Source organism: Rattus norvegicus, chromosome 13, assembly GCF_036323735.1.
Source record: "Rattus norvegicus strain BN/NHsdMcwi chromosome 13, GRCr8, whole genome shotgun sequence".
In the NCBI taxonomy this organism is placed as follows: Eukaryota; Metazoa; Chordata; class Mammalia; order Rodentia; family Muridae; genus Rattus; species Rattus norvegicus.
The window spans coordinates 4,912,991-4,985,079 of NC_086031.1; positions in this window are offsets into that span (position 1 = coordinate 4,912,991).

Sequence of the window (72,089 nt, forward strand, 5' to 3'; positions counted from 1 at the left end):
TGTGTGTGCGTTGCATTTGTTTGCTTTTGTTCGAATGGTACTACTTATTTCCTGTTTCTTGGGTATACTTAACCTCCTTGGCTTGGAGGTTTCCTCCTAATATTCTTGTTGGGTTGGGCTAGTGCATAGATATTGCTTAAATTTGGTTCTGCAATTATATTCTTTATTTCATGTATAATGATTGGTAGTTTCGCTAGGTATAATAAGAGTTTTATCTGTCATCTTTGGTTGTTTAGTGTGTACAAGACAAATTTCCAGGCCCTCTGTCTTTCGTATCTCCATTAGTAATTCAGGTGGAATTCTAACTTGACTGCCTTATATATTACATGACCTTCTTCCTTTGAAATTTTCAGCATTCTTTTATTTTTCTGTACATTTAGTGTTTTCATTACTATGTGCTATGGGGTTTTTTTTTCTTGTCCAATCTATCTAGTGTTATGTAAGTTTCTTGTAAATTAATAGGAATATCTTTCTTAAGGTTAAGATATTTTCTTTTATTATTTTATTGAAAATATTTTCTGAACTTTGTGCTAGGCATATTCTCCAATTTTTGATGTTTTCGGCTTTAGTCATTTCTTATGTCCCATATTTTCTAGATATTTTTTTGAGGAACTTTTTTATTTTTAACACTTGCTTTGCTCAATAAATATATTTCTCCTAGGATATCTTCTACAACTAATATTTTTGCATTTCTTGCATTTTCTAGTGAATCTCGCCTGTATAGATTTTGTTCATATACCTAGATTTTCCATTTCCATAATTACCTCAGTTTGTGGTTTATTTAGTCTTTCTCTTTCCATTTTTCTTGTCAGGAACCACAGTTTCCTTCACCTGATTGCTTTTGCCCTTGCTTTGTTTTATTGAAATATTTTTAAGTGAATTGATTCCTTCAAAATTTTTGTTTCCTTGATAAAGGACATCTATCACCTTCAAAGAATGGCATTTAAGTTTTGTGAGTCACCTGCATTTTGAATACTCAAGTTTTAGTCTTGTAAGATGTGATGCCATATTCCTGTGATGTGTAGTCATTGATAGTGTTCTTACATTATTGTGTAGGCACCTGGTTTAAGTGAGTATAGGTGTAGGTGCTGATTATTGAGTTTTTTCTTTGTTTGGTGCCTGTTTTCCCCCTTTGTTTCTGTTTCCTCTTCGATCTTCAACAGGGTTGGAATACTGGTGTCCTTCTTGACCTCTAAATTACTTGGGAGTATTTGACCAGGTTGTTGGCTTAAGTCTAGGAACTGGCTTGACAGTTGATGCAGCAGGTTGTCTCTTCTGAACAGTACACTTTTTACGTGTTAAAATGAAGTCTGTTCTTCTAACTGGTATGCCTTGCAACTGTTCAGCTGGAGACTGATTTGTTCACCCACTCAAGAAACCTATAAAAATTCTAAGCTGAAAACTAATATATATGACTGGAAAGCGGAGGTTCTCTTCTTACTGTTTGGTCACTATGAGTTTAAATGGGCCTTGCTCATATAGAGCTCACAGGGCCTTGATATCTTAGTGTACTGTATCACTTTTGTCTCTTACACACTTTCTGCATGCTCTTTCATGAGGTCCCATGAGCTCTGAGAGGAGGGCTTTGATGGAGACATCCCATTTAGATGTCTGTGTTCCAGGCTCAATTTCTCCATGATCTCTAGATATGTGGCTCTGTATATTTTATCTACTACAGGAAGAAGCATTTCTGATGATAGATGAATAAGCCACAAATCTGGGTACTGCAGCATATCATTAAGCATCATTTTAATGTTTCTTAAAGAACAGTAATATTTTGTTTTACTCTAGGTATCCAGACTATCTAGTCTGTAGGCAGCACATATTGTTGGTTAAATATTTTATGGCTAGGTTGGGGTTCATGTACTATTTTTAGTATATTGCAGTGTGACTTCCCTTAAAAAGGACACTAGAAAGTAGGGTTTAAGGCTCTTTAAGGCTCATGATTAAGATCTTTATGTTCACTGACTTGTGTGTGTATATGTGTATGTGTGCTGTTCTTGGTAATGGAGCCCTTTGAATAATTTTTTGACCCAATGTCTTAGCAAAAACCTGGATTATTTGAGCATTTCTATGAATGTCTATGAATTCCTCTTGTTCATTTCGATTGAATGAAATCTAATACTATAAGTAGAAATTTTGTCTAGTGAAAAGAGATGGCAAGTTGGGCCCATCAGTCCATTATTAGGTGACCTATTCACAATACTTTAATATATTTTCTGGTTTTTCTACAGCAGGACGTTTCTAAAACAGTCTTTGAATTCCTCTCAATTCTAGCTATCTCTTACTCCTATTCCTCCTCAGCCCTACAATCCCTTCTCTTCTACAGCTGATCTTCTGAATGTTATGTTGATCTTCCCCCAATCTAAGCAGAAAATTAGTCCTATTGATCCCTGCCAAGAGATGAATGTGTCTCCATGTAGATCCTTCTTCTATATTTAACCTCTTTGGTTTTAGAGAGTGAAGCTTGGCTACCGTTTATTTAAAGTCTAATGTGTACACATAAGTGAATACCCAGAACATTATCTTTCTGGGTCTAGATTATTTCACCAAGGATTTTTTTTTCTTACTTCAGTACATTTGCCTAGAAATTTCATGGCATTAGTTCTTTAACAACTAATTAAAAATACTGTAAATATACCATATTTTATTTATCTGTTCTTCTTCAGAGTGACAACTAGGATGTTTCCAGTTTTTTGCTATTATGAATAATACTGCAATGAACATAAATCAACATTAGTCTTTGGGATAGGATGGAGCATCATTTGGGCATGGGTGCAAAGGTGTTACAGCTGGGTTTTGTGATAAATAAATTCCCATTATTATTATTTTTTGATGAACGACTGTTGAGTGTCCTGGGTATGTTACCAGCCCCAACATGTTATCTCATTTTTCTACCTACCTTCAGTTCTAGGAGGTGATAATCCTGCCAACCCATCCATGTTTCCCTGAAACTGAGGATAAAAGACGTACACATGACATTGCTTAATGTGGTTAGGCAGCAACTGGGCAGAAATTTCCTGTTTCTTCTTCAGTAAAATAGTATCCAAAAAAGGACACATTAGGTAGAAAAGTTGACTGATGGATTTGCCAAGACAGGGTGAACAGTCAAATAATTCTGCTTTCCAAAAGTCTATCAGATGATCCTGGGCGAGAAGACCAAAGGCTGAAACTCCAAGGATTTGAGAAATTAAGGGGCTGTCCAGGTAGCTATCTGTCTATAGTTATTTTTGAAGCTATGTTAGGCATTTCCTATATATCCAAGTAATGTTCATCTTTTTCTGTGATTTCTGATGGGTTGAGAACTACTTTTAGTATCATAATCAAACTCAAGTTATTTAATATTCACACACAGAGAGAGAGAGAGAGACAGAGAGACTGAGAGAGAGAGAGAGAGAGAGAGAGAGAGAGAGAGAGAGAGAGAGAGGATTTATAGTTCGTGGAATTAACTAGAAATAGTGAGGCAACTCTATCAAAAAAACATACAGGGTACACAGTCATTGATAAATGGACATTAGCCCAAAAGCTGGAATTACTCATGATGCAAGTCACAGACCACATGAAGATCAAGAAGGATGACCAAAATGGGGATGCTTCCACACTGTCTTTAAAGTGGGAAAAATATTCATAGGAGGGGATATGGATGCACATTTAGAGTAGAGACTGAAGGAACAGCCATTTAGAGCCTGCCCCACTGCCCCACATGTGGCATATATATATCCACCAAAACTAGATAGGATTGATGAAGCTAAGAAGTTCATGCTGACAGGAGCCGGATATAGAACTCTCCTGAGAGACACAGCCAGAACATGTCAAATACAGAGGAGAACTCTAGCAGCAAACCACTGAACTGAATTCCCTTTAGGGGAGTTATAGAAAGGATTGAAAGAGCTATAGGGGTTTACAGCCCCATAAGAACAATAATGCCAACCAACCAGATCTTCCAGGGACTAAACCACTACACAAAGTCTATACATGAACTGAACCAGGGTTCCAACTGCATATGTACCAGAGAATAGCATTGTTGCATACTAGTGGAAGGGAAAGTCCTTGGTTGTGCCAAGGTTGGAACCCCACTGCAGGGGAATGTCAGTGGCAGATAAGGGAGGGTGGATGGGGGGAACACCCTTACGGGGGAGGGGGTGGGGATATGAAGCTAATAGATAGGAAACCTGGAAAGGGAATAACATTTGAAATATAAATAAAGAAATATATCCACCCCAAAGAACCTGTAAAATTAGAGAAATCTAAAACAATAAAAATAAAAAGTTTCAAGGAAAAAATGATATAACATGCAATACAGGGAAATCTTGAAACTATTATGCAGATTCCACTTATAAGCAAAGCAATATTTATGAAAACTTTACAAAGCTAGATTCTACATAGGTCTTAGTGGAGTCTGAATGAAATGAAAAATAATTATCGTTTATTAGAATAACTTTAAAATGGAACAATGTTAATATTTTGATAGTAAACACTATGAAGGCCATATCATATTCTACAACTGTAGATAGTTAAGGAAGATGAGTGTCATGCTAAATATAAATGAGAGCTTAATCAAAAGGTACAAATTAACAGAATTTTAATAATAGAAAGTCTGTAATACAAAAACAAGTACAATAAATTCATAAGGAGTTACTAAATGCCATTCAAAAATAAATAAATAGCTTAAAATAAAAATAAAGGACAGCAAGCTAGTTCATCAGGAAAAAGTACTTGGTGACAATCCAGATAGCTGCAATTCAAATCCAGTCATTCACATTGTGGAAGAGAGAACTGATTTTCAGTGTGTCCTCACATCTCTATAAGAGCATTTATGTATATCTCTGCCCCTCACCAACAGACACATACACACATGCAAGTAGAACACACACAGACACATACATACACACATATATTATATGAGCGCTATGAGCCCTTCCCACTTATTGAGTAAATGAGGTAAAAATAATAAAACCAGATTAAAGAAAAAAGTGAAGGATAAATTCCTATTGTTCAAAAATGTATACTTAGATCTAAAACTGATAAAATTAAGTAGTCAAGTGTATTGCAAAAACTAAAAAGAAAAACAAACAAAAATAAAAACAATTAGTCCTAGCCAATTCTAGATGTCTGATTTACAAAAACAACTGTTTTCATTTTGAGGGAAATTTAATATAACGATAATAAGTATATTATAATATTTGCGACAACAGAAAAAACAAAGAATAGGACCTGAAATTATATTTATAATGTTGAAATATCTTTATATTTCCCTTTATTTCCATAGAACTAAAGACTCAGGGATGTGTACTGGCTAGAGAATTCTCTAAAAGTAAGCTAAATCTCAAACCTAAGGTCATAATATTTTCATTAAGATACCGAGGCCCGTTTTGTATACCACCAAGAAAACTGCCTATGTAATAATGAAATTAATTTCTGTTTCCATGATCTGTCCACTGATGAGAGTGGGGTGTTGAAAGCTCCTACTATTATTGTGTGAGGTGCAATATGTACTTTGAGATTTAGTAAGGTTTATTTTATGTATGTAGGTGACCAAAACAGAAATTAAATAGAGACATAGACAGACTAAGAGAAGTCATGAACCAAATGGACTTAACAGATATTTATAGAACATTCTATCCTAAAACCAAAGGATATACCTTCTTCTCACCACCTGATGGTACTTTCTCCAAAATTGACCACATAATTGGTCAAAAAACAGGCCTCAATTGATACAGGAAAATAGAAAAATCCCCATGCGTCCTATCAGACCACCATGGGATAAACCTGGTTTTCAATAAAAATAAGGGAATAACGCCCACATATACATGGAAGTTGAACAATGCTCTACTCAATGATAACCAGGTAAAGGAAGAAATAAAGAAAGAAATTAAAGATGACTTAGAATTTAATGAAGATGAAGGTACAACATACCCAAACTTATGGGACACAATGAAAGTTGTGCTAAGAGGAAAACTCATAGCTCTGAGTGCCTGCAGAAAGAAACAGGAGAGAGAATATATCAGCAACTTGACAGCACACTTAAAAGCTTTACAACAAAAAAGAAGCAAAGACACCCAGGAGGAAAAGAAGGCAGGAAATAATCAAACTCAGAGCTGAAACAACGAATAAGAAACAAAAAGGACCATACAAAGGATCAACAGAACGAAAAGTTGGTTCTTTGAGAAAATCAACAAGATATATAAACCCTTAGCCAGACTAATGAGAGGGCACAGAGAGTGTGTCCAAATTACCAAAATCAGAAATGAAAAGGGAGCCATAACTACAGAATCAGAGGAAATTCAAAAAATCATCAGATCCTACTACAAAACCCTATATTCAACACACATGGAAATCTGAAGGAAATGGACAATTTCCTAGACAGATACCAGGTACAGAATTTAAATCAGGAACAGATAAACCATTTAAACAACCGCATAACTTCTAAAGAAATAGAAGCAGTCATTAAAGGTCTCCGAACCAAAAAGAGTCCAGGTCAGGATAGGTTCAGTGCAGAATTATATCACACCTTCATAGAAGACCTCATACCAATATTATCCAAACTATTCCACAAAATAGAAACAGATGGAGCACTACTGAATTCCTTCTATGAAGCCACCATTACTCTTAAACCTAAACCACACGAAGACCAAACAAAGAAAGAGAACTTCACACCAATTTCCCTTATGAATATCAATGCAAAAATACTAAATAATATTCTGGCAAAGTGAATACAAGAGCAAATAAAAACAATCATCCACCATGATCAAGAAGGTTTCATCTGAGGCAGGCAGGGATTGTATAATATACGGAAAATCATCAACGTTAAAAAATATATGAACAAACTGAAAGATAAAAAAACAGATCATCATTTCATTATATGCTTAGAAACCATTTGAAAAAATTCAACACCTCTTAGTGATAAAAGTTCTGGAAAGAACAGGATTCAAGGCCCATACCTAAACATAGAAAAAGCTATATACAGCAAACCAGTTGATAACATTAAACTAAATGGAGAGAAACTTGAAGCAATCCAACTAAAATCAGGGACTAGACAAGGCTGCCTACTCTCTCCCAAATTATTCAATATAGTTCTTGAACTTCTAGCCAGAGTAATCAGACAACAAAAGGAGATCAAAGGATACAGATTGAAAATGGAGAAGGCAAAATATCACTATTTGCAGATGTTATGATAGTATATTTAAGTGAACCCAAAAGATCCACCAGAGTACTACCAAATCTGATAAACAACTTCAGCAAAGTGGCTCGGTATTAAATTAACTCAAATAAATGAGTAACCTTCCTCTACACAAAAGAGAAACAAGCTGAGAAAGAAATTAGGGAAATGACACACTTCCCAATAGTCCCAAACAATATAAAACACCTCGGTGTGACTTTAACCAAGCAAATGAAAGATTTGTATGATAAGAACTTCAAGCCTCTGAAGAAAGAAACTGAGGAAGATCTCAGAAGACGGAAAGATCTTCCATGCTTATGGATTGGCAGGATTAATATAGTAAAAATGGCCATTTTACCAAAAGCAATCTACAGATTCAATGCAATCCCCATCAAAATACCAATCCAATGCTTCAGAGAGTTAGAAAGAACAATTTGCAAATTCATCTGGCATAAAAAAAACCCAGGACAGCTAATACTATCCTCAACAATAAAGGACCCTCTGAATGTCTAGCTCTCCCTCCCATGGAATTTGGGTGCAGGTAGCTGTTTGACTTGGTCCCTACAGATACGGGTGGTGTCTGGACAGCAGGGATGAGTGCCCCTATCTTCCTGCTCCCAGAGGCCCTATAAGGTTTCCAATTGTGTCAGGGATATGGGCAGGGGTGGGCAGTACTAGTAGTCTCTCCTGCCCTGCAGTCTCAGGAGTGCCCACCTGTCTGGGCAGTTAGCTCTCTCTCCAAAGGGGTTTGGGAACAGGGAGCTGTTGGCCTGGATCAGGGGAGGTTTGGGCCCCAGCAAGAAACCAGAAGTGCCCAGTCCCAGAGGAAATTTGCCTTTGTGAGTCCTGAGTCCACCAGGCAGGTCACTTGGAGCAGAAAACTTGGTCTTACCTCTGGTCTCAGGCCTTGAGTCGCTTCTCAGATGCAGGTTTCAGCTCTCTGTGAGGGAAGCAACCAAAAGGGCCTGCTCCGCCTACACTCGGGACCCTGTGCAACCCATTTTTTTTTATTTCATTGCTTCTTGATGTTGTTTTTGTTGTTGTTTTGTTTCTTTTTGTTTGTCTTTTTTCTGTTTGGTTGGTTGGTTTTCTGGGAGAAAAGCCTTATCTATGTAGTTCTCACTGTCCTGAAGCTCACGAAGTAGATGAAGCTGGTGTGAAAATAGCAATAATCCTCCTGTGTCTGAAGCACTAGGATTTAAGCTCTTTGCGACCTCACCAAATGAAAACAGGAAATTAATGCTTTTGCATACATAAAGAAATATTATAGGATTTAAATAAAATTGGTAATGCCAAAGATGAACGGAAGTCGATCACAGACACAAATGATTATTGCCAAATTAACTAAAAGCAACAATTAATTAATTAATTAATTAGAGAAAGTTTTGTTTTGTTTTGTTTTTGTATTGTTTTTATTGTTTTTGTTTTTGTTTTTTAATTTCATGTACATGTGCAGAATGCAATTAAGGCAATGTTCAAGATAAAGACGTCATCCATGGACATGAGGAAGATAGAGATTTTATATTCCAGAGATAGGGAGTTTCCAAATGGGGATTGGCAGACAAATAAGCAGGTCATAGAAGTATAACATAAAAAGATGATCACTATAAAATTTTAGCAACAGGTGCTTATAACAAACATATGAAACAAATATAGGTTTGCAGAAGGGTTATAACAACTTAAAACAATAAGGTTACCATTTTCTCAATAGGTTGTACAAAATCATTTAACATGAAAATTACAGTAGGACATAGCTCGTAGCTCGTAGCTCGATCCTTGAGATCCAGCAGTCTAATCATCAACAGTAATGAAACAATTTTAATTTTACTATCAGATAACTTTGGAGCCTAAGATGGAGGCAGGTTGGTTCATCAGATATATGACCATTATAAAGCAGAGGTGATATAGGAAGACTTAAAAATATTTATATTTAGAAAATATTCAAATCTAAATGTGATATAAAAGTATAAATATATTTTTAAAATTTTAACCAAAATATTTTTTTAATTTTTTTCATTGAAACTGCTGGATTTAGAGAAATTTAACAGGTCTCCATTATATTGGTGTTTCAAAGGATTGTTTTTTTAACTAATTTTGCAAACAGTAATTTCTTCAATTCTGTTTGTTCTACTGCAAATGCCATTTATTTTCAGGTCCTCTTCATGTTTTCCTTCCTTTCTTCTTTCCTTCCTTCCTTCCTTCGTTCCTTCCTTCCTTCCTTTCTTCCTTCCTTCTTTCCTTTCTTCTTTCCTTCCTTCCTTCCTTTCTTCCTTCCTTCTTTCCTTTCTTCTTTCCTTCCTTCCTTCCTTCCTTTCTTCATCTTTCCTTCATGCCTGTTTTCTTTATCATTCTTTGCTTTTTTCTTTTTTTTCCTTCTCCTTTTTTCTTTCATATTTTTGAACTTTAATTGGGAAAGTGTGGATTAAAGAGATAAGATGGTGGAAGTGTTTTGGAAACGGTACATTATAGATTGAACTTAAAGAATTAAAACAGTTACCGTATGACCCAGAAGAATGTTACTAAGTCTTGGAAACACTTCCACATGAAGTGTTTCCAACATTATATATATATATATATATATATATATATGTATATATATATATATATATATATATATATATATCACTAAATACAAAACATAATCATAATAGGTATAAATTAGTACTTCCCGAATTTCTATCAAGTGAAACAGACAAGAAAATTGTGTTATGTCCATACAATGAACTATTTTTACCCATGAAAATGGCATGTTGATGCTTATGACAACATGAATGAAAGTTAATAGTGGGTTGAGAAATGGAAAGAGGACTTGATGTTTAAATTTCTATGTTGTTCTTGCAAAGGACCTGGTTTCATTGTCCAGCACCCACGTTGGGGCTCAAAATTCTTTGTATCTTCAATTTTAGGACATCTAAAGATTTCTAACATTTGTCAGTACAAGGAATGGATTTGGAAAATAAATGAACATGCAAGCAAACAAATATACACCTAAATAAAGTAAACAAATGGTAAGATATAAAAAGTATCTTGGTTGTAGATAGGAGTGGGACACAAAAGGCCAAACACCATATGAGTCCTTTGGACACAGGGTCCAGAAGAGGAAACCACTTAGAGATAATGTAAATTGGTAATTTCAGAGAGTAAGACAAAGAAGGAAGTGACCATGGCTGCCGGTGGGTATGAAGATTAGTTCAGTGCTAAAATATTCTAGAAATAAAACAGAGAGCTGAAACATTTATCAACAATTCACTAAACACAAGTGAGTTGATTGAAATAATCACCTTGCTCTAAGATTTAAGTGGGTTGGCATCTTCTTCATTTTCCTACTTTTTCTTAATTCTTCTCTCCCTTACCCCAGCTGCTTTCTGCATCAACACCTTCCCCAACACACACACCTTTCCCCTCTCTCTGAGGAAATCACTGATAGCTATGTCTGTATATCATGCTATTATGTGAATTATATTTTCCTGTTGTTCTCTTTCTGTAACAGCCATTTAATATTTTTTCAGTCATAAATCAAAAGAAAATGCACCTGATGTTTATTGATATTAAGGCTGTTAGCAGTTACTGTTTATTTTAGAACTCAAGAATTTGCTTTGTCACTGATGTGTCTTAATACATCAACTTCCATTTCCTAATAAGATAAAGGAAAGACAAAGGGGATGTGCAGGGTCCTATACTTTGCAAACTCAATGGCATCTAGTTGTCTATATAACTGAACTTTGGGCATGTCTACTAGGAAATTCTAAGAACAGGTTGAGTAAAGAAGAAAGACCCACTTTAAATGTGTATAGCACATTATGGTCTGGGATCCTGGAATAAACAAAAGGAAGAAACAAATTAAATACCAGGATTTATGTGTTTCTACTACCTGGTTTGTGGACATAAAGGATTAGCCTCACATTCCTACCATCATGCCTTCTTTACTAGGATAAACTGCCATTGAACTATAAGTCAAATACATTCTTTGGACTTAAGTGGCTTTTTTCAGAGTATTTTCAGAGCAATAAAAAGAGTAAAAAAAGACACGGAATAGGTACAGATGTAGGAATGTCCATAACATTTTCTGGGACACCAAAAAGGTCTTTTCATATCCCAAAATAGATGTGCACATATGACAAGATTTTATGTTCATCTTGCAAAATAAACTAAAAACCTGTAAGATAGCAGAGCCTATGGACAAATGTTCAGGAAAGTTTTTCTCTTATAAAGCTTCATCCTTAAATCATCAGGTTATAGACAAGGACATAGTATCTTATCCCAAGATACTACAGAGCATCAGGACATTTTACCTATGGAAAGCTCATTGCCTTAAGAAATGGGCTTACTATTTGAAAGTTGTTAATGTAGATGTGAAATGTATTTTCTGAGTTGATTTCTTCGGTAGGGAAAGATAAAACTAAATTTCAAACAGTAAAACCAAATGTTGTGGGAAATATTCCCAAACTTTTAATTTGCATGCCATCCATTCTTTAAGGTGAATATTACCCACTTTGTGAAAAAAACAAAACTAAACATAACAAACAAAAAACACAACAGAGAATGTTCTGTCATCCTCCAGGAATGTATTAATAGTTTTCATCAGAGACAAACTTTATGGTTTGACTTCATGAGGAGGATATCCCAATCAAACAAGCACTATGCTTATGAAATAAAACACACCGCAGCATATTCCCAGAGCAATCTGTCAGTATTGTTGATATGAAAAATTCCATAATATTTTATACTTATAGCAAAAGTACATTACTAGTTCTTATTAAATTATTTATTTCCTTATTTTATATTTCAGGTTTTATTCCCTTCCTGGTATACTCTCTGACTATTCCATATCTCATTCCTTCCCCCTGCCTTCTTCCAGTCTCCATGAAGATGTTCCCACCCCACACACACCAACAGACCTCTAAACTTCTTGGGCCCTACATTTTCTTGTGGGTTAGGTACATCATCTCTGACTGAACCTAGATCTTTTAGTCCTCTCCTTTATATGTGTTGGGGGCCTCATATCAGCTGGTTATCCGGGGTGGTTGGTGATTCAGTGTCTGAGAGATCAAAGCAGTCCCAGTTCCTTGAGACTGCTGGTTCTCTAACAGGGTCACCCTCCTGTTCAGCTTCATTCCTCCTAAGTGTTATCAGATGCTGTGGATTGCAATTGCCACCCTGGAGTCTTGTTTTGAGATTTAGGTAGAGATAGGAGAATAGTATGGAAGCTTATTAGCCTGTGCAACAAAAAGAAAGAAAGAAAGAGGGGTTGGGGATTTAGCTCAGTGGTAGAGCGCTTGCCTAGCAAGCACAAGGCCCTGGCTTCGGTCCCCAGCTCTGAAAAAAAGAAAAAGAAAAAAAAAGAAAAGAAAAAAGAAAGAAAGAAAAAAGAAAAAAGAGAGAAAGAAAGAAAGTGACTCTTGAAGGTGTTTTCTATTTATAAAACTAACATCTGAGCTTAAAGAATAAGCATATACCCCCCCCACAGGAAGAGAGAGAGAGAGAGAGAGAGAGAGAGAGAGAGAGAGAGAGAGAGAGAGAGAGAATATTCTATGGCTTCTATGACTTCTTTGCTGTACATTTTCAGCTCCTGCCCTTTCACAGACATGAATCAAAGAAAATACTAAAAATTTCATTTCAGTTGAGAGACTATCTACACAGGCTAAGGAAAGAAGAAATCTCATATTCACAATTTTAAAAATAGGAGTGATAGATAAGATTCATACATGTAGTTTTCTTTGAGGCTTTGAGTTAGCAAACATTCATATTCTTAGATTTTTCAAATACTATTTTTTAACAGGAGCTCTTTCACAGTAATCCTAAGTTGAGATGATTCCCTCGGAAGAGATCGGTGTCAGTCCAGAGTTTACTGGCAGGGGTGGGATAGGATGGGATTCATTGGATATGATGATGTTTAGTCATCACATGGGATTTATTAACACTGACTAACCAAGTGTTTTATTAATGATAAAGTTGTCATTATTTTATTTTTTATCATTTATAGCTCAGACCAAATACTTTACCAATCAATATGTGTCTCTCAACAAATAAAATGTACATTAAAATACTTGACAGCCTCCTCATTAATCACATGCTGCAGCCCACTGTGCACTCTGCTGACAGAATCTCACATTTAAAGTTCTGTTACTTAATTCTAATGATTTAGTTCAGTATTGTTGGCAGAGCATTTGACTTCTTAAAGAATATATTGCTCATTAAGAGTGACATGCTAGGGTGACTGAGATGTGTTTTGAATTAACAATGGAGTTTATCATTGCACACTCTCTGCTAGTCCCACGGCTTTTTCTGTTGAGAGATTTCAATGCTTGATGTTTATTTATACACTGTTTCTTATCTTCCCTTTAGAGTCAAATGGATGCAAGAGCATATCAAAAAGAATGTCAGCAGGGGCAGATGCAGGTGCTCACAGCCAAGCATTAAATTGAGGTTGGGGATCCCTAGAGATGTGTCAGGGGCAGGGCTGTAGAAACTGAAGGTGATGGCAACCCTATAAGAATTAATGAATATCCTAGTAAGAGCACCAGTGGAAGGGGAAGCCCTGGGTCCTGCTAAGACTGAACCCCCAGTGAACTAATTTGTTGGGGGGAGGGCGGCAAGAGGGGGAGGATGGGGAGGGGAATACCCATAAAGAAGGGGAGGGGGGAGGGGGATGTTTGCCTGGAAACCGGGAAAGGGAATAACACTCGAAATGTATATAAGAAATACTCAAGTTAATAAAAAAAATACCATCAGTGTCAATTAACCTGAACCCTGGGATCTCCCAGAGATTAAGCCACCAGCAATCAAAGAGCATAAATGGACTGGTGTCAGGCCCTTGCACATATGTAACAGAGGAACCTTTTGTATGGTCTCAGTGAAAGAGAATGCACCTAATACAGGAGAGACTTGATAGCCCAAGGAGAGGGGATGCCCAGGTGGATGCTCCCTCTCAGGTGTGAAGGGGAGGGGAATGGGGGCAAGATCATTGCAAGGGGTAACCAAGAGGGGTTTGATATTTAAGATAGAAAGAAAAAAAAGAATAAAAGCCATTAAAAAGAAGTTAATTATAGTGGGAAATATATAACAAAACTCTAATGCAGGCTAGCACTGGCAGATTGGCTCTGCCTGTCTCTAACCCATCACTAAAATCATAATGCTGGCTATTGCCATGGTTGTCCCAAGTTTTCTTATTCCAGTGGCTGGTTGGGATGCACCCTTCCATACCACTCTCTGCTGTGCCGTTCTCTGGAACAGAGTTGAGTCACTTCATGAAGAAAAATACCACACAACCTCTGTTTCGAATCAATAGGAAACATATTCACTGAGCACAGAATGTAGCATCTTAATTTTCCAAATTATCCTATGTTATATATCCTCAGGTGATAGATACTGGATCTGACACTTGAAACAATAGCCTCTGACTTTATGCATTCTGTCTGCTTCCTTCACTCTCTCCTTTCAAACACTATGCTGTTTCTCTCTCTTCCTCTTCTCTTCCTCTTTTTTTTCTTTTCTTTTTTTCGGAGCTGGGGACCAAACCCAGGGCCTTGTTATTGCTAGGCAAGCGCTCTACCACTGAGCTAAATCCCCAACACCCCTCTTCCTCTTTCTGAACTGGAAGTCTCACCTACTCATCCAGTTATTGGCCCCTTGTAATGTTTATGCATCAGGCAAAGATCCTGCCATAGTTAATCATCCTTTGTTTGCTAAGTCAAAGCTTCATAATTTTTATTTTATTATGCTGGTTTTTTCTGATTCATATTTTACTGGATAAAATCAATTGCCTATCAATATTTTCTGTAGTAAATTCACAAGGCAGCATTCTCTTAAGATAAAACGTTGCCCATTTCAAAGGATATGACATCTCCAATCCTCTAATTTCTTACCTCCTATTCTGTATATTAGGCTTCATCATTGAAGAGAACCTACAATGTCCTGAGCTGGGATCTTTCCAGTGAAAAGACACAAATGATATTTTGGAAAATAGTAGTCATACTCATCTCTTCCAAACTCCAATGTTTTATAATAATTCAAATTATTCTGATATCAGTGCTGCCAATTACCATTGGTATATTTACTTCTTTTTTTTTCTTGGATATATTTCTTTATTTACATTTAAATTGTTAATCCCTTTCCCGGTTTCCTGTCTAGAAGCCCCCTATCTCCCTCCCTTCCCCCATAAGGGTGTTCCCCCTTAGCACTCCCATTGACATTCTCCTGCACTGGGGAACCAACCTTGACAGAACCAAATCTTCCCTCTCCACTGGTGCCTAACAAGGCTACCCTCTGCTACTTATGGTCAGTTCATGTATAGTCTTTGTGTAGGGGTTAAGTCCCTGGAAGTTCTTGTTGATTGCCATTGTTGTTCTTAGGAGTTGCAAGCCCCTTTAGCTCTTTCATTCCTTTCTCTAACCCCCCACGCCCCAAAAAAGGGATCCCAATCTGAGTTTAATGGTTTGCTGTTAGTGTTTCCCTCTGTATTTGACATCCTCTGATTGTGTCTCTCAGGAGAGATCTATAGCCCGTTCCTATCAGCATGTCCTTCTTAGCTTCATCAATCTTATCTAGTGTTGGTGGCCTTAAATATATGAACCACATGTGGGGCAGTATCTGCTCTAAACTTTGCCTCTACATACCTTTCTTTAGATATTTTTTGTTTCCCCTTTTAAGAAGGAGTGAAGCATCTGCATTTTGATCATGCTTCTTCCTTACCTACATGCAGTCTGCAGATTACATTTACTTCTTAAAAATATTAGTGGTTGGGGATTTAACTAAGTGGTATTGCCTAGCAAACGCAAGGTCCTGGGTTCGGTCCCCAGCTCAAAAAAAAAAAAAAAAAGAAAAAAAAGAAAAAAAAACAAGGGAAAAAATATTAGTGAGTGCTTTCAGAAGATGGTTTGTCATTTTAGTAAAACTTTCATTAAAAAGTGTGCTGCCTCAGGTCATTATGATGAATTTTGATTTTTTTCATAATTTGTCAGACTTATAGTAGGTGAGGTATCACAAGAGACATATGGAAGTCAGAGGACAACTTATACTGGGACCAACTATCAAATTACGGTCAGGTTTTCCAGACTTTAATTGCAGTTTCATTTTAATTATCATTACTTTTTACCATAATCACATACAGTTTCCTCGGTGAGTTGAACCCATTGGTTGCTCGGTCTGCATTGTAATATCCTTTTACAGTTTTTTTTCCTCCCTCCATTCCTCCCTCCCTTTCTGTCTCTCTCTGTCTCACTTTGTCTCATATAAACATGACACAAGCTTGTGAAAGATAGAGGAATTCTTGTTGGAATTCCTTCTCTTCTGCCACTCTGATGATTCCAGAAGACTGACCTAAGGAATCAAATAAAGTACAAGTAATTTTACTTGCCGATATATTTTACTACCATGTCAGATCACCATAGTAAGCTTTGGAATCTATTCTAATCCAAAATCATAGTCTTACAAGTCTTTAGTAATTACTAGAATTCTTCAGGGTTCCAAAAATTTATTTTTTTGGTCAAATTGTCAGGCTCTTTCTCTACACAATCTTTATTAGAAATGAAAGTCTCCTCGCCACTATTAAATCAAGAGGCAAAATTAATAGTTCCAACTACCTTCAGGTTTGCAGAATATCTGCTGGAGGTGTGCCACATTGTCACCCACTGGTTTCTTGTATAGGACACCTCTTGTGTGGAGCATTGCAACATTAACCATGTAAAATTATTCTAAGTGATTTCAAGCAAGTTTTAAAATTTCTGACTCTTCTTGTGATTGTCGGCAGATCTGATGGGCAGTTATAAGATATTAAGCACTTTGTATCTGGCTTCATGGTATGGTTTTCTTTTCTGACTTATCTGTTGGTCCAGAATTCTACGGAAAGTTCTAGAGAAGGACTTTTGGTGGCCGACTGCTTCAACAAGGAATAAAATCTTTCTTCATTTTAAACAGTGCTCATTCTCAGCAGACAACCTAAATTTCACAGTGTATTGTGTGATTTGAAAAACCAAAATTATCCTAAACTATAAAATATTGACACAAAGAAAGATAATAAAATACACAAAGATTTTTCATAAAGCTTGCCTCAAAATGGTAGACTGCCTAATTTGGGTATCTGGGGGAAATATGGCTTTCTTTTTGCAATTCTGATCTAGTTATCATGTAACCATCCTTCTTTTCACTAAGGACTTGTAGTGGCAATTGAATCATCAACATTTCTCCAAGTTACCACCATTAACAAGAAAAACTTTCTTTTCCAGGACACTTAGCTTTCAAGTATCTGGGGCTCTCCCTCGAAAGCTAAGTTCTATGACTCAAGCAAAGTTTACACAGACATGTAGTCCTTGTTTGCCTTCAGTTTTTAAAAAGCTTGATTTAGAAGTCTGCCATACTAAATGGTTTATGAAAGAAAATAAAGTAAAATAAAAACAGATTTAAACTGCTTTAGTGGATAAAATGAACGGGAAGATTTTTTGCTTCTACTGATTCTTAAGATTCTCTCTAAAGGTAAAACTGCTTCTAATGTATAAGAAAGAAAACTTTATGTTCCACATATTCAACCACCTTTTCCCTCAATTGTGATTGAGTGGAAAGAATTAATGTAAAAAATCATCATTATTGAACCATGAATCATGAAGGTGATGATAAAGTAATGTGGGGACTGTCTGTAAGGTACAACACAAACATATATCAGCTTAGGTCTAATTTGAGGAACAGCCATTTATATGTCATGTGGTTATGGGTAATACCATGATTAATAATACTATATAGATATAATAATACTATATATATATATATATATATATATATATATATATATATATATAGAGAGAGAGAGAGAGAGAGAGTGCATATTTCTATAGCTACTTGGGATGAAATTGGGGAATTTCCTTGTGATACATATTACTCATTGACAATATTAAACTCTTTAATGTTTGCACAGCTCTGTTTCTATTAATATCAAGTACTTTCCTGCAGAAAGATGAAAGGGACCAAGTTACATAGTGCACTATGTAAACAATTCATCCCTGAGTGACGATGGTTTGCTGTTGATATTTGGTCCTTTGTTGTGTATTTTAATGCTAAATATTGAACTCCAAGTCATGTTTGTCCCCAGAGATGAGAGAATCTGCATATACACAAACTGATGCTATGTGATCTTGCTTCTTAATTTAAAAACATATGTGGTAGCAAATATTTAATCTCAGTCAAGATTTTCTATCCTACCTTTCTATCATTCAGTTTCTAAATAAGTAACATACCACTTTTATATTCACATTAAGCCTTTAATGCATGAGAGCTGAGAAGATATCTACCTTCCAAACTATTAGAATTTTTTTCCCTTCAATAACCCCAGGTTATCAGTTGATATATTCCATCTATGCAGCCACTTAATAACAATTGGCCACCTATTAAGGTCATGTTTTCAATTTTTCTACCATATGCAATCTTATGCTCTCTCCATCTTCTTTTCTTTCTTCTTCCTTGTCTCTCCTCAGAACTCAAGCCTAGGAACCCAAAACCTGACTACCTCTTTTCTGCCTAGATATATGCTGTGGCCATCTTTATTAACCAATAGTTTTAAATTAAGAAGCATTTGTAAAGCATTACATTGTGTTCATAGAGATTCTCTCATTTGTGGGGGCAAAGGGGCAATATTTAGTGTTACAATTAATATAGAAGACAAACACTCAGCTGTTTACCTTGTAACAGTTTTACTCCAAGATGGTGTAGAGTTAAAGGGAACTTAGTGTTAATTTTGCCTGAGGGTGTCTACTTCTATACTCCTTCAACCCTGCGTATCTGCTGTGAGCTCTATCAAATTGTAAACTTGAACTATAGATACAGAAATTGTATAGGATGTTTCTTTGCTGCAGTTTGATACAAAGGCTTTAAGCACATATCATATTGATTAGACTAAGTGCTGATGACCTCCATGCATATTTGTCACAATATTTTAAGTTACACTGAGTTCATAAGTAGGCACCTATGGTATAGTAAAAATCATCATATATAAGGGCACATGTTCAGTTAATGCATATGGATGTGCCCATTAATTATATCCATTTGGATTTAGTTTGGTGTTAAAATTATTAAATAGATTGGATGCCTTTAAGTTCACACTAGAGGACTAAGGGTAAAAATTATCCTTCGATGTAATGTTTTAAAATAATAGATACTTATTATCCCCAAGTTTTTTCTGGTGTGGCTTTTCTGCGCTTGACTTATCTGGGTCTTGATTAAAGCTTTCCCTAGGTGTCAGTCCCCAAATGGCTGTGGTTCAGTACAACTGAATATAAAATTGCAAGGATTATGTATGTCTGCCAACAAGATGTGCTTTGTCCTGCAGATTAATGGTACTTTTTACTTAAGGGATGAAAGTAAATGCAAAGTAATTGTCATAGTTGCTATTAAAGTTGTCTCTGATAAATATGGAAAACAAGTCTACAATAATTGCCATCTATTAAAAGGAAGGTAAACACGGGGTAAAAGAAAAACTGTGTAGAAAGAAGAAATAATTTGAAATCAACCCCTAATTCAAATCCTTTTCAAGACCAATTATGTCTCATGATGCAAACAAATCCTTCCACAACTGTCATGTTTTATTAAGGTGTCCCTACTAGGATATAGTTAAATTAATCACATTCATCTACATTATTCTAAGATGCCAAAATTAACTAGAAAATATGTCTGATCACAAAATGAATAATATATTGATCAACTTTGCATTCTATGAGTCATATAAATATGGCTTACTAGAAAGAAAATAATAAATGTTGTTTTTCCATGTAGTTGTCCAAGGTCAAGTACAGTGGACTGTATGTTTGCAAGTAGAAGTTTATGTTTTTTTTTCTAATTTGTTCAGTGTACAGATTCTCTGGTCCTATAAACAAATTGAAAAAGAAACTGAACAAGAAAAAACTCTGTCGGCTTATAGATTGCAGCAAAACATTTTGTCTAGATGGACATAAGTCTCCCAAACCAGATTTCAAAGTCATTCAATATCAGCTGTAATATAAAGGATGTCAGGAGAATGTGTTAGGTAGAGAGTTTGCTAGATTTCATCACTGATGGAGACTTACACTTATTCTTCTTAGTTCACCTCCAACTACAGACAAATAAACAGAAAATGTGTTTAGTAGTCTTTAGGGTTCTTCAAAATAACTATGATAAGATTGATAGTTTTATTAGGTCTCAATAAAACCATCAATAAAGGACAATAAAGAAAATGGGTTTTAATGATGATGTGGTGATCTGTTTTGGTCAAGTAGACAAAGGGTCTATTTTTTTTTCTAGATAGTATTATGGCAACTTTACTCAAGCTAAACTCATTTAAAAGAAAAAAAAATCATTAAAGAAAATACCTCCATAAGACCAGGCTCCAGGAAAAGCTATAGGACATTTTCCTAATTAGTGGTTTATGGAAAAGGGCACAGCCAATTGTGGGTGGTCTGATCACTTGGAAGTTGGCCTGGGGTTCTAATTTAAAACAATATGATTTGGGATGGTAAAGATATTTTTTTTTCAATTTTTAGGTTACTGTTTTGTCATAATCACAATGTTCTTTGCCTTATAGAATCTTTTCAGTTTTGTGAGATCCCATTTGTTAATGGTTAACTTTGGAGCCTGAGCCATTGTTCTTTGCAAAATACTTTCTCTTCTATTAGAATCAATGTATCTGGTTTAATGTGAAACTCCTTAAACCATTTGGACTTGAATTTTGATAAGGAGATAAGGATGGAGGATAACAGTGGGGACAGTATCTGGTATGGGAGAAGACAGGGTTGGAGAGAGGTTGGCAGGTGGTTGGCTACAGAGTATAGGGGAATTAAATGAAGATGTGTAGCAGTATGGTATGGGGAACTGGGCGTAGCCAGTAGAAAGTCCCATGTGCCAGGGAAGCAAGCTGTTCCAAGGATCCAACAAGGATGACATTACCTGAAATACCCAACACAGGAAAGATAAAACCTGTTGAGACTGTATCCAGTAGATAGTAACAGGCCCCACTGGAGGGATGGGGCCATGCATCAATTTGAAAAATTCTAAGTCAGAATTGTTGCTGTCTAAAGAAAATACAGAGAGTAAGAGGGGAAGAAAGACTGAAGTAAAATCCATTCAATGACTACTTCACCCAGGAATCCCACCCATTAGCAGACAACAAACACAGATACTATTACTGATGCTAAGATGCACTTGCTAAAAGGAGCCTGATCCATCAAGAGGCTCTACACGAGCCTGATCATTATATATGTGGATTCTGCAGCCAACCATTGGCTGACAAAGGGGACTCCAAATGAAGAGTTAGGGGAAGGAATGAAGGAGGTGAAGGGGACTGCAAACCCATAGGAAGAACAACAATATCAATTAACTAATGCCTTAGAGATTCCAGGGACTAAATCACCAACCAAAGGTTACACAAGGAGAAACCACCTGGTTTTAGCAGCAGATGTATAAAAGAATTGCCTTATCTGGCATTAATGGGAAGGCAGGCCCTTGTGCTGGGGACAACATACGATCACAGGAACTGCCAGCAGTAGGCTGGGATAGAGACATCTCTGAAGCCCGTGGCAGCTCCTTGTAAAGTAGGGTGGCATCTGGGACCCTGAGAAGCAGGAGTCACATCCCTCCAGGGTACTCACTATCTGAAATAAGAGGCGGTCTGCAATAGGCCAGGATGGAGACATCTCAGTAGCCTGCAGCAGCTCTTTGTAAAAACTGTTTGTTCCCATCTCCCCTAACCTCAGCCCGGGAGAATGGCTGTATAGATTACATTTGTGTATGACTGCCTTTCAGTTAGCCTTGGTATGCATAATTATTCTGATTTTTCTACTTCTTTCTCCTTCTGCTCTGGTCAATTCTGTGAAACTTGATGTTATGATTCTTAAACAATTGGAAACTGTGGCATAGGGACACAGCACAGCACAGTCCTAATGGCCCAGGTGCATGTTGTGTGTTCTCATCTTGGAAACAATGAAATAACTGCACAATAATAGTTCCAGATTAATGCTTGACTTGCAAAGAAACTATAAAGAAATTATTAGAAAATGAATTAGAGCCAACCTTGGTACACTAAGAAAGGAAATAGTAATTGAAGTTAGGAATTAACTTTTATATAATATTTGAGAGTAGATCAAGGATAAGGAAGTATAGAATATATAAAATTACATACTAGTAAAACTAAGTCAAAATACTGGGTCTCTTACAAGAGTCATTGTGTACAAGGAACAGAAAGCTAGCGGAACCACTGAGTTAAGGTTTAACTTGATTCTTTCTGGCCACTGCCTGGCAGCTTTGCCTATGTCATTTATCTATAGAGTTTCACAGGAAAATGTAAGTAGCTGACCTCAGAGCTTTTAGTTCTGAAGTATAATAAGTTAAAAGTTAAAATTTAAATAATGATAAGTTTACAATTATAATTTTGTCCACAGGCCTGGGAATAGGGGATGTTTGAAACTTTGGGGAACAATTTGTAATTCTTAGTTCTTTGTGGGATGTGTTTATTCTTTTCAATTTGATTTGGCAATGATTATACAATGTCTTTTTTCTACCTACTTTTGAACTATCAATAAAAGACTGGAGAAAGAGAAAGGCTAGAGAACATGTGAAGAGTGAAGGAAGAGAGAATGTGAGGAGTGAATGAGAGAGTGCATGAGGGAGTGAATGACAGAGCGAGTCTGAGAACAAATGTGAGAGCAAGTGAGAGAGCATGAGAAGAACATGAGCGAAGAAAGAATGTGTTGTATGTATGAAGATTGTGTGTGTGAATGAGAGTACATGTGGTGTGTGTGAGATATGTGTCAGGTGTCTATGAAGTGTGTGTGTGAGAATGAAAGGGTAATGAACAGAGGTGTGCATGAGTGTGGGAGTTCAAGAAAAGAAAAGCACAATGGAAAAAAGCAGAGTGCGCAAGAGAATGCTGAGTGTTTGCAGCCTCAAGCTGAGAGAGAGAGAGAGAGGGAGAGAGAGAGAGAGAGAGAGAAGAGAGAGAGAGAGACAGAGAGAGAGAGAGAGACACTTTAAGCCTTGAAGTTGCCTGTCAGTTTGTACCCAAAGAGTAGTCTGTGTATATATATTATGTGCTTTCCAGATATCCCTGCTTCCAGTTGAGAACTCAACGATTGGTTAAAGAACATGACACCCGAGTGTGAAGACCTGAGTTCAGATCTTCAGACTTAAAGACCAACAAGTACAAAAAGTCCAGATAAGAAAGCCCTTGAGTCTGTAGTTCCAGTGCTCATCAATTAGATGTGAAGTAGATAAGGAAAATCATTGGAAGATACTGGTTTACATAGCAGTGAGCAAGAGAACCTGCCTCAAACAAGTAGGACTTCATCCCCAAATGCACACACACATATCATATGCACACAGAAATTTTCACACTAACAAGCTGTATTAGATAGGGTTTTACTGCAGTGAGCAGAAACCATGACCAAGGATGACATTTACTTGGGATTAGCTTACAGGTCTAGAAGTTCAGACCATTACCCTCAAAGCAAGAGCATAGCAGTGTCCAGGAAGACATGAACCTGGAGAAGTTGAGTGTTTCACCCTTTGTTCCCTAGAGCAGCTAGCAGAAGATAGATTTTCAGGGAGCTAGAATGATAGTAGTAAATCCCATGCCCACAATGACACTCATACTCCAAAAAGTATACTCTTAATAGTGCCACTCTGGTCCAAACTTATTAAACCATGACACAAGCACGCACGCACACACACACACACACACACACACACACACACACACACATACACACACACACATGTGCACACACAGACAGGTATATACGTGCATGCAATCTAAAGGGAAAGAGAGTGATGAAATATTGTATCCATTAAACAAATTTTATTTGACCAGATACTATTGTCACTTGTTTTTCCCCTTCTAGGCATTATTTTGTTATGGTCAGAGTGAGGTATCCTCACAGACACCAAAGACAACCATGAATTCAACTCTGCAAAAGCAAAAAGTCCTTTTTCAAGTATAAGCTTGGACCTCTCCTATGTAGTTGATATGTATTGAACATGCTGAGTTTATAACAGCCTTGTTTTCTTTTGGTTGTTTTTTTTTTTTTTTTTTTTTTGGTACAGATTAACCAGGGTTGAGAGAACTTAATTTCTATGGCTTCAAGGTTTAATACTTGATATCAAGATGGAAGCGCCTTCATAAATTTTACAGCATTGACTTGGTACCTGACAAAGCTAAGTAATTTACTGAGAATATAAGGTCCAAATTGAAGTGATAACAAGAGTTGTGTAATGGCTGGCATACCATACCTAGGAAGAATATCTTATAATATCTTTTTGATCAATGTCTTCATCATTTAATATTTGGTAGGGAAGTCCTCAGTCCATCCTGAAAAAATATCTGCAAGTCCTACTAAATATCAGCATCCATATTTACTTGGTTTATGTCAGTGAAGACTATTTCCAACAGGTCTCTTTGTTGGGAGCCTTTTTCTTGGACTAATTGCTTTCGTATATTTGCAGGTAAGGAATCTAGAGGCAATTTGTTCTAACAAAGGTTTTAGATGAATATTCTTTAAGTTTGAATGTTAAGTGTGAACTTCCATTTTCCTCATTCCAAAGTGAGTTGTCTGGTAGGAGGTGTAGTGGAGCAGATCCCTATAGAGTGAGTCTCTCAGGATTAGCTTGTAATCCTTTGTCATCCACCAGTTTCTGGGCTTGTAAGGCATTGGAAATTTATTTCTAATATAAGCAATGTCCCCCTCAGAAAATATAGGTTTGTCTGGTGGCCCAGGGTCTGGCATTCGAAGGGCCATAGTTTACAGAAGATTAAGGGTGATAGAATTATCTCCTGAACTAATCCTCTCAGTGACTTTGGCCTTCACAGTAGTTCTTTTTCGATGGCTGGGCAGAGAATTATTAGGAAATTCTTGGACACCTCTGATTGATTGGGATTGTTATTTTTGTGGGGTACACAGCCTGTAAGATCCTTCAATCCTTTTTCTAGCTTCTCCACTGGGGATCCACATTCTCAGTTTAATGATTGGCTGCTAACATTTGTCTCTGTATTTGTCATGCTGTGGCAGAGCCTCTCAGGAGACAGCTATATCAAGCTCCTGTCAGCATGCACCTCTTTGCATCCCAAAAGTGACTGACTTTGGTGCCTGTATGTTTGTGGGCTGGATCCCCAGGTGGGGCAGTATCTGAGGGGTCATTCCTTCAGACTCTACTCTAAATTTTTTCTCCATATCTCCTCCTATGAAAATTTTTTTCACCCTTCTTAGAAGGACTGAAGCATCTGCAGTTTGGTCATTTTTCTTCTTGAATTTCATGTGGTCTGTGGATTGTATATCGGGTAATTGGAGCTTTTGAACTAATATCCATTTATCAGTGAGTGCATATCATATTTGTTTTTCTTGTAATTGTGTTATTTTACTCAGGATGATATTTTCTAGTTCCATCCATTTGCTTATCAAGTCATTGTTTTTAATAGTTGAGTAGTACTCTATTGTATAAATGTACCACATTTTCTGTATCCATTTAACTGTTAATGGGGCATCAGGGTTCTTTCCAACTTCTACATATTATAAATAAGGCTGCTATTAACATAGTGGAACAAGTGTCCTTGTTATAAGCTGGAACATCTTTTGGGTATATGCCCAGAGGTTGTATAGCTGGGTCCTCAGTGAGAATTATATCCTATTTTCTGAGGAACCTCCAGACTGATATCCAGAGTTCTTATGCAAGCTTGCAATCCCACCAACAGTGGAGGAGTTTTCCTCTTTCTCCACACCATCCTTTGCCATCTGAGTTTTTGATCTTAGCCATTCTGACTAGTAAGAGTTGGAAGTTTAGGGTTGTTTTGATGACTATGGACATTGAACATATTTTTAGTTGCTTCGCAATTATTCTATATACCTTAGTTGAGAATTCTTTATTTAGCTCTCTACCCCATTTTTAGTAGGGTTATTTGATTCTCTGGAAGCTACTTTTTAAGTTCTTTGTATATATTATATATTAGCACTCTCTCTGATATAAAGAACTTTTCCTAATATGTTCATTGCCATTTTGTCCTAATGTCAGTATCTTTAATTTACAGAAGGTTTGCAAATTTATGAAGTCCCATTTGTTGATCGTTTATCTCAAAGCATAAGACATTGGTGTTATATTCAGGAAAATTTCCACAGTGTTCATGTGTTTGAGGCTCATCCCCACCTTTTCTTCTAATAGTTTGAGTGTATCTGATTTTATGTGGAGGTACTAGATACACTTAGACTTGAGCTTTGTACAGGGCAATAAGATTGGATTGGTTTACATTCCTCTCCATTCTGACCACCATTTGGAAGATCACCATTTGTTGAAAAATACTATCTTTATTCCATTGGATGGTTTTAGCTCCTTTGTCCAAGATCAAGTAGCCATAGGGTTATGGATTCATTTCTGGGTCTTCAATTCTATTCCATTGACAAACCTACCTGTCTCTGTACCATACATTTTTTTTGTCATGAATGCTCTGTAATACAGCTTGAGGTCAGGGATGGTGACTCACCCAGAAGTTCTTTTATGTTTATGTAGTTGTTACCCTCCTGGATTTTTTTGTTATTCCAAATGAATTTTCATTTGCTCTTTCTAAGTTTGTGAAGAATTAAGTTAAAATTTTGATTGAGATTGCTTTGAATTTGAAGATTGCTATTTGTAAGATGGCCATTTTCACAATATTAGTCATGCCAATCCATGAGCATGCTCACATCCTTCCATCTTATGAAATCTTCAATTTCTTTCTTCAAGACATGAACTCCTTGTCATACAGATCTTTCACTTGCTGGTTAAAGTCACACTGCAATCTTTTATATTATTTGTGAATATTGTGAAATGTATCCTTTCCCTAATTTCATTTTCAGCTGCTTATCCTTTAAGTAGATAAGACTAATGATTTGTTTGAGTTAATTTTATATCCAGTCACTTTGCTGAATTTGTTTATCAGATTTTCAGTTCTTTTTTGGAATTTTGGGAGCCACTTAAGTATACTGTAATATCATCTGAAAATAGTGATATTTTGACTTCTTCCTTTCCAATTTGTATCCCTTTGATAACCTTTTGTTGTCTTATTGCTCTTGCTATGTTTTTGAGTATTATATTGAAAAGGTAGGCAGAAAATGGGCAGCATGGTCTAGTCTCTAATTTTTTTACTATATTTGCCTTGAGTTTATTTTTTTTAATATTACATTAAATAAAGGTCAAATAATCAAGTCTACATAAGACTGTCTTCATCAACATCCCATCTTGTAAGGCAAGAAATTTCTGAGCTCCCACCCCATTTTGAAGAACTGGATGTAATTAGTGGACTTCAGTGTAATTTCTTCAGTACTATAGCCAATGGTATGCTTCATATGTTCTAGGAAATAATCCCGGATCTGTATGCATGTAAATATACTCTGTAGGTCATGCATAAGTACACAGATATCAAAACAACACACAAGAAAACAAGTAATGAAAGTAGAAATCTGACAATTTGTTAAGAGGAAGTGTTCAGCAGGATTGGGGGAGAGAAGAAAGATGGTAATGCCAGTTGAATCTGATCAAAGAAAATAATATATGAGTGAGATTTTCAAAGAAAAAAATACAAAACCAAATAATTAGTGAGAAAATTTACTTGGAATATTAGGGGAGACCTAAATAAAATCATATAAAAGGATATCACAGATGGTTTGTGATTCTTTTCTGCTAAGTGGTTGGCATATTGGATAGCATCAATATATACTTGTTCCTTTTTTATCATTTTATATTATCACACAATATAATTGTATTAAGGTAGTAAAGTATTTCAAAATGACCAAGTAATGATACAGATTTGGGAATGTACTTAATATTAGGCATTTGTATAGAGCCCCTAGTGTGCCATATTGTTTTGCACATGCCAAGTGTTCAACTCAGCACTTAGGAAGAATTTTGGAAAACAAGAAGTAAAATATAAAATGCACGTGGTAGCTTCCCCTAACTCAGATGACAACCCTATGTTTAAAAATACGTGCACAAGACTAATTGGAATAGAATGTCAATAAGAAACAAATAAATAAATAGATTAATAAATATTATGGGAGGAAAACATGTGATTGGTAGAAGAAATGTTATGATCCTAGGTGAGTTGGAGAAGGGCAGTGAGAAGTGTATACGGTCACAATACGTTGCATACATGTATTAAATTTTCATAAAAGAAATTAAACTTAAAAATCTTACAAGAAAACAATTAAAGTTAAGTAGACACACTCTGAGTACTCTCTGAGTACAGTTGATAATTTTGATTTCACCTTTAATATTTCACATATTTGTAAATGAGCATCTGTGGATGTGCATATCTGGTCAGTTAGGAGAAACGAAAATACTCTTTTCCACTTTATTCCCGAAATTTTCTCCTGCTATCTTTGTCATATTCAGATTGATTATGAAAGCATTACAGTAACTTGTGTTTTCTTACATCACCACAAAATGGCCCAGTCTGACAGGGAGCCAGACTTCTTCCTAGGCCTGAGGATATGTGTGGCAGTTCTATGTTTATCTTATTGTACAAAGGCTATGTGTGTGGAACAATAGATAATTTGCCAGGTCTTTCCACTTTATTGGTATATATTAGTTTTAAATGGATTTCATTATGATATGTCATATATGTTTAAATGTACTTTGTCTATATTGATCTATGTTATAATCACTTGTCAGTTCCCCACTTATCAACTATAAGAATCATTTTCACATATCTCATTTTCCATCACCTTGTATTCTGTTGGCTATAGTATTTTGTGAACATGAACACTGTGATATGGTAACAATTATCTAGATATTAAGGAAACTTCTAAGTCACTAAAATGTGTGTTAAAGTATTAAGTGAATTAATAATAGCAAATGGTGACTTTCATTTAAGACAGAATAGAACAATATGGCCTGGTATTTTGTAATCTTAAGCAGCATGTGTCTTTAAAACTTAGAAATTATTTCCAACTCCAGTAATATTTTAAAATGTATTTAGTTATGGATGTGTAATTCTAGGAAAGTGTAGATCACAGGAACTACTTTTAGATGTGGAACTATTTTTACCAAAGTAGTTATAAAGAAATAGCTGGTACTACAGTTTGAGACTCTGGAAGTTTCATGAAAGTTATTAAGTCCTATTCCACCAAGACTATACTGATCAAATGGAACTAGATACTTAGTATTTAAAAAAATATTTATGACAAGTTTTATGTATGTATATATGTGTTTGTATGTATGTATGTATTCATGTTTGTATATATTTCCCCTGTTGTGTGTGTTTATATACACATGGACTACAATTATGCATAAACTTGTGTATATAAGCAAAATTACCCATTGTGTTTAGAAGAGTTCTATTAACTATTACTGAAAAATAAATTATGCACAAAATTTAGATTTTGAGGTTAAGTTCTTTTCCTATAATTTTAAGTACAACTGTAATATTAAAATTTCTAAATGGTTGAAAAACTATTTTGAAATTGTTGCAAAGCTATCTCTCTTCCTAACTTCTTTACTTCCAGATGTTAATTTCTATGATCTGGTAGCAGACTGGAAGATGTCTGTCCTGGGCTGTTACAGATAAATATGCCAAATTTCCCCTTTTGATTATATGCTAGGTTTACTCTGCTTCTGGCAGTAGTTATGCTGATGTGAACAAATCTTTTAACAAGGGCACCTTTCATTGATGCTGTCTGTCTTCTTCCTTACCTTATAGAATAAATAATTTACTCAGTTGTTCACATGATCATTTTCCAGGCAGTTTACACACACACACACACACACACACACACACACACACACACACATATGTGAATATTTTGTGTATAATACATTTTAGGGGACTTTTTTATGTTTGGAGAGCAACTCATTTATCCAATAATACAGGAAACCAACATCTCAGGAAAGAACTAGAAAAACAAGACTAGTATTAACTCGATGTAAATGTTATCTTCAAAATAAGTATTTGAATTAATAATGCTTGTAGTTATACTTATGATATACAGACATGCTTGTGATGGTATGTGTACATGTGTGCAAATGCATGTTTAATTTCTATAGTCCTGGGTTTGATGTCAGATGTCTTCCCAAAGCAATCTCAAACCTGCCTTTTGAGACAGGCTCTCTGTGTCTCTGTAGGTCATTGTTGGCTGTCCATGCAGAGACAATCAGGCTTCTGCTTGTCTCTATCTTCAAACCAATAGTGAGATGTGCAAAGCTATTCTCATGTTTCCCAGTAATAAAATTCTACTTAAAATGCTTTCATGGTGAGCTTTCAGCACTATAATGAGTTATACCATAGCTTTGAATGAACAATCATTTTCTAACTGCCATTCTCATACAAATTCTGATAATGTAAACTGCCTAGTAAAACCTGAGCTGAATAACACCATGTGTCTGGTAATAAAAATCTTCAGAGGTGCAATTTCACAACAGGAATACTGCCTCTGCAGAAATTAGAGTGTTAGCTGAGGAGACTTTATGGCCACAGAGTGAGGCCACATTAAATTACATGTGAGCTCTTGGACATTCTAGTAGTCTAAATATCTTATATATATATGGTTGTGAGCCTAGCCTTTAACGGCTGAGCCATCTCTCCAGCCCCTAAATATCTTAAGATTTTCCATTATCTTGTTGTTTTATTTTTTAATGAAGAACTAAGTGATAATTACATGAGATGTGTTTCAGCTACTTACTACAATATAGCATATGTTTTCCTGGGTTTATTTTTGTAAGGGTCCTTACAGCTGATGCTGTTTCTCTTCATTCTCTTTTTGTTGTATCCTTCATTCACTTAGAAAGATTTTTTATTCAATGATACATGTTTTATTTAACAATCACTAACTATAAACTTTCTAATGAAAGATAGTCAGAAAGATAAAATTTATATTGAGTAGAAAATTGCCTACAACTGTGAGTCTCTGTAGAAATTTGGGAAAACAGCTCTACAACACATTGTAGAAGAAAAATAAGTCCAAAGAGAGAAAAACAACCGCAACAACAATAAAAAAATCCTAACAAACAGTATCCCTCATATATCAAAAGAAACATGCTGAAATGTAATTCTTGAAGCGATATAAACAATTTCAGTTATAAACAAGTGTAGACATGCAGCATCACCCATGCAAGTCTATAATCATCTCAACTACAGTGCTGTCAATCAAATCTCTATGGTTGATATAAGTAGAGCTATTTACTTAAGCCCTACATAAAATACCTTCTCTATGTCATAATTGGAGAATTTATCAAGGCAATCTACATTCTGGGGGTAAAACCCATGTCAACTAATCATAAACAAAACAAAACAAAACAAACAAACAAAAACCAAAAAATAAAAAATAAAAAAATGGAAGACATGTTCCCAAATCACTGATCTAAGAACAAATTTGGAAATCAAATGAACAGCCAAAATGCACAGTGAATGGGTGATAGAACCTGTAGAGACCACTTTTTGTCCAAACAAAAGACAGGGACAAAAAAATGGAGCAGAGATTTAAGGCAGGGCCAGCAGGGGAACATACCATCTTTGGAACCATCCTGTCTGCCAACACAAAACCCTGATACTGTTACTGTTGCCAAGTTGCACTTACTGACAGGTACCTGGTGTGGATGCCCCTTGGGAGATTCTGCCAGCAACTGACTAATGCAGATGTAGATGCTTGGAGCCAACCATCTGATTGAGCTTGGGGACTTTGTTGTGGGAACTGGCAGAAGGACTGGAGTAATTGTTGGATATTGCAACCTCACAGGAAGAACAATGTCAACTGGATACATAACCCAGCACTCTCAGATACTAGGCCCCCAATCAAAGAGTATACAGGGATGGATTGATGGGTCCAGATTCATATGTAGCAGAGGTTGGCCTTATCTGAAATTAATTGGAGTGGAAGTCATTGGTCCTGTGGAAGTTTGATACCTCAGCATATAGTATGCTGGAATGGTGGGGAAGAAATGAAAGGGTTGGTGGGGAGCAACCTGAAAAATGCAAAGAGGATTGGGAAGAGTGCTGTTGTGGGATGGGTGGTTTGTGGAGGTGTAACCAGGAAGAGGGATATCATTTGAGATGTAAATGAATGGAATTATTAATTTAAAAAAGGAAAAAAAAAGAAATCAATGAAATAAAGCTGGGTAAGATAGTCTTGAATTGTGTTGAAATTAAAGATAAAATGTAAAGCAATCCATCATGGAAAGAAAAGTTTCAGAAGAAATTTGTTTAACTTTCTAAAGTGTACTAAATGAAAATGAAATATAACCATCCATTCATGCATTTATAGCAGTGGATATGGGTACCTTTATAACATTGGCAAACACACTAGCAAACAGAAAAACTAAAATCAAGAATATAATTTAGCAAATGAAACAAAAGAGAGAAGATACATTAAAAATGTGCCTGGAAAAAATAAGAAAAGAAAATATTAGAATATAAGGAATAAAATGTAATAAAAATATATGAAATAAATATTGAAGAATTAAAATTATATGTGATAAAACTGATGGATCTACTCAGGAAAAGCAAAAGAAGAAAGGAGGATAAATTCAACAAAAGATGTAAAGAAAGTATAAATATAAATATAGAATAAAGGTAGAAGAGAAGATATATTTGGGTGTAGATGATTGATTTGGAGTAGTTTTAAAATGAATACAATTGGTAGCCAGGACTCAAAAGCCAATTTCCCATCCTGACTGTAGAGAGATGAAATTTTCATTCTACAGTAAGAATAACACTCACCAAGGATCTTTCTATAGAAACCCAAACTACTAGTAGCAGAATGCAACTTTGACACCACAATATAGTATCATTATTTGAATAGGACATATGGTCCTAGAGTCATGGACCATAGAGACATTTGTTCAATGACATTTAGTCTTAGAATAGAAATAGGATGAATTGCATGTAGACTAAATATTATCAATTAGCACTGTTATCTAGACTGACAGAATTCATGGGTTCAACCAATGCTAAATCACATATATTATGGTTTCTGACAAACTTTAGTTTCACAGTGAATGAGCTGCATAACTACTTATAACCATAGATTCCATGGTTGTAATGAACAAGGACTCATGCAAGCAAACCATCCAAGAAAGAACTATGAATAATTTGGGAAAGTCTAGCATCTGTAAAGTCCTAGGTTTTATCACAAATGCTGTAGAAATTGTAAGGTGCTGATTCAAGTGACTGTTATTTTAGCTCAGAGTTCAAGTATATATGTAATGATATAATACTTTTGAAGGAAGCCTGTGACACAAGAGATTCATTCTTAATAGAAAACAAAAATAGTATATTAGTTTGATAAAATGTGAATGATGAAAATTAAAAGGCTATTCGGACATAATGTTCAGTAACTTTAGTGACTTTCTCTAAAAGTGACATATTCACTAACTCAGAAATTTATTTGTGGGACACTATTTCAATAGGAACACTATGGCTTTTATTTTGAAAAGCAACATTTATTAGCATTCTAAACGTTTCTTTTTTTTTTTCCGGAGCTGGGGAACGAACCCAGGGCCTTGCGCTTGCTAGGCAAGCGCTCTACCACTGAGCTAAATCCCCAACCCCCTAAACGTTTCAAATGAGGTTTTCCTTTCATCACACTGGGCTCTGCTGAGTTAGAACCTCTTATCCAAAAGATTCATGTTTAAATGAATATTAGGAACTAAATGCCAGTCAACTATGAACATAAAATGTCTTGTTCCCAAATAATTATCAGGAAGATTAATCAACATCAGCACAGAGTTTTTATTCTGTTTACTTGAAGGATGTATATAGTTCTAAATGGATCAAACAATTGGTATTTGGGGAGGGAGGGAGGTAGAAGACATCCTACATCTTTTCTTTCTTCTCAACATTAAACCACTGTGCAAAATTCAAGGATCAGTAATTTTGTTTGAGGATAAATTAGTTTTCAGTGAATGAGACTCTTCAGCACTAGAGGGGAGTTTGTTGTTTAAATCATTGCTTTTTGTTAACCTCTAGTATTTGCAGAACTTCTTCTTTAATCTTAGTGGTTTGGTGTTCTCGAAACTTTGTTTAAAAACATTTATCTTGGAAAATATGGGCTTGATTTGCCCATAGTGACTGTAACTAGATTACAGATCAAACTTATTCTTGTGAGCACAGAATCCATACTCAGTGTCCTTACAATGCATTTTGAGAATCAGTTACTGGACTGAGTGAAACTATACACCTAATTTCTATCATAAAGCTTTTTACTCTCATTGAATAGCATAATACTATTCATATACTGAAATTTTTAAGGTATTTTTCTTATTTTTCATGTAAGGTTTAAATATTTGAATAATCTCTGTAAGTTTTATATGCCTGTATACACATTTGGGCAAATTAGTATTTTTTTTTTAAATACATGGGTATGGGTATGTTTGTGTGGATGTGTGTGTTCATGCATGTGCCACATTAAATTTATAGAGTCAGAGGACAACATGGTGGAGGAGGTTCTTCTTCCTCCATGTCAATTACTGTCTTTTGTAATAATGGGATGTTAGAATCATTATTCTGCTGTCAATTGAGTTCATGATTCTGTTATGAATTTGTGATTCTGACAGGTGTGAGTTCTCATGGTCAATTTTTTTTCCATTTCTCTGATGACTAAGTATGATGAACATTTCTTTATGTGCCTCTTGACCATTCAAGTTTCCTAAGTTGAGAATTCTCTATTTAGCTTTGTACTCCATTTTAAAAATAAGGTTATTTGTTTCTCTGGTGTCTAACTTCTTGAGTTCTTTGTGGATTTTGGATATTAGCCCTCTATTGGTTACAGAATTATTAAAGAAAGTTTCCCAATCTGTTGGTTGTCATTTTGTCCTCTTGACAGTGTCTTTTACCTTACAGAAGGTTTTCAGTTTTATGAAGTCCCATTTATGAATATTTAGAGTATAAGCCATTGGTTTTCTATTCAGGAAAATTTCCTCCATGCCCATGTGTTCGAGGGTTTTCCCCACTGTTTCTTCTATAAGTTTGAGTGTATATGGTTTTATGTGGAGGTCCTTGATTCACTTGGACTTCTGCTTTATACAGTGCGATAAGAATTGATCTATTAACATTCTTCTACATGCTGACCTCTAGTTGAACTAGCCGCATTTGCTTGAAAAGCTGGATAGTTTTAGCTTCTTTGTCAAAGGTCAAGTGATCATATGTGTGTGGGTTCATTTCTCGGTCTTCAATTCTGTTCCATTGATCTACATTTCTATCTCTGTACCAATACCATGCAATTTTTTATCTTTATTGCTCTGTTGTATAGCTTGAGGTCAGGAATGGTGATTCCCATATCTGTTCTTTTACTGTTGAGAATAATTTTCACTATGCTGTTTTTTATTGTCATTACACATGAATCTGAGAATTCCTCTTTCTATCTCTGTGAGGAATTGAGTTGGAGTTTTGATGGGAGTTGCATTGAATGTGTAAGTTGCTTTTGACAAGATGACCACATTTTACTATATGAATCCTGCCAATTCATCAACATGTGAGTACTTCTGAGGTCCTAATTGATTTCTTTCTTCAGAGTCTTGAAGTTCTTGTTATGCAGACCTTTCACATGTTTGTGTAGAGTCACACGAAGCAATATTAAATATTTTGTGACTATTGTGAAGGATATTGCTTCCCAAATTTCTTTCTTAGATTGTGACAGCTCACGCTGGTGAGGTTGTGTAGAAAGGGAAATATTCCTCCATTCCTTGTGCAGATTTCAAGCTGCACAATCACTCTGGAAATGAGTCTGGTGGTTGCTCAGAAATTCAGCCATCATACTACCTGAGGACCCAGCTAAATCATTCCTGGACATATATACCAAATCTTCCCCAACATGTAATAAAGACACAAGCCATAGCAGACATGTTCATTATCACCAGAAACTGAAAACACCCTAGATGTCCCTCAACAAAGGAATGGATGCAGAAAATGTAGTATATTTACACAATGGACTACTACTTACCTCTAATGACGCTGTCCTTTCTGTCTCTATCAGCACCCAGAGCTGGGGCTGTCCCACAGTCCTTTAGACCCAAACCTGCCTCAAAAGCTGGTCTGCTAGGAGTACTCTGACACTTAAGCCCACAGGCAGGACACCATTTTTGCTCTACTGACTAGAGTCTAAGGAGACCTGCTGAGAGCACTTGGGATATGGGAGACATAGGGCAGACTGCCACAGATCCTTTCCAGACTATTTCTGCCCACAGAGCTAAGGCTGTCCCACAGCACTCCAGAGCCAAAACCTGCAGGGGGAGTTCTGGACACCCAGGAGCAATTTCTTTATATATATATATATATATATATATATATATATATATATATATATATATATATTACTTTTTTTTATTAACTTAAGTATTTCTTATTTACATTTCAAGTGTTATTCCCTTTCCAGGTTTCCGGGCCAACATACCCCTAACCCCTCCCCCTCCCCTTCTTTATGGGTGTTCCCCTCCCCATCCTCCCCACATTGCCACCCTCCCCCCAACAATACGTTCAATGGGGGTTCAGTCTTAGCAGGACCAAGGGTTTCCCCTTCCACTGGTAATCTTACGAGGATATTCATTGCTACCTATGAGGTCAGAGTCCAGGGGCAGTCCATGTATAGTCTTTAGGTAGTGGCTTATACCCTGGAAGCTCTGGTTGCTTGGCATTGTTGTTCATATGGTGTCTCGAGCCCCTTCAAGCTCTTCCAGTTCTATCTCTGATCCAGGACCACTTTCAATTATAAGATCATAGACTTTCAAACCAGAGGCCACAGGAGGGACAATCTTCAGTCAGAGAATACTAGTCAATCTAACATCAGAGATAACCAGATGGCAAGAAGCAAGCACAAGAACCTAAGCTACAGAAATCAAGACTACTTAGCATCACCAGAACCTACTTGTTCCACCACACTAAATACTGTATAAACCAACAACTGTAAAATCAAGATTTGGATTTAAAATCACATCTCATGATGATAATAGCATAATTTAAGAGGACATAAATAACTCCCTTAGAGAAATACAGGACAACACAGTTAAATAAGTAGATGCCTTTAAAGAGGAAACACAAAAGTCCCTTAAAGACTTATGGGAAAACACAACCAAAAAGGTTAAGAAATTGAACAAAATAATCCAGGATAGAGAAATGAAAATAGAGACAATAAATAAGCCATAAAAATAGTGAATTCTGAAGATAAAAAACCTAGGAAAGAGTTCAAGAGTCATAGGCACAAGCAACACAAACAGAATACAAGAGATTGAAGAGAGATTCTAAGGGGCAGTAGATACCTTAAACAACATGGCACAGTAGTCAAAGAAAAAAAAATTAAAACCATCCTATCCAAAGCATCCAGGAAATCCAGAATACAATGAGAAGACCAAACCTAAGGAAAATAGGTATTAAAGAGAATGAGGGGACACCACCAGAACTTGAAGAGAACAACCAGATAAACAGTTCTCTGCACCCAAATCCCGTGGGAGGGAAAGCTAAACCTTCAGAGAGGAAGACACACCTGGGAAACCAGAAGAGACTATACTCTGCCCACATTACTGATTCCAGAGGAAAACACCAAACACCATCTGGAGCACTGCTGCACTGAAGCTCCCGGAAAGGGCAGCACAGGTCCTCCTGGTTGCTGCCCACATGGAGAGATCATAAGCAACACCCCATGGGCAAAGTTGAGACTTGGGACCACAGTTAAGTCCTAGCTGCTCCAAGCGACCTGCCTGGTGAATTCAGGACACAGGCCAACAGGAACAGCTGAAGACCTGTAGATAGGAAAAACAACACGCCCGAAAGCAGAACACTCTGTTCCCATAACTAGCTGAAAGAAAACAGGAAAACAGGTCCACAGCAAATCCTGACACACAGGCTTATAGGACAGTCTAGCACTGTCAGAAATAGAAGAACAAAGTAACACTAGAGATAATCTGATGGCGAGAGGCAAGCGCAGGAACCCAAGCAACAGAAACCAAGACTGCATGGCATCATCGGAGCCCAATTCTCCCACCAAAGCAAACCTGGAATATCCAAACACACCAGAAAGGCAAGATCTAGTTTCAAAATCATATGTGATCATGATGCTGGAGGACTTCAAGAAAGACATGAAGAACTACCTTAGAGAAAGGCAGGAAAACATAAATACACAAGTAGAAGCCTACAGAGAGGAATCACAAAAAATCCCTGAAATAATTCCAGGAAAACACAATCAAACAGTTGACGGAATTAAAAATGGAAATAGAAGCAATCAAGAAAGAATACATGGAAACAACCCTGGATATAGAAAACCAAAGGAAAAGACAAGGAGCCGTAGATACAAGCATCACCAACAGAATACAAAAGATAGAAGAGAGAATCTCAGTAGCAGAAGAGTCCATAGAAATCATCGACTCAACTGACAAATATAATGTAAAGAGGAAAAAATTACTGGTCCAAAACATACAGGAAATCCAGGACTGAATGAGAAGATCAAACCCAAGGATAATAGGTATAGAATAGAGTGAAGACTCCCACCTCAAAGGAGCCATAAATATCTTCAACAAAATTATAGAAAAAAATTTCCCCAACCTAAAGGAAGAGATACCCATAAGCATAAAAGAAGCCTACAGAACTACAAATAGATTGGACCAGAAAAGAAACACCTCCCATCACATAACAGTCAAAAACCAAATGCACAAAATAAAGAAAGAATATTAAAAGTATTAAGGGAAAAAGGTCAAGTAACATATAAAGGCAGACCTATCAGAATCACACCAGACTTTTCGCCAGAGACTATGAAAGCCAGAAAATCCTGGACAGATGTCATACAGACCCTAAGAGAACACAAATGCCAGCCCAGGTTACTGAATTCTGCAAAAAAAACTCAATTAACATAGATGGAGAAACCAAGATACTCCATGACAAAACCAAATTTACACAATATCTTTCTACAAATTGAGCTCTACAAAGGATAATAAATGGCAAAGCCCAAGAAAAGGAGGCAAGCTACACCCTAGAAAAAGCAAGAAACTAATCGTTTTGGGAACAAAACAAAGAAAGCACACAAACATAACCTCATATCCAAATATGAATATAACAGGAAGCAAAAATCTCTATTCCTTAATATCTCTCAACATCAATGGGCTCAACTCCCCAATTGAAGGCATAGATTAACAAACTGGATATTCAATTAGGACCCTGAATTCTGATGCCTAAAGGAAACACACGTCAGAGACAAAGACAAACACTATCTCAGAGTGAAAGGCTGGAAAACAACTTTCCAAGCAAATGGCCAGAAGAAGCAAGCTGGAGTAGCCATTCTAATATCGAATAAAATCAATTTTCAACTAAAAGTCATCAAAAAAGATAAGGAAGGACACTTCATATTCATTAAAGGAAAAATCCACCAAGATGAACTCTCAATCCTCAATATTTATGCCCCAAATACATGGTCACCTACATATGTGAAAAAAACCATACTAAAGTTCAAAACACACATTGCACCTCACAGAATAATAGTAGGAGATTTCAGCACCCCACTCTCATCAATGGACAGATCTTGGAAAAAGAAATTAAACAGAGACATAGACAGACTAAAAGAAGTCACGAACCAAATGGACTTAACAGATATTTATACAACATTCAAAGCTAAAGCAAAAGGATACACCTTCTTCTCACCACCTCATGGTACTTTCTTCAAAATTTACCATATAATTAGTCATAAAACGGGCCTCAATAGATACTGAAAGATAGAAATAATCCCATTCGTGCTATCAGACCACCACGGCCTAAAACTGGTCTTCAAAAACAATAAGGGAAGAATGCGCACATACACATGGAAATTGAACAATGCTGTACTCAATGATAACCTGGTCAACGAAGAAATAAAGAAAGATATTGAAGACTTCTTAGAATTTAATGAAAATGAAGGTACAACATACCCAAACTTATGGGACACAATGAAAGACGTGCTAATAGGAAAACTCATAGCTCTGAGTGCCTGCAGAAAGAAACAGGAGAGTACATATGTCACCAGGTTGACAGCACACCTAAAAGCTCTAGAACAACAACAAAAAAAATACACCTAGGAGGAGTACAAGGCAGGAAAAAAAACTCATAGCTGAAATCAACCAAGTAGAAACAAAAAGGACCATAGAAAGAATCAACAGAAACAAAAGTTGGTTCTTTGAGAAAATCAACAAGATAGATAAACCCTTAGCCAGACTAACGAAAGGACATGGAGAGTGTGTCCAAATTACCAAAGTCAGAAATAAAAAGGGAGACATAACTACAGAATCAGAGGAATTTCAAAAAATCATCAGATCTTACTATAAAAGCCTATATTAAAACAAAACTGAAAACAGACTCAATGCAAACCCCATCAAAATACCAATCCAATTCTTCAAAGTTTTAGACAGAACAATTTGCAAATTCATCTGTAATAACAAAAAACCCAGTATAGCTAAAACTATCCTCAACAATAAAAGGACTTCAGGGGGAATCACTATCCCTGAACTCAAGCAGTATTACAGAGCAATAGTGATAAAAACTGCATGGTATTGGTACAGAGACAGACAGATAGACCAATGGAACAGAATTGAAGACCCAGAAATGAACCCACACACCTATGGGCACTTGATTTTTGACAAAGGAGCCAAAACCATCCAATGGAAAAAAGATAGCATTTTCAGCAAATGGCGCTGGTTTAACTGGAGGGCAACATGTAGAAGAATGCAAATCGATCAATGCTTATCACCCAGTACAATGCTTAAGTCCAAGTCGATGAAGGACCTCCATATCAAACCGGATACACTCAAACTAATAGAAGAAAAACTAGGGCAGCTACTGGAACACATGGGCACTGGAAAAAATTTCCTGAACAAAACACCAATGATTTATGCTCTAAGAGCAAGAATCGACAAATGGGATCTCATAAAACGGCAAAGCTTCTGTAAGACAAAAGACATTGTGGTTAGGACAAAACAGCAAATAACAGATTGGGAAAAGATCTTTACCAAACCTACAACAGATACAGGGCTTATATCCAAAATATACAAAGAACTCAAGAAGTTAGATGGCAGGGAGACAAATAACCCTATTAAAAATGGGGTTCAGAGCTAAACAAAGAATTCACAGCTGAGGAATGCTGAATGGCTGAGAATCACCTAAAGAAATGTTCAATACCTTTAGTCATAAGGGAAATGCAAATCAAAACAACCCTGAGATTTTACCTCACACCAGTGAGAATGGCTAAGATCAAAAACTCAGGTGACAGCAAATGCTGGCGTGGATGCATAAAAAGAGGAACACTCCTCCATTGTTGGTGTGATTGCAGACTGGTACGACCATTCTGGAAATCAGTGTGGAGGTTCCTCAGAAAATTGGTCATTGAACTACCTGAGGATCCAGCTATACCTCTCTTGGGCATATACCCAAAAGATATGAAAAAGACACGTGTTCCACTATGTTCCTAGCAGCCTTATTCATAATAGCCAGAAGCTGGAAAGAACCCAGAGGCCCTTCAACAGAGGAATGGATACAGAAAATGTGGTCCATCTACACAATGGAATATTGCTCGGCTATCAAAAATAATGCCTTTATGAAATTCATAGGCAAATTGTTGGAACTGGAAATTATCATCCTGAGTGAGGTAACCCTATCACAGAAAAATACACATGGTATGCCCTCATTGAATTGCCCAAATGCTTGAATTACCCTAGATGCATAGAACACATGAAACTCAAGACAGATGATCACAAAGTGAATGCTTCACTGCTTCTTTAAAAGGGGGAACAAGAATACCCTTGACAGGGAATAGAGATGCAAAGATTAAAACAGAGACAGAAGTAACACCCATTCAGAGCCTGCCCAACATGTGCCCGATACATATACAGCCACCCAATTAGACAAGATGGATGAAACAAAGATGTGCAGGCAGACAGGTACCGGATGCAGACCTCTTCTGAGAGACACAGCGAGAATACAGCAAATACAGAGGTGAATACCAGCAGCAAACCAATGAACTGAGAATAGATCCCCCATTTAAGGAATCAGAGAAAGAAATGGAAGAGCTTGAAGGGGCTTGAGATCCCATATGAACAACAATGCCAAGCAACCAGAGCTTCCAGGGACTAAGCCACTACCTAAAGATTATACATGGACTGACACTGGACTCTGACCTCATAGGTAGCAGTGAATATCCTAGTAGGATCATCAGTGGAAGGGGAAGCCCTTGGTCCTGATAAGACTGAACCCCCAGTGAACATGATTGTTGGGGGGAGGGCGGCAATGGGGGGAGGATGGGGAGGGGAACACCCACAAAGCTGGGGAGGGGGAGGTGTTAGTGTGATGTTGCCCTGGAAACCGGGCAAGAGAATAACACTCAAAATGTAAGTAAGAAACATCAAGTTAATAAAGAAAAAAAATAAAAAGAGAGAATGAGGATTTCCAACTTTGTAAATATCTTCAACAAAAATATAGAGGAAAACTTACCTAACCTAAAGAAAGTGTGGCCCAAGAACATACAAGAAGCCCACAGAACTCCAATCAGATTGAAACAGTAAAGGAATTCCTCCACATAAAATCAGCTACACTGAAACTAATGTTGTGAGGACCCTTGAACACATAGTCACAGTGGAAAATTTCCTGAACAGAACATCAATTGCTTATGCTCTAAGATCCAGAGTTGACAAATGGGAGCTACTAATAGTAAGGGTAAGGACACTATCAGGAGTACAAAAGGGTAACCAACAGATAGGTAAAAATCTTTACCAATCCTATATCTGATATAGGGCAATTACCTAAAACATACAAAGATCACAAGAAGATAGACTCCTGAGAATCAAATAACCCCATTAGAAAATGAGGTACAGAGCCAAACAAAGACTTCTCAACTGAGGAATACCAAATGGTTTAGAAACACGTAAAGAAATGTTCAACATCCGTAGACATCAGGGAAATGCACGTGAAAACAACCCTGAGATTCCACCTCACACCAGTCAAAATGGCTAAGATCAAAAACTCAAGTGACATTAGATGCAGTTTAAGATGTGGAGAAATAAGAACACTGCTCCATTTGTTAGCTCGTACAATCAGTCTGGAAATCAGTCTGGTGTTTCCTCAGAATATTGAGTATAATACTACCTGAGTACCCTGCTATACAACTCCTGGGCATACACCTAAAATATGTTCCAACGTATAACAAGGACACAGGATCCCCTCTCTCTCTCTCTCTCTCTCTCTCTCTCTCTCTCTCTCTCTCTCTCTCTCTCTCTTTCTCTCTTCAATTGGGCATTTTCTACTTACATTTCAAATATTATTCCCTTTCCCAGTTCGCTGTCAATAAGGCCCCTAATCCCTCCCCCTCCACTTCTATAAGGGTGTCTCCCCATGCATCCCCCCCCTGCCAACAGTCTCCTAAACTGGGGTTACAACCTTGGCTGGATCAAGGGATTCTCCTTCCATTGTTGCCTAGTCAGGCCATTCTTTGTATTATATGCTGTTGGAGACATGGCTATATTCATGTATAGTGTTTGGGTACTGGTATAGTCCCTGAAAGCTCTGGTTGGTTGGCATTGCTGTTCTTACAGTGTTGCAAGCTCCTTCAGCTCTTTCAATCCTTTCTCTATTTCCTCCAATGGGGAACCTGTTCTCAGTTCAGTGGTTTGCTGCTAGCAATCGCCTCTGTATTTGACATGCTTCCACTGTGTCTCTAAGGAGACATCTATATTTGGTTCCTTGTTAGCTTCAGCAATCTTATCTAGTTTTTGTGGCTGTAGATATATATGGGCTGTATACCCATGTGGGGCAAGATCTGAATGACCATTCCTTCAGTCTCTGCCACAAACTGTGCATCCATATCCTCTGCTATGAATATTTCCCCCCTTTAAGAAGGAGTGAGCTATCTGCACTTTGGTTGTACTCCTTCTTGAGCTTCATGTGGTCCATGGATTGCATCTTGGGTAATTCAAGCTTTTAGGCTAATATCCACTTATCACTGAGTGCATACCATGTGTGTTTTTCTGTAATTGGATTACCTTACTCAGGATGATATTTTCTAGTTCCATCCATTTGCCTATGACTTTCATGACGTCATTGTATTTGACAGCTGAGTAGTACTCCACTGTGTAGATATACCACATTTTCTGTATCCATTTCTCTGTTGAAGTGGTCTGGGTTCTTTCCAGCTCTTGGCTCTTAAAAATAAAGCTGCTATGAACATAGTGGAGCATGTGTCTTTGTTGTATGTTGGACCATCTTTTGGGTGTATGCCCAGGAGTTGTATATCTGGGTCCTCAGGTAGTAGATTGTCCAATTTTCTGAGAAATATCCAGACTGATTTCCAGAGAGGTTGTAACAATTTAGCATCCCAACAAGACTGGAATAGTTTCCTCTTTCTCCACATCCTCGCCAGAATCTGCTGTCACCTGAGTATTTTATCTTAGCCAATCTGAAGGTTGTGAGGTAGAATCTCAGGGTAGATCTGATAGTCATTTCTCTGATGACTAAGGATGTTGAACATTTATCTTTGGGTATTTCTCTTACATTCAATATTCTTAGGTGTGAATTCTTTGTTAAACTCTGTTCCCCAATTTTTTAATAGGGTTACTTGGCTCTCTGGTGTCTAACTTCTTGAGTTCTTCTTATACTTTGGATATTAGTCCTCTATCAGATGTAGCCTTGGTAAAGATCTTTCCCCAATCTGTTGCTTGCCTAATAGACAGAAGCTGGAAAGGACCCATATGTCCTTCAACAGAGGAATGGATATAGGAAATGTGGTACATTTACACATTGAAATACTACCAAGCTATAAAAAAACAATTACTACTTGAAATACTTAGGCAAAAAGATGGAGCTAGAAAATATCATCCTGATTTAGGTAACCTAGTCACAAAGAATGCACATGGTATAAACTCACTGATAAGTATATTTTAGGCCAAAAATATGGTATACCTAAGAAAAAATTCACAGACCATAGAAGCTCAAGAAGAAGAAAGATCAAAATGTGGATGCTTCAGTCCTTCTTACAAGGCAGAAGAAAATACTCATGGGAGGAAATACAGGGACAAAGAATGGAGCAGGGACTGAAGAAATGGTCATCCAGAGACTGTCCCACTTTGGGATCCACCCCCTATGCATCACCCTAAGTCACTCACTATTTTTGATGCCAAGAAGTGCTTGCTGACAGGAACCTTATATGGATATCTCCATTGAAGCTCCAAGAGAGCCCTCCTGATTCAGATATGGATGCTTGTAGCTATCCATTGAACTGAGCATGGGACCACAATGGAGGAGTTAGAGAAAAGACTAAAGGAGATGAAGAGGTTTGCAACCCCATAGAAAAAACAACAATACCAATAAATCAGACCCCACCAGTGATTCTAGGAACTAAACTACCAACTAATGAGTACACATGCAGGAAACCATTGCTCCAGACAAATATGTAGCAGAGGATGACATTGTCCAGCATGAACAGGAGAAGGCCTTGGTCCTATGAAGACTTGTTTCTCCAAGGTAGGGAAACTTCATGGCATTGAGGTGTGAGTCACTGATTGGTAGTGGAAACATCCTATTAGATGCAGGGGTGTGGTGAAGGGGTATGGGTGGTGGAAAGAAAGCAGCATTTGAAATATAAATATGTAAAATATTCAAGAAAAATTAAAAAATGACATAATGAAATTTGTAGGCTAATGAATGGACCTAGAAAATATCATCCTGAGTGAGGTAACTCAGTCACAGAACAACATACATGGTATGTATTCACTGATAAATTGTTATTAGGCAAATAGTTTGGAATAGTCAGGATACAATTCATGGCCACATAATGTTAAGAGGAAGGAAGCCAAAAGAGTGGATGCTTCAGTCTTACTTAGAAGGGGGAACAAAATAATCAATAAAAGTAGTATGTGGGAGGGACTAGAAAGGGAGAGAAGAGGGAGGGGGGAAGAAGAGTATAATTTGGTATGGGAGGCAATGTACAAAGGGTCAGGAAATTGAACAGACACATGTAAAAATTGGGTAACACATGCAACTGGGGGTAACAACCAGAAAGTCCCAGATGACAGAAAAGCAACAGTCTCCCAGGACTCCATGGTGATAGCCTTAGCTGAAATAACTCACAAAGCAATGGGATAATAGATGTGATATGTCAAGATCATATCCAGAGATTAGGCATGGTCTCTGGGTTGGGGAATGGAGCCACTAACTCATCTCCAAAATTTTAACCCAGAATTGCCCTGTTTAAGGGAAATTTGGAGACAAACAATGGAGCAGTGACAGAAGAAAAGGCCATCTAGAGAGTGTTCCACCTGGCAAGCCATCCCACATGCAGACACCAAACCCACTCCTTATTGCGGATGACAAGAAGTCCTTGCTGACAGGAGCCTGATATAGTTGTCTCCTGAGAAACTCTGCCAGATTATGACCCATACAGATGTGGATGTTCAAAGGCAACCATTGGTCTGAACACAGGTGCACAACAGCAGAGTTAGAGAAGGACTGAAGGAGCTGAAGGGGCCTTATCTGGAAGACCATTAGTCCTGGGAAGGCTTGATTCCTCAGTGTAGAGGAATGCTAGAATGGTGAGTCAGGTGTAGCTGGGAGGGTGGGGGAGCACCCTAATAGAAGCAGGGTAAGGGAAGATGGGATAGGGGATTTGTAGAGGGGAAACCAGAAAAGGAGATAACATTTGAAATGTAAGTATATAAAATATCCAATGTATAACAAATAAATGATGTATCTTCTGAAAAAGAATCCTCCTTCTGCTCAGACCACAATATTTGCAGGAGCAGGTTTAATCTTGCACTGAGACACTGTGTATGGATACATAGCTAATAACATTTTCCTCACTTTCTGCTTAGGAATCAAAGAGCCAGGATTCATGTTTGTTACATGAGGCTCCTCCAACTGTTCCCATTTGTGCTCTCATTTGTTTCTTCATAGACCCCATGATGCTGTCTGTTTCTGTTCTAGGAACTGAAATTTCTTTATAGCTATTGCGAGTCATTTACTTCTTTATCTTCCCATGCCCATGGTATTACTAAGTTTCCTAAAAATCTCCTTATTCCTAATTAACCCACCTCAATGTAACTATTGAATTTAAGTTTGCTACAACCTTTAATAGAGTTGCTGGAGGTGGGTTTTTCTCAGATCTGAAATCTAATTTATAGCACCTAACAACACACAAGAAAAGACAATCATGGCCTTAACTCATTGGTATGGGGTTATAGACAGAAGAATTGCTTGAGCATATTGGCTGACAGTCTATCATCAGGTTCTGGAAAAGAACCAGTTTCAATAATATAAAGCAGAAAATTATAAAGCAATCTATTCAAAGTATTCCTTTGGTCACTCTATTTCAATGTTTGTATAAGATTCAAACATATATATCAAGTATGTGCAAACATATACCCATATACATTTATACATACATGTATACATCCATATATACATTCATAATTTATTAAAGAGGGTTGTGAAAGAAAAAGAGTCTTAAGGTCACAGTATCTCTAGATTCTGTTCCTGTCACAGCTTCCATCACAGTTCAGATAGAAATTTTTCTTAGCAATCTATTAGCTAGAAGAAAGAACAATTATCTCAGTTGCTTTTCTTATGCTGCACTTATAAGGATATTAATCATAGTGATGAGGGATTCAGTGTCAGAAACTCTTCCACACTTCTAATACTCTCAATTGTGAATGTGTATGCACATACGTGAATATCCCATTGAATAAACAGGACATGTGTGTGTGTGTGTGTGTGTGTGTGTGTGTGTTTATGTGTGTTTATGTGTGTGTGTGTGTGTATGTGTGTATGAGAGAGAGAGAGAGACAGAGACAGTCAGAGACAGAGAGAGAGATCCATTACTATTTGTTTTTTTACCGTAGAAGAAGACAATTGTTGGAATTCCCACAACCAAGGATCCCGGCCCGCAGCAGCTCTCTGATCCCACACACTGTGGGAGAGACCCCACCGACTGGTCAGGAGGGCACTCCTGAGGCTGCAGAGCGGAGGAGACCACCAACACTGCCCACCACTGCCCACATCCCTGGCCCAAGAGGAAACTGTATAAGGCCTCTGGGTTCCCGTAGGGGAGGGCCCAGGAGTGGCAGGACCCCTACACCTGAGACACCGCCGGAACCTGAAGGAAACAGACCGGATAAATAGTTCTCTGCACCCAAATCCCGTGGGAGGGAGAGCTAAAACTTCAGAGAGGCAGACATGCCTGGGAAACGAGAAGAGATTGCACTCTGCACACACATCTCGGACGCCAGAGGAAAACACCAAATGCCATCTGGAACCCTAGTGCACGGAAGCTCCCAGAAAGGGCGGCGCATATCTTCCTGGTTGCTGCCGCCGCAGAGAGGTCGTGGGCAGCACCCCTCGAGCAAACTTGAGCCTCGGGACCACAGGTAAGACCAACTTTTCTGCTGCAAGTGACCTGCCAGGTGAACTCAAGACACAGGCCCACAGGAACAGCTGAAGACCTGTAGAGAGGAAAAACTACACGCCCGAAAGCAGAACACTCTGTCCCCATAACTGGCTGAAAGAAAACAGGAAAACAGGTCTATAGCACTCCTGACACACAGGCTTATAGGACAGTCTAGCCACTGTCAGAAATAGCAGAACAAAGTAACACTAGAGATAATCTGATGGCGAGAGGCAAGCGCAGGAACCTAAGCAACAGAAACCAAGATTACATGGCATCATCAGAGCCCAATTCTCCCACCAAAATAAACATGATATATCCAAACACACCAGAAAAGCAAGATCTACTTTCAAAATCATATTTGATCATGATGCTGGAGGACTTCAAGAAAGATGTGAAGAACTCCCTTAGAGAACAAGTAGAAGCCTACAGAGAGGAATCACAAAAATGCCTGAAAGAATTCCAGGAAAACACAATCAAACAGTTGAAGGAATTAAAAATGGAAATAGAAGCAATCAAGAAAGAACACATGGAAACAACCCTGGATATAGAAAATCAAAAGAAGAGACAAGGAGCTGTAGATACAAGCTTCACCAACAGAATACAAGAGATGGAAGAGAGAATCTCAGGAGCAGAAGATTCCATAGAAATCATTGACTCAACTGTCAAAGATAATGTAAAGCAGAAAAAGCTACTGGTCCAAAACATACAGGAAATCCAGGACTCAATGAGAAGATCAAACCTAAGGATAATAGGTATAGAAGAGAATGAAGACTCCCAGCTCAAAGGACCAGTAAATATCTTCAACAAAATCATAGAAGAAAACTTCCCTAACCTAAAAAAAGAGATACCCATAGGCATACAAGAAGCCTACAGAACTCCAAATAGATTGGACCAGAAAAGAAACACCTCCCGTCACATAATTGTCAAAACACCAAACGCACAAAATAAAGAAAGAATATTAAAAGCAGTAAGGGAAAAAGGTCAAGTAACATATAAAGGCAGACCTATCAGAATCACACCAGACTTTTCGCCAAAAACTATGAAGGCAAGAAGATCCTGGACTGATGTCATACAGACCCTAAGAGAACACAAACGCCAGCCCAGGTTACTGTATCCTGCAAAACTCTCAATTAACATAGATGGAGAAACCAAGATATTCCATGACAAAACCAAATTTACTCAATATCTTTCTGCAAATCCAGCACTACAAAGGATAATAAAGGGTAAAGCCCAACATAAGGAGGCAAGCTATACCCTAGAAGAAGCAAGAAACTAATAGTCTTGGCAACAAAACAAAGAGAAGAAAAGCACACAAACATAACCTCACATCCAAATATGAATATAACAGGAAGCAATAATCACTATTCCTTAATATCTCTCAACATCAATGGCCTCAACTACCCAATAAAAAGACATAGATTAACAAACTGATTACGCAATGAGGACCCTGCATTCTGCTGCCTGCATGAAATACACCTCAGAGACAAAGACAGACACTACCTCAGAGTGAAAGGCTGGAAAACAAATATCCAAGCAAATGGTCAGAAGAAGCAAGCTGGAGTAGCCATTCTAATATCAAATAAAATCAATTTTCAATTAAAAGTCATCAAAAAAGATAAGGAAGTACACTTCATATTCATCAAAGGAAAAATCCACCAAGATGAACTCTCAATCCTAAATATCTATGCCCCAAATACAAGGGCACCTACATACGTAAAAGAAACCTTACTAAAGCTCAAAACACACATTGCACCTCACACAATAATAGTGGGAGATTTCAACACCCCACTCTCATCAATGGACAGATCATCGAAACAGAAATTAAACAGAGACGTAGACAGACTAAGAGAAGTCATGAGCCAAATGGACTTAACGGATATTTATAGAACGTTCTATCCTAAGGCAAAAGGATATACCTTCTTCTCAGCTCCTCATGGTACTTTCTCCAAAACTGACCATATAGTTGGTCAAAAAACGGGCCTCAAGAGGTACAGAATGATAGAAATAATCCCATGTGTGCTATCAGACCACCACGGCCTAAAACTGTTCTTCAATAGCAATAAGGGAAGAATGCCCACATATACGTGGAAATTGAACAATGCTCTACTCAATGATAACCTAGTCAAGGAAGAAATAAAGAAAGAAATTAAAAACTTTTTAGAATTTAATGAAAATGAAGGTACAACACTCCCAAACTTATGGGACACAATGAAAGCTGTGCTAAGAGGAAAACTCAAGGCGCTGTGTGCCTGCAGAAAGAAACAGGAAAGAGCATATGTCAGCAGCTTATCAGCACACCTAAAAGCTCTAGAGCAAAAAGAAGCAAATACACCCAGGAGGAGTAGAAGGCAGGAAATAATCAAACTCAGAGCTGAAATCAACCAAGTAGAAACAAAAAGGACCATAGAAAGAATCAACAGAACCAAAAGTAGGTTCTTTGAAAAAAATCAACAAGATAGATAAACCCTTAGCCAGACAAACGAGCGGACCCAGAGAGTGTGTCCAAATTAACAAAATCAGAAATGAAAAGGGAGACATAACTACAGATTCAGCGGAAATTCAAAAAATCATCAGATCTTACTATAAAAGCCTATATTCAACAAAACTTGAAAATCTACAGGAAATGGACAATGTCCTAGACAAATACCAGGTACAGATGTTAAATCAGGAACAGATAAACCAGTTAAACAACCCCATAACTCCTAAGGAAATAGAAGCAGCCATTAAAAGTCTCCCAACCAAAAAGAGCCCAGGTCCAGACGGGTTTAGTGCAGAATTCTATCAAACCTTCACATAAGACCTCATACCAATATACTCCAAAGTATTCGATACAAATATTATCCAAACTATTCCTCAAAATTGAAACAGATGGATCACTCCCGAATTCCTACTATGAAGCCACAATTAATCTTATACCTAAACCACGCAAAGACCCAACAAAGAAAGAGAAATTCAGACCAATTACCCTTGTGAATATCGACGCAAAAATACTCAATAAAATTCTTGCAAACCGAATCCAAGAGCACATCAAAACAATCATCCACCATGATCAAGTAGGCTTCATCCCAGGCATGCAGAGATGGTTTAATATACGGAAAACCATAAACGTGATCCATTATATAAACAAACTGAAAGAACAAAACTACATGATCATTTCATTAGATGCTGAGAAAGCATTTGACAAAATTCAACACCCCTTCATGATAAAAGTCCAGGAAAGAATAGGAATTCAAGGCCCATACCTAAACATAGTAAAAGCCATATACAACAAACCAGTTGCTATTATTAAACTAAATGAAGAGAAACTTGTAGCGATCCCACTAAAATCAGGGACTAGACAAGGCTGCCCACTCTCTCCCTACTTATTCAAAATAGTTCTTGAAGTTCTAGCCAGAGCAATCAGACAACAGATGGAAGTCAAGGGGAAACAGATCGGAAAAGAAGAAGTCAAAATATCACTATTTGCAGATGATATGATAGTTTATTTAAGTGATCCCAAAAGTTCCACAGAGGCTGGGTATAAAATTAACTCAAATGAATCAGTAGCCTTCCTCTACACAAAAGAGAAACAAGCCGAGAAAGAAATTAGGGAAACGACACCCTTCATAATAGACCCAAATAATATAAAGTACCTCGGTGTGACTTTAACCAAGCAAGTAAAGATCTGAACAATAAGAACTTCAAGAGACTGAAGAAAGAAATTGAAGAAGACCTCAGAAGATGGAAAGATCTCTCATGCTCATGGATTGGAATGATTAATAGAGTAAAAATGGCGATTTTACCAAAAGCGATCTACAGATTCAATGCAATCCCCTTAAAAGTACCAATAAAATTCTTCAAAAAGTTAGACAGAACAATTTGCAAATTCATCTGGAATAACAAAAAAACCAGGATAGGTAAAACTATACTCAACAATAAAAGGTCTTCAGGGGGAATCACTATCCCTGAACTCAAGCAGTATTACAGAGCAATAGTGATAAAAACTGCATGGTATTAGTACAGAGACAGACAGATAGACCAATGGAATAGAATTGAAGACCCAGAAATGAACCCACGCACCAATGGTCACTTGATTTTTGACAAAGGAGCCAAAACCATCCAATGGAAAAAAGATAGCATTTTCAGCAAATGGTGCTGTTTCAACTGGAGGTCAACAAGTAGAAGAATGCAGATTGATCCATGCTTATCACCCTGTACAAAGCTTAAGTCCAAGCGGATCAAGGACCTCCACATCAAACCTGATACACTCAATCTAATAGAAGAAAAACTAGGGAAGCATCTGGAACACATGGGCACTGGAAAAAATTTCCTGAACAAAATACCAATGGCTTATGCTCTAAGATCAAGAATCGACAAATGGGATTCATAAAAGTGCAAAGCTTCTGTAAGGCAAAGGACACTGTGGTTAGGACAAATCGGCAACCAACATATTGAGAAAAGATCTTTACCAATCCTACAACAGATAGAGGCCTTATATCCAAAATATACAATGAACTCAAGAAGTTAGACCGCAGGGAGACAAATAACCCTATTAAAAAATGGGGTTCAGAGCTAAACAAAGAATTCACAGCTGATGAATGCTGAATGGCTGAGAAACACCTAAAGAAATGTTCAGCATCTTTAGTCATAAGGGAAATGCAAATCAAAACAACCCTGAGATTTCACCTCACACCAGTGAGAATGGCTAAGATCAAACCTCAGGAGACAGCAGATGCTGACGAGGATGCAGAGAAAGAGGAACACTCCTCCATTGTTGGTGGGATTGCAGACTGGTACAACCAGTCTGTAAATCAGTCTGGAGGTTCCTCAGAAAATTGGACATTGAACTGTCTGAGGATCCAGCTATACCTCTCTTGGGCATATACCCAAAAGATGCCCCAACATATAAAAAAGACACGTGCTCCACTATGTTCATCGCAGCCTTATTTATAATAGCCAGAAGCTGGAAAGAACCCAGATGCCCTTCAACAGAGGAATGGATACAGAAAATGTGGTACATCTACACAATGGAATATTACTCAGCTATCAAAAACAACGGCTTTATGAAATTTGTAGGCAAATGTTTGGAACTGGAAAATATCATCCTGAGTGAGCTAACCCCATCACAAAAAGACATACATGGTATGCACTCACTGATAAGTGGCTATTAGCCCAAATGCTTGAATTACCCTAGATGCCTAGAACAAATGAAACTCAAGACGGATGATCAAAATGTGAATGCTTCACTCCTTCTCTCAAAGGGGAACAAGAATACCCTTGGCAGGGAAGAGAGAGGCAAAGATTAAAACAGAGACTGAAGGAACTCCCATTCAGAGCCTGCCCCACATGTGGCCCATACATATACAGCCACCCAATTAGACAAGATGGATGAAGCAAAGAAGTGCAGACCGACAGGAGCCGGATGTAGATCGCTCCTGAGAGACACAACCAGAATACAGCAAATACAGAGGCGAATGCCAGCAGCAAACTACTGAACTGAGAATAGGACCCCCGTTGAAGGAATCAGAGAAAGAACTGGAAGAGCTTGAAGGGGCTCGAGACCCCATATGTACAACAATGCCAAGCAACCAGAGCTTCCAGGGACTAAGCCACTACCTAAAGACTATACATGGACTGACCCTGGACTCTGTCCTCATAGGTAGCAATGAATATCCTAGTAAGAGTACCAGTGGAAGGGGAAGCCCTGGGTCCTGCTAAGACTGAACCCCCAGTGAAGTAGACTGTTGGGGGGAGGGCGGCAATATGGGGAGGGTTAGGAGGGGAACACCCATAAGGAAGGGGAGGGGGGAGGGGGATGTTTGCCTGGAAACCAAAGAATTATTATTAAGTATTAAATAAATTAAAAAAAAAATAAAAATGTAAAATACAAAAAAAAGGTAAGAGGCCAAGTTTAGTCTTTATGTTTCTCCTAATTACACTTCTCCTATCACTTTAGTTTTATAGCTTTAATATAGCCTATGTGCTAATAAATTCTCCAATGTTTTAAGCTCAAAGATAAATCTACTTGAATGTTCCAAGGCAACACAAGCTACATAACAAACTACTCAAAAAGGAATGGTTTAAAAATGACAATTATATTATTATAGGCCACAAATTTTAATAAACTAAATGGTCCACCACTGGATACTCTTGGATATTTACCTGATGATATATAGACCATTTTAGAAGAGGGCCAAAATGGCTACCTTCCTTCACATATTTAAAGACCTAATTACATAATATGCAGAGCCCACTGGAGGGTGGGGAGATTAAGAATCTTTGAGAGTGTCTATATTAGTTTGGTCTGTAAATTAGTCTTCATTATATTTATTGATGTGGACTCAGCCAACTGAGCTGGAGATCTTGGCCTATGTACGTTCAGAAAACAAGTTGAGTTCTAAGAATCATGTATGTGTCAGTTTCTGTTTGCCCTTGACTATAGATGTGTGATTAGTTATTTCAACTTCCTATAGCTTTGACTTCCCTGCAATGATGGACTATAACCTGGCCTTGTGAGCTACAATAAACCCTTTCTTCTTAAAAAAAAAAAAGAAGAAAATTGTCTCAAAGAATAAAAAGATCTTAAAACTGTGATCACAACAGGTCCAGCATTTTCATATATATATATGTGTATATATATATGAAGGAAAGAAGATTTCCTGTGGGCATAGGTTTATATGTTGATATGATGACATGATTGAAGAACATAAAGGCTAAATGTTGTCATTCTTTTTGCAAGCTGAAGAATGATCAAGTTCACTGGAGTAATTCTGTTTAAGTCCCAGAGCCTAATAACCAGTACACCGAGCAACATTTGGAATTCCATATCCCTGAAAATATCTGAGGATGTAAAGTAAGTTTTTCAGTATAATAGAATAGGTAATTTATTTTCCTCCATTTTATGTTATTAATGATTATTTTTCTATTCTGTTTTTCTTTTAAGGATTGGTGTTCCTTTTCCTAGAATATTGATTCTAGCTGTTCCTGATATACTAACATTGTCAGAACAGGAAATAATACTTTATGCACTATCTTCACATTCCATAGACCAATCAAGTTGACATCAGGCCAAGTTTTCACTGTAGGAACTCTAGGTTAGTTATAATTATCCAGACCATAAGAATAAGACCTACTTTGAAATTTGACTATTTGGAAATATTTTTGTGATATTATCTTTATTGAATTAATCATCATGGGAAGATCTGCATATGATTGATATGATTGGTGACATCATTCCATGATAAAGATCCTGGAGAATCTATACATGTATACATATATTTATATGTATACATATATGTGTATATACATATATACATATATTTGGATTGGGACTGAGTAGTAATAAGCAGGTATTCATCCAGTGCTCTCTGCTGAACTTCTGCTCTTATGATTTCTAAATTGATTGACTGGAATCTTGAATTTTGAGGACAAACAAACCCATCTTTGAGTTTGATTCTCACACAGAACACCAAAAGAAAAAAAAAGTAAGACACTAAGCAACCACATTTTAACTCTATAGCATCACAGTTATCAACAGAAATATCTTTCTTCCTCACATTTATCCAGGGACCTGGAACTAAGCTAATGGACTCTCTCAGAAGATCTGACAATGCAGTTCCTGTGCATGAAAACATGGCTGCTTTCTCAGCCTTTGTTTCACCACTGAGCTCTAAACTATTCCAAAAGTTTCTAACTACTACAAACCATAACCCATTAACATTTAAGCTCACTGAAGATGTTATATGAGGTAGTCTCACTAGAATGGATAAAAAAATGTAGAATTATATCTAGGTCTTTTAATATACTAGTTGTAAAATCTATGCCTTTTAATATAATAGCTGTACAGTTTCTAGGAACCCCTTCTCAATTTACTTACTTATACTGTAGATATGTTCATGTGCATTTGGTGATTGTGCCTGTCTTTTAGATTATTGTTCATGGCACAGATCCATCACACAAGACACGATAAAATGTAAAATGGGGCTAGAACTAATCTCTAGGAGTGAAACATTTTTCTTAACAAGTAACCTAATGGGCTAGCAAGATAGCTAGCGAGGTAGAAGCATGCATCATGCAATCCAGGTGAAAGAAGACAGCAGATTCTTAGCTTTATTGTAATCTCCACACAATGCTTTGGTTCACAGCCCCTTGCCACACACAATTATTAGAAAACTACCTGGTAATGCCTCATCTCGTGAATGTTATCATTATGTAACATGAAGCAGAAGATTTTAGCAGCTAAAATTGCTGACATGACAGAATAGACAAAGTCATGTTTTAATGTCCCTCATAGGAAAAGATGTTTGAATTTTGATATGGAAAACTTTTTTGTCCATTACAAAAATTCAAGTATTCAAGTTTGGGTCAAATAAACAAGGATTGTTCTCTAAGACATCCAATTTGCTGATTGTTAGGGTCAGATACTTAACTATTAACAACCTTCCCCAGAATGAGCCTGTCAGTGATAAAGAAGGACACTTTAACTCTGGATCTCAGTACTCTTCTTGTAATAGGACAGTAAAAGACTGCCAGAGTGGGCATACCTGTTTGAATGAAAAGTCAGGAAAGCATCACATATTTTTAATCCTAGCACATGTAAACCCTTGGTGCTTACTAGGCTCCCTTACAGACCTACTTGATTAATTCTAGTGTAGAGGATGTCACCTTTCAAAAATTGTGTGTGTGACACTTTGGGAAATGATACCCAGAGTATCCTCAGATCTCCACGTGGACAAATATACATGCATCTCAAATGCACACAGACAAGAAAATGAAGAAGCAGAATTTTTCCTGTTGTGTTTTTTTGTTGTTGTTATTGTTGTTGTTGTTTTGTGTGTGTATGTGAATTTTGTGGAATTGTGTGAACAAGTGAGTCCACTATAGGAACTTTGTTGTCATTTTCCACAGAAGATAGGATGCCACTCTTCCTCTTTTGACACTCAATTATGTAGATTCACTCGGTATTCCAAGAGAAATACAATTAGGTCACAATTTTAAACTGATTTCAAACCAAGCCTTCATAGCCAAAAGGCTATATATCTATATCCCATCATTAGTCTATGTAGAACTAGACAGTTTCTACCACAGATGGTGAGATCAGAGCAACAAATCCCATCTGTACCAACCAGATGGACAAAGGGATAAAAACTTTTCAATCAGAATTATGAGTTTGAACATTTTTACTATTATTTTAATTTTTAAATAACAGGAGAGACACATGGGCTTGAAGATCTTTGTCTAGTATAAGAACACTTCAGTGCAACCATATAGTAATGACAGTTAACTTTCTAAAATCAGAGATGATTAAATTAAACTATTTCTTTATTACTTTAATAGTCTAAGATAAAAGAGTAGATAGCACTATACTGTAGGACAAAAACTAGAATGATATATTTGCAGTTTAAGAGTTCTGTTTGTAGTTAGGAATAAATATTTATTTGTCAAATATAGGGTTGGTCCCTCTTAGCAGATATGCTTGATCATATGTAGCCCAGAATTACCTAGACAAAAAGTATGTCAAAAGGTATATTTGACGCTAACTAGATGTAGGTTGGAGGCATATACACAGGAAATAGTTAGGAAAAAACCTTGTTCCTTATTGGACCTGATGAAAAATGTGGTGAATTGTGAGTTTTGTCTTTTGAAGACACTGCAACATCTGACTGGTGTTCATTTCCTGAAATTCAGATATGATCCTGGCAAAAATACATACAGCTGGATAGTTTTTACTTAAATATTCCTTCACATGTGACTTTCAATGGTGACAGTGTTCTTATTCTTGAACAGTGGGAATAAAAATTCATTATAGATTAATATTTTTATTTAAATCTAATGATTATGAATACATAATTATTAAATATACTGTTTTATAACATTAGGAATATGATAAACATTTTTACTGAACAATTTTGATTTTCTACTTCAAATATTATCCACTCACCTACTAAGGTGTCTCTCAATAAGGAATTGTCTATATGAGTTTTGCTTGTGGTCAGATCTGTAGGGGATAGGGGTGGGTATTTTGGTTATATTAATTGAAGTGGAGACATCTCCTAGTGTGAGAACTCTCTCTAGATAAGACATTGTGTATTATGTAAAGTGGAGAAAATCACATTAACTTGTTGGTTTCTTCTCAAAATTGTGTATGTGCTGTGATTGGCTGCCCCAAGTTCCTGCCACCACAGTTTCCTTGGAGATGAATAATAACTTGGAACTGTAGTCCAAATACAGCCTTTCTCTCCCAAGTTGCTTTTGTAGGGTATTTTCTCATATAAGCACAAAATGAAGTGATTGTAATGCCTAAATTGAGTATATGATTATGTAAATTTTTGCATATAAAGGTGTCCATTTACTGCTGGGTTACCACATAAATTAGTATATAAATATTCTTTAGTTAGGACTGTAGATAGCTGTGAAAAACTAGGGACAATTATAGTTACATAAGTTAGCCTCAAATTTTCAATGATTGAAACTGCATATGTTGTGTGTATGTATGTTTTTGTGTGTGTGTTTGTAAATGTGATGTTCAGAGATGTGTATGTAAGACAGTAGCATATTAGAGTATAGTACTTTAAGCTATAGTACAGACATGTATATGCTTTTTGTTGAATACCTAGGAATCCACTTATACTTTTGAAACACTTTCTGAGAAGATTTAGTAGTTATTTTTAGTTCTAATGTTCAGACACAATATACTAGTGACCTACACATGAAAGGAGTGAACTGGTATCAGTCACACTGACTCCCTGACAGGCTAAAAATTAGCAGTTTAGAAGACCTAGCCTGAGTTTCTACCTGAGTACTGGGTAAGTCAGTTACTTGAAAAACAGCAGGTTTATGTCCAGAGGTACCCCATTCCAGTTTTTGAAAGTATAGTTAAACAAGCTTGTGGTCAAGAGGTCAATAGCTACCAATCCCTCATTATCATGAAGAAAGAACAGTTAGTGAAGTACACTGGAAAAAAGACCATTACCTTAACCAATTCCCCATGAGATAAAACTCATAATACAGAGCACTTATCTCTCCCTAATATATGTTTGTTGTTTATTTATTTACTGTTTTAAAAATGAACCTGTGTATTTAGTTCTGGTCCTGCCAACCTGATGGAATTGGGTCTTTGCATGCAGCAATAAACGCTCTTCACTTTTGCAAGATATTTGTGTCTGGGGTATCATTCTTCAGTGATTCATGGACCCTAACATACAACTTCTTTACTTATGTGCTAGTGGTATTTTCTTATAGTTAAAAACAAGTTTGTGTTTCTCACATATAATTTTATATTAGATAGGTGTGGTATTAAGAACTTTAATAAAAAAATCTAGATTCAACTCACATCTCTCATAATTTTCACAGGTATAAGGTGGTGATGAATATACATTTTATACATTGAAACTCTAGTGGATGTCTAGGATATCACATACACCATTATCTTAAGAAGAGGAAAGAAGAAGGGTACTGACTCTATTTTGTCTAGAAACAGTATTGTCAGATAAAGACTCTTGAAACAGACTTAGTTTTTTTTTTCTCCAAGCCTGAATTATCAATATTCACTGACTTTTTACTTATAGGGATTAAACCCAGGTTCTCTTACTTGCAAAGTAAGCACTTTACTAACTGAGCTATTTCTTCTTCCCAAAACTCAGAACCTTAGAAACGCAACAGACATAAATGGTGCATCTCTGCTTCATTCATCTTAAAAATAAAACAAAACTATGACAACAACAACAACAACAACAACAAAAACAAACAAAAACAAAAAAAACTGAGCTAAAATCGATGAACATTAACTTGTTCACTTTGGGACTATGAAGCTAAGAATTTAAAAGACTAAAAAGAAAAGAAAAAATGAAAATCAAAAGTTTCAGAGAAAATTAACAGCCAATCTACCATCTGTGAAATATAGTCACTGCTAATCACTGCTGAAGCCAAAATCAAAATTATAACAGAAGGTACAAGGCCATGCCTCTGAAGGATGGATTTATCTTTGTGTCAAATTACTTAAAGCAGGAAGATACCTTTTAAATCTGGATGGCACATAATTTGGAAGCAACCCAGATTAAAAAACATAGAAACTGAAATTTGCTTGCTTACCCTTAATTATTCTGGTTGTTCCTTTACTCTGTTGCTCTGTAACTACTTCATTAATGTTAGAGTCAATTTCTTAAGCATTCAATGTAGATTGAAGGTCAAGATATCATTACAATTCTCCATACTAATTGACTGGAATATCTCTTGCTTTCAAGAATGAATTAATAAAATTTTTTGGACTACACTAACCCCATAATAACAACCCGTATCCAATCTAACAAACTCTGTTCCAAAGTAATATAATCTATAACTCATACCTAGAGCACACACACACACACACACACACACACACACACACACACACACACACACACACACATACACACATCCCTTGTCTAGCAATGAGTATGCTACATTACTTGAGTAAATTCTTGACCTTATTATTCCTTTTTAGTTTGTAGAATACTCCTATTGTGGCTGTGGCCAACTTCCCACCAATGTCACACACAGGCATAGCATTTATAGACCTGCCTCCTGAGATTCTGGTTCTTCACTAGATGCAGGTTATTGTAAACAACCTGAGAAGATATAATAGACCTAGAACTTTGTGATTCACAAGTACAAAGAGGAACCTGTAACCTCATCAAAGAAAAAATTCTCTATTCCTCTGCCTACTGAACAAGGCTGTGATAGCATGTCTGCCTACAATATCATACAATGCACTCATATTTCATATAATTTTGCTTTTCTCTGTATGTATGTGAGGACATATGTGTGTGGCTGGGCATATTGCTTCATGAATATAAGAATGTCATTCATGAATATATTATTTTAAAATCACATTCATCCCATTCCCTTCTCCATAGCTATACTCAAAGCTCCTATGAAGATTTGCATACAAAATGTTATCCACAGAATCATTCATTTGTACCCTTGATACCTAGTTAGTGGTGCTATTTGCAGATGCTTTGGAAGTCTCAACTGGTAGAAAGTATGTTATCATGGATGTGATATTTTTCTTTTCTATTTTTCCGTGATTTAATCTTTGATCTTTTTTTACTGTGCTGACTTTCTTTCCCTCTTTGTTCTCATTCCAAAAGTTTCACATCACATACCTCCTCACCTCTTCTCTGAGAGGTTGCATCACCCCAACCCACAAGGGTCTCGAGTATCTCAATAGTTATGTGCAACTTCTCTTGCTGAGTCCAGACCTGGCAGTCCACTACTATATATGAATTGGGGCCTCAGATCAGCTGTAGTATGCTGCCTGGTTAGTGGCTCAGTGTCCAACAGATCTGGGGGATCCAGGTAAGTTGATAGTACTGGTCTTCCTCTAGGGTCACCTTCCTCCTTAGGTTTTTCCAGCTTTACCTTAATTCAACCAAATGGGTCACCAGTTTCTTTCTGTCCATTGGTTCGGTGTAAATATACATATCTGACTCTTTCAGCTGTTTGTTGGATCTTCAGAAGTCAGTCATAGTAGGGCTCAGTTTGTAAGCACACTATAGCATCAGTAATACTGCCAGGTCTTGGAGTATCCCCTGAATTGAATGCAAATTTGGGCCTGTCACAAGTCTACTATTTCCTCAGGCTCTTATCCATTTTTCTTTCTGCAGTTCTTTCAGAAAGAAGCATCTATGTAAGAGTTTTTGATTGCAGGGTGGCAACGCATACCTCCACTTGATGCCCTGTCTTTCTTTTCTTTTTTGTTCTTTTATTGGAGGTTTTAATTTACATTTCAAATATTATTCCCTTTTCCGGTTTCCCTGAGATAAGCCCACTACCCCGTTCCCAATCCCCTTCTTTTATAAGGGTATACACCTCCCCATCCGTCCTGCATATTGCTTCCCCGACATTCCCCTATACTGGGGAGTCCAGGCTTGGTAGGACCAAGGGATTCTCCTTACACTGGGTACCATCCTCAGCTACATACTCAGGTAGATCCATTCATCATTCCATGTATAGTCTCTGGGTAGTGGTTTAGTCTGTGGGAGATCTGGTTGGTTGGCATTGCTTTTCTTATGGGTTTGCAAGCACGTTCAGCTCTTTCAATCTTTTATCTAATTCCTCCAACAAGTATCTCTTTCTAAGTTCAATGTTTTGCTGCTAGCATTCTCCACTTTTTCTTTTCTATTCTTTTTTTTTTTCAGAGCTGGGGATCAAACCCAGGGCCTTGCGCTTGCATAGCAACTGAGCCAAATCCCCAACCCCATTCGCCACTTTTTTTGACATGCTCTGGCTGTATCTCTCAGGAGAAATCTATAGCAAGTTCCTGTCCAAAGGCACTGCTTAGCTTCATCAATCATATGTAGTTTTGTGGACACACACACACACACACACACACACACACACACACACATATATATATGGTCTGTTTACTCATGTGAGTCAGGCACTGAATGGCCATTCCTTCAGTCTCTGCTCCAAACTTTGCCTCCATATCCATACCTCCCATTATATTTTCCCCCCCTTTTAAGAAGGAGTAGAGCATCTGCACTTTGGCCGTTCTACTTATTGAGCTACATGTGTCTGTGAATTTTTTCTTTGGTAATTCGAGCTTTAGGGCTAATAGTCACTTATTAGTGATGGCATACCATTTGTTTTTGGTGATTTGGATACCTTACTCAGGATGATATTCTGTAGTTCAATTCATTTGACTATGAATTTCATGCAGTCATTGTTTTGATAGCTGAGTAGTACTCCATTGTGTAGATGTACCATGTTTTCTATATCCATTCCTCTATTGAAGGGCATCTGGGTTCTTTCCAGCTTCTGGCTACTATAAATAAGGCTACTATGAACATAGTGGAGGATGTGTCTTTGTTGTATGTTGAACCATCTTTTGGGTGTATGCCCACAAGAGGTATAGCTGGGTCCACAGGTTATGCAATGTCCAATTTTCTGAGGAACCTCCAGACTGATTTTCAGAGAACTTGTACCAGTTTGCAATCCCAATAACAATGGAGGAGTATTCCTCATTCTCCACATCCTTGCCAGCATCTGTAGTCACCTGAGATTTTTATCTTAGTCATTCTGACTGTGGTGAGGTGCAATCTCAGGGTTGTTTTGATTTGCATTTCCCTTATAAAGAAGGATGTTTAGCATTTCTTTGGAAATTTCTCAGTCATTTGATATTCCTCAGCTGAGAATTCTTTGTTTAACTCTGTACCCTACTTTCTAATATGGTTATTTGGCTCTCTGGAGTCTAACTTCTTGAGCTCTTTGTATATTGTGGATAATAGCCCTCTATTAGATGTAGGATTGGTAAAGATCTTTTCCCAATATGTTGTTTGCCATTTTGTCCCAATGAGTGTCCTTTGCCTTACTATAGCTTTGCCATTTTATGAGGTCCTATTTGTACATTCTTGATCCTAGGAGCATAAGGCCTTTTTGTTTTGTTGAGAAAATTTTCCCCAGTTTCCATGTGATTGAGACTCTTCCCCACTTTTCTTCTATTAGTTTGATTGTATATGGTTTGATGTGGAGGTCCTTGATTCACTTGGACTTAAGCTTTGAACATGCAGACCTCCAGTTGAACCACCACCACTTGTTGAAAATATATCTTTTTCCCACTGCACTGTTTTAGTTCCTTGCTCAAAGATTAAGTGACCATAGATATGTGGGCTCATTTCTGGGTCTTTTTTTTTTTTTTCTTTTTTTTTTTTTTTATTAACTTGAGTATTTCTTATATACATTTCAAGTGTTATTCCCTTTCCCGGTTTCCGGGCAAAATCCCCCTCCTCCCTCCCCTTCCTTATGGGTGTTCCCCTCCCAACCCTCCCCCATTGCCACCCTCCCCCCATAGTCTAGTTCACTGGGGGTTCAGTCTTAGCAGGACCCAGGGCTTCCCCTTCCACTGGTGCTCTTACTAGGATATTCATTGCTACCTATGGGGTCAGAGTCCAGGGTCAGTCCATATATAGTCTTTAGGTAGTGGCTTAGTCCCTGGAAGCTCTGGTTGCTTGACATTGTTGTACTTTTGGGGTCTCGAGCCCCTTCAAGCTCTTCCAGTTCTTTCTCTGATTCCTTCAACGGGGGACCTATTCTCAGTTCAGTGGTTTGCTGCTGGCATTCGCCTCTGTATTTGCTGTATTCTGGCTGTGTCTCTCAGGAGCGATCTACATCCGGCTCTTGTCGGTCTGCACTTCTTTGCTTCATCCATCTTGTCTAATTGGGTGGCTGTATATGTATGGGCCACCTGTGGGGCAGGCTCTGAATGGGTGTTCCTTCAGTCTCTGTTTTAATCTTTGCCTCTCTATTCCCTGCCAAGGGTATTCTTGTTTCCCTTTTAAAGAAGGAGTGAAGCATTTACATTTTGATCATTCGTCTTAAGTTTCATGTGTTCTAGGCATCTAGGGTAATTCAAGCATTTGGGCTAATAGCCACTTATCAATGAGTGCATACCATGTGTGTTTTTCTGTGATTGGGTTACCTCACTCAGGATGATATTTTCCAGTTCCAACCATTTGCCTACGAATTTCATAAAGGCATTGTTTTTGATAGCTGAGTAATATTCCATTGTGTAGATGTACCACATTTTCTGTATCCATTCTTCTGTTGAAGGGCATCTGGGTTCTTTCCAGCTTCTGGCTATTATAAATAAGGCTGCGATGAACATAGTGGAGCACGTGTCTCTTTTATATGTTGGGGCATCTTTTGGGTATATGCCCAAGAGAGGTATAGCTGGATCCTCAGGCAGTTCAATGTCCAATTTTCTGAGGAACCTCCAGACTGATTTCCAGAATGGTTGTAATTTCTGGGTCTTTTATTCTATTCTACTGATCTACATGCCGGGTTCTGTACCAATACTATACAGTTTTTATCACTATTGCTCTGTAATATTGCTTGAGGTCAGGGGTGCTGCTTCCCTCACATGTCTTTATATTGTTGAATATAGTTTTCCTTATGCTAGGTTTTTGATTATTCCAATTGAATTTGTGAATTCCTCTTTAAATCTCTATAAAGAATTGAGTAGGACTTTTGATGGGGATTGCATTGAATCTGTAGATTGCTTTTGGCAAAATGGTGATTTTTACTATTTAACCCCTGCCAGTCCATGAGCATGGGAGGTCTTCCCATCTTCTGGGATCGTTATTGATTTCTTTCTTCAGAGACTTCAAGTTCTTGTTATACACATTTTTCACTTGCTTGGTTAGAGTCACAATGAGGTATTTTATAATATTTAGGACTATTGTGAAGGGTGTCCCTTCCCTAATTTCTTTCTCAACCTGTTTTTCCTTTGAGTGGAGGAAGGCTACTGATTTGATTGAGTTAATTTTATACCCACCCACATTCCTAAAATTGTTTATCAGGTTTAGGATTTCTCTGGCGGAACTTTTGAGGACATTTAAGTATACAATCATATCATCTGCAATAGTGATATGTTGACTTCTTCCTTTCCATTTGGTATCCCTTTGACCTCCTTTTGCTGTGGCTAGGATTTGAGTATTATATTGAATGAGTAGGGAGGGTGTGAGTAGCCTTGTCTAGTCCGATTTTAATGGATTGCTTCATATTTCTCTCCATTCAGTTTGATGTTGGCTACTGTTCTGCCATGTGTTGCATTTATTATGTGTATGTATGGGCTATGGATTCCTTTTCTTTCAAAGTCTTTTATCATGAAAATATGTTGTTATATGCCTTTTTGGCATCTATTGAGATGAACAAGAGAATTTTTGCTTTGAGTTCATCTATGTAAAGGATTATATTGATGGATTTCCATACACTGCATCCTTGAGGTTCAACCTATTTGATTATGACCATTAATTGTTTTGATTCATTCTTGGATTCACTTTGCAATAATTTTATTGAGTATTTTTGAATTTATGTTTACAAGGGAGATCAGTCTGAAATTCTCTTTCTTGTCAGAGTCTTTGTGTGATTTAGGTATAAGCATAATTCTGGCTTCAAAGAGTGAATTTGGTAATGTTCCTTCTGTTTTATTTTATGGAATATTTCAAAGATGATTGGTATTAGGTATTCTTTGAATGTCTGATAGAATTCTGTATTACAGCATTCTGGTCATGGGCTTTGTTTGTTTGTTTGGGAGACTGTTAATGACTGCTTTTATTTCTTTAGGAGTGATGAAATTATTTAGATGGTTTATCTGATCCTGATTTAACTTTGCTACCCTGTATCTGTCTAGAAAATGTCACTTTCCTCCAGATTTTCCAGGTTTTTTTTTCTTTCCTTTCTCCTTCTTCTTCTTTATTTTTTTGTATAGGCATGTGTATATAGTATAGTATTGAATTTCTTCCATTTATGTTGTTATGTTTCACTTTTCATTTCTGATTTTGTTAATTTGGGAACTCTCTATGTGAACTGTGGTTAGTCTGGCTAAGGGTTTACCTTTCTTTTTGCTTTACTGAAATAACTAACTTCTGTTTTTGTTTAGTTTTTTTTTTGTTTCTATGTTTATTCATTCTGGTTTTTGTTTTTGTTTTTTTGCTTTTTTTTTGTATAGTTCCTATGTTTCTACTTCTTTGATTTAAGGTCTGAAATTGATAGATTCCTGCAGTGTACTCTTCTTGGGTGTATGTGCTTCTTTTTGTTCTAGAGTATTAGGTGTGCTATTAAGTTGTTAGTGTAGGTTCTTTTCAGGTTTTTTTTGGAGGCACTCAGAGCTATGAGTTTTCCTATTAGCACTGCTTTCATTTTATCCTATGAGTTTGGGTACTTGTGACTTCATTTTTATTAAATACTCAGAAAGCCTTTAGTTACTCTATTTATTTTTCCTTGACCAAGTTGTCATTGTTTAGAAAATTGTTCAGTTTCCATGTGTAGGTGGGCTTTCTGTCATTTTTCTTGTTATTAAATACCATCCTTACTCCATGGTCATCTGATAGGATGCATGGGATAATTTCAGTCATCTTGTATCTAGTGAGGACTGTTTTGTTACTGATAATATTGTCAATTATAGGGAAGGTACCATGCAGTGCTTAGTAGATGGTATATACTTTTATTTTAGGATGAAATGCTCTATAGATATCTTCTAAATCCATTTGGTTCATAACTTCAATTAGTTTCATGCTGTCCCTGTTTGGTTTCTGCATATATGATCTGTCCATTGCTGAGAGTGGGGTGTTGAAGTCCCCCACTATCTTTGTTTGAGTTACAATGTGTGCCTTGAGCTTTAATAAAGTTTCTATTTTGAATGTGGGTGCCCTTTTGTTTGGAGCATAGATGATCAGAACTGAGAGTTCATCTTGATAGTTTTTTTTTCTTTGATGGGTATGAAGAATGGTTGTAAAAGTCTGCATTCCCACCAACAATGGAGGAGTGTTCCTCTTTCTTCACATCCTTGCCAGGACCTTCTGTCATGAGAGTTTTTGGCTTAGGCATTCTCAATGGTGTGAGGTAGAATCTCAGGGTTGTATTGATTTGCATTTCCCTTATTACTAAAGATGTTGAACGTTTCTTTAGGTGTTTCCAGCCATTTGGCATTCCTCAGCTGTGAATTCTTTGTTTAGCTCTGAACCCCATTTTTAATAGGATTATTTGTCTCCCTGCAGTCTAACTTTGTGAGTTCTTTGTATATTTTGGATATAAGCCGTTTCTCAGTTGTAGGATTGGTAAAGATCTTTTCCCACTTTGTTGGTTAACGTTTTCTCCTACCAACAGTGTCCTTTGCCTTATAGAAGTTTTGCAGTTTGATCAAATTCCATTTGTCGATTCTTGATCTTACAGCATAAGCCATCAGTGTTTTGTTCAGGAAATTTTCTCTGGTGGCCATGTATTTGAGATTCTTCCCCACTTTTTCTTCTGTTAGTTTGAGTGCATCTGATTTGATGTGCAGTACCTTGATCCACTTGGATTTAAGTTTGTACATGGTGATAAGCATGGATCGATCTGCATTCTTCTAAAAGTTGACCTCCAGTTGAACCAGCACCATTTGCTGAAAAGGCTATATTTTTACCATTGGATGATTTTGGCTCCTTTGTCAAAAATCAAGTGACCATAGGTGTGTGGGCTCATTTCTGGGTCTTCAATTCTATTCCACTGGTCTATCTGTCTGTCTCTGTACCAATACCATGCAGTTTTTATCACTATTGCTCTGTAATCCTGCTTGAGTTCAGGGATAGTGATTCCCCTGGAAGTCCTTTTATTGTTGAGGATAGTTTTAGCTATCCTGGTTTTTTGTTATTCCAGATGAATTTGGAAATTGTTCTGTCTCACTCTCTGAAAATGTGGATTGGTATTTACATGAGGATTGCACTGAATCTGTAGATCGCTTTTCGTAAAATGGTCATGTTTACTATATTAATCTTGCGAATCCATTAGCATAGGAGTTCTTTCAATCTTCTGAGATCTTCTTCAATTTCTTTCTTCACACGCCTGAAGTTCTTATCATAGAGATCTTTCACTTGCTTGGTTAAAGTCACACCGAGGTATTTTATATGATTTGGGTCTATTATGAAGGGTGTCGTTTCCCTAATTTCTCTTTTGTGTAGAGAAAGGCTAATGATTTATTTGATTAATTTTATACCCAGCCACTTTGCTGAAGTTGTTTATCAGCTTTAGTAGTTCTCTGGAGGAACTTTCACGATGACTTAAATATACTATCATATCATCTGCAAATAGTGATATTTTGGCTTCTTCTTTTCCAATCTGTATCCCTTTGATCTTCTTTTCATGTCTGTTTTCTCTGGCTAGAACTTCAAGAACTATATTGAATAAGTAGGGAAAGAGTGCGGAGCCTTGTGTAGTCCCTGATTTTAGTGGGATTTTGTCAAGTTTCTCTCCATTTAGTTTAATGTTAGCAACTGGTTTGCTGAATATAGCTTTTACTATGTTTAGGTATGGGCCTTGAATTCCTCTTCTTTCCAGGACTTCTATCATGAAGGGGTGTTGAATTTTGTCAAATGCTTTCACAGCATCTAATGAAACGATCATGTGGTTTCATTCTTTCAGTTTGTTTATATAATGGATCACATTGATGGTTTGCCATATATTACACCATCCCTGTATGCCTGGGGTGAAGTCTACTTGATCATGGTGGATGATTGTTTTGCTGTGCTTTTGGATTCAGTTTGCCAGAATTTTATTGAGTATTTTGGTGTCGATATTCATATAGGAAATTAGTCTGAAGTTCTCTTTCTTTGTTGGGTCTTTGTGTGCTTTAGGTATAAGAGTAATTGTGGCTTCAGAGAAGGAATTTGTTAGTTGTCCATCTGTTTCAATTTTTGGAATAGTTTGGATAGTATTGTTATGAGGTCTTCTATGAAGGTCTCATAGAATTCTGTACTGAACCCAACTGGACCTAGCATCTTTTTGGTTGGCAGACCTTTAATGACTATTTCTGTTTCTTTAAGAGATATGGGGTTGTTTAAGTGGTTTATGTGTTCCTGATTTAACTTTGGTACCTGGTATCTGTCTAGGAAATTGTCCATTTCCTGGAGATTTTCAAGTTATGTTGAATACAGGCTTTTGTAGTAGGATCTGATGATTTCTTGAATTTAGTCTGATTTTGTAGTCATATCTCCCTTTTCATTTCTGATTTTGTTAATTTGAACGCACCCTCTGCGTCCTCTTGTTAGTCTGGCTAAGGGTTTATCTATCTTGTTGATTTTCTCAAAGTGCCAACTTTTGGTTCTGTTCATTCTTTGTATAGTCCTTTTTGTCTCTACTTTGTTGATTTCAGCTCTGAGTTTGATTATTTCCTGCCTTCTTTTCCTCCTGGGTGTATTTGCTTCTTTTTGTTCTAGAGCTTTTACGTGTGCTGTCAAGCTGCTGATATATGCTCTCTCCTATTTCTTTCTGCAGGCACTCATAGCTATGAGGTTTCCATTTAGCACAGCTTTCATTGTGTCCCATAAGTTTGGGTATGTTGTACCTTCATTTTTATTAAATTCTAAGAATTCTTCAATATCTTTCTTAATTTCTTTCTTGACCAGTTTATCATTGAGTAGAGCATTGTTTAATTTCTATGTGTATATGCGCGTTCTTCCCTTATTGTTTTTGAAGACCAGCTTTATCCCGTGGTGGTCTGATAGGACGCATGGGATTATTTCTATCTTTCTGTATCTGTTGAGGCCTGTTTTATGAGTAATTATGTGGTAAATTTTGAAGAAAGTACCATGAGGTGGTGAGAAGAAGGTGTATCCTTTTGCTTTAGCTTTGAATGTTGTATAAATATCTGTTAAGTCCATTAAGTTCATGACTTCTCTTAGTCTGTCTATGTCTTTGTTTAATTTCTGTTTCCATGATCTGTCCTTGATGAGAGAGGTGTTGACATCTCCTACTATTATTGTGTGAGGTGCAACGTGTGCTTTGAGCTTTAGTAAGGTTTCTTTCATGTTGTAGGTGCCCTTGTATTTGGAGCATAGTTATTGAGGCTGAGACTTCATCTTGGTAGACTTTTCTTTTGATGAATATGAAGTGTCCCTCTTTATATTTTTTGATGGCTTTTGGTTGAAAATCGATTTTACTCGATATTAGAATGGCCACTCTAGCTTGCATCTTCAGACCATTTGTTTGGAAAATTGTTTTCTAGCCTTTCATTCTGAGGTAGTATCTGTCTGTCTCTGAGGTGTGCTTGCTGTAGGCAGCAGAATGCACGGTCCTCACTGTGTATCCTCTTTGTCAATCTTATGTCTTTTTATTGTGGAGTTGAGTCCACTGATGTTGAGATATATTAAGTAATAATGATTGTTGCTTCTTCTTATAATCATATTTAGATGTGAGTGTATATTTTTGTGCTTTTCCTATCTTTGTTTTGTTGTCAAGATGATTAGTTTCTTGCTTTTTCTAGGCTGTAGCTTGCATTCTTATGCTGAAGCCTATGATTTTAGTTGCTGAGCAAGCTCCTAGGCAACCAGGTCTGTATGTGCAGGTTTTGCATCTAGAGCGCTGCGGTACAGCATCATTTCTGTGTGTAGATGGAGACTTGAACGTTCCTGTCCCAGGCTTCTCTGTGAACTCCTGGTGGGTCTCTCTTTGGATAGTCAGTGAAGAGACAGTTGGGTTTCACCTGTGGTTTGACACTGAGAACACTCTTGACAGACCAGCTCTTTTTTGTCCAAAGAGCTGTGAGAAAGCCTTAATTTTGGACAGAAAATCATTAATATATTTAAACATCACAATCATCATCACTATCATCTTCATCATCATTGTATCGTCATATTGTTGTCATCGTCATCATCATCATCCTTAAATTATTTTGTTTACATTTCAAATGCCAGCCCTCTTACTGTTCTCCCCTCCAAAAACTCCCTACCCCATCCCCTTTCACTTTGTTTCTCCACCCCAAACACACCCACTGCCTTCTATCCCCTCTAGCATCCTCCTCCTATGGGGCATGAAGCATCCATAGAACAAAGTGACTCCCCTTCCTCTGATGCCAGATGAGGCAGGTCTCTGCCACTTATATATTCATATTCACAGACTGGTCATGTATACACTTTGGGTGGTGCTTTAGCATTTAGGATATTAGAGATACAAGTTAATAGATACGTTTTTTTTTTTGGTATGGGATAGCAATCCCCTTTAGCTCCTTTAGACTTTACCTTAACTCTTAGATTGTGGTCCCCATGCTCAGTCCTAAATTTGTTTGTGAGTATCTGCATCTGTTTTAGTCAAGTACTAGCAGAGTA